This window comes from Euphorbia lathyris, chromosome 6 (genome assembly GCF_963576675.1).
Source record: "Euphorbia lathyris chromosome 6, ddEupLath1.1, whole genome shotgun sequence".
NCBI classification, from domain to species: domain Eukaryota; kingdom Viridiplantae; phylum Streptophyta; class Magnoliopsida; order Malpighiales; family Euphorbiaceae; genus Euphorbia; species Euphorbia lathyris.
The window spans coordinates 30,812,197-30,884,285 of NC_088915.1; the positions used below are offsets into that span (position 1 = coordinate 30,812,197).

General features: G+C 37.8%; 1 protein-coding gene and 1 long non-coding RNA gene across 11 annotated transcripts; one reads left to right on the forward strand and one right to left on the reverse strand.

Annotated features, from left to right (window-relative positions):
- The first annotated feature begins 18,098 nt into the window (after nt 1–18,098).
- On the forward strand, nt 18,099–43,409 carry LOC136232637 (uncharacterized). Of its 7 annotated transcripts, XM_066021897.1 has the most exons (25): nt 18,102–18,344; nt 18,519–18,813; nt 18,914–18,982; nt 19,553–19,690; nt 19,787–19,904; nt 21,708–21,790; nt 21,985–22,080; nt 22,649–22,817; nt 22,902–23,044; nt 23,124–23,210; nt 23,338–23,523; nt 25,746–25,913; nt 26,221–26,341; nt 26,443–26,512; nt 28,061–28,148; nt 28,225–28,345; nt 30,981–31,174; nt 31,303–31,411; nt 31,922–32,077; nt 32,965–33,067; nt 34,653–34,826; nt 35,481–35,626; nt 35,705–35,880; nt 42,722–42,807; nt 43,358–43,409. In XM_066021897.1, the coding sequence occupies exons 1-25, from the start codon at nt 18,109–18,111 to the stop codon at nt 43,392–43,394; spliced, it is 3,369 nt and encodes a 1,122-aa protein (XP_065877969.1). In that variant the 5' UTR covers nt 18,102–18,108; the 3' UTR covers nt 43,395–43,409. The 7 variants fall into 7 exon arrangements, with proteins under 7 accessions (XP_065877974.1, XP_065877969.1, XP_065877968.1 ...); XM_066021896.1 differs by lacking the exon at nt 43,358–43,409 and having other exon boundaries at nt 42,722–42,874; XM_066021898.1 differs by lacking the exons at nt 42,722–42,807; nt 43,358–43,409 and adding an exon at nt 36,596–36,782.
- A 3,765-nt stretch (nt 43,410–47,174) lies between these two features.
- Nucleotides 47,175–50,747, reverse strand: LOC136232066 (uncharacterized). Of its 4 annotated transcripts, none has more exons than XR_010690270.1 (7): nt 50,601–50,747; nt 50,444–50,523; nt 49,241–49,441; nt 48,153–48,454; nt 47,997–48,049; nt 47,765–47,877; nt 47,175–47,335 (listed from the first exon to the last, which is right to left on the reverse strand). It is a non-coding gene; the product is annotated as an uncharacterized lncRNA (long non-coding RNA). The 4 variants fall into 4 exon arrangements; XR_010690268.1 differs by having other exon boundaries at nt 50,415–50,523; XR_010690269.1 differs by having other exon boundaries at nt 50,444–50,747.
- Between the last annotated feature and the right edge of the window lie 21,342 nt (nt 50,748–72,089).

Consider the following 72,089-nt stretch of genomic DNA (forward strand, 5'->3'; position numbering starts at 1 on the left):
GAGCCATTTGACTCTCGGTCGCAGACCGAAGTTGCTTTTTAGCCATTTGACTCACGGTCGCAGACCGGAGTTGCTTTTGAGCCATTTGACTCTCGGTCGCAGACCGAAGTTGCTTTTTAGCCATTTGACTCACGGTCGTAGACCGGAGTTGCTTTTTAGCCATTTGACTCTCGGTCGCAGACCGGAGTTGCTTTTTAGCCATTTGACTCTTGGTCGCAGACCGGAGTTGCTTTTTAGCCATCTGGCTCGTGGTCGCTGACCGGAGTTGCTTTTTAGCCATCTTCACCACAGTCGCAAATCAGGGTAGCTATTTAGCCATTATCCCCGTGATCTTGAAATAGGGTAGCTGTTTAGCCATTATCCCCGTGATCTTGAAATAGGGTAGCTGTTTAGCCATTATCCCCGCGATCTTGAAATAGGGTAGCTGTTTAGCCATTATCCCCGTGATCTTGAAATAGGGTAGCTGTTTAGCCATTATCCCCGCAATCTTGAAATAGGGTAGCTTTTTTTGCCATTATCCCCGCAATCTTGAAATGGGGTAGCTGTTTAGCCATTACCCCCGCAGTCGTAAACCAGGGTAGCTGTTTAGCCATCATCCCCGCAGTCGTAAACCAGGGTAGTTGTTTAGCCATCATCCCCGCAATCTTAAAATGGGGTAGCTATTTAGCCATTATCCCCGCGATCTTGAAATAGGGTAGTTGTTTAGCCATTATCCCCACGATCTTGAAATAGGGTAGCTGTTTAGCCATTATCCCCGCAATCTTGAAATAGGGTAGCTGTTTAGCCATTATCCCCGCAATCTTGAAATGGGGTAGCTGTTTAGCCATTATCCCCGCAGTCGTAAACTAGGGTAGCTGTTTAGCCATCATCCCCGCAGTCGTAAACCAGGGTAGCTGTTTAGCCATCATCCCCGCAATCTTAAAATGGGGTAGCTATTTAGCCATTATCCCCGCAGTCGTAAATCAGGGTAGCTATTTAGCCATTATCCCCGCAATCTTGAAATAGGGTAGCTGTTTAGCCATTATCCCCGCGGTCATAAACTAGGGTAGCTATTTAGCCATTATCCCCGCGGTCGTGAACTAGGATGCAGCCCGAAGCAGAGTCTGATGTAGTCAGAGAGCAACGTCGGAGCGCGCAGCGCAAAGGTCAGGTATGTTTCCTCCTACTCGTTACGTGTCTTTTACTTTTATATGTTTTACATTGCATGTGTTACGTTAGCAAAAACGTTTTCGAACCACACACATCACTGTCAAAATAGAAAAGTAGGGGCAACTGTAGACACCGAGTCGGAGGACCTGTGACGAAAACCTGAAACAAGACGGTCGAAGCGATTGATTCCGGAAGTTTTGAAAAATATATAAAGAATAATAAGCTGAGGAAAATTAACGGCACGACGCGGGCACACAACGGCATCCCGCACGCGGACGACGATGGTCGAACGCCCGCTTGACGGCTCGAGACGTGCGCGCGGCGTCCGTCGGATGCACCGCGAGTGGGACGCTCTCGACGCCCGAGCAATGCCTGGGACCGCTGGCGGTGCGCGCCCTCGTGGGCCGTTGAGCACACGTGCCTGGCAGCGCGAGGCGCGCATTCGGCGGCCGCGACGTGCGAGCGTCTAGCTGTGCGGAACGCGCGCTCGGCGGCCACGGAGTGCACGCGTCCGACGGCGCGGGGCACGCCCCGAGGGTCGCCGGGCGGGCACCCAACCACGTCGGGCGAACGCCCAACGCGTCGGGCGGACGTCCGACGAGGGTTGGGCGCGGGCGCCCAACCTCGCGTTGGGCGCTCGCCCAACTTATGTTGGGCGGTAGCCCAACACTAGGTTGGGCGGCCGCCCAACCACAATGGGCGACGCCCAATTTTTTTTGGGCGTCGCCCATTGTTCCGGGATCCTTTTTCCTATATAAGGGCACGGATCCCAAGGTGAAGAGAGAGGATTTTTTGGGGGAGAGCTTTCTCACACTAGATATTTTTCTAGAGAGAGAGGAAGTGGATTTTTTGGGAAAAAAAAAACATTTTTTTTCCTAAAATTGAAAATCTCTAAATTTCCTAAGTTCAATTTTTACTAAATTTTTCATAAAAAAAACGAAAGTTCGTGGTTCGTGGAATCAATCGGTTTCGACGGTCAGATACTGAATTAAAGGTATTATCCGAGGACTAGATTCTTTATTTTATATAATTTATGCTCTCGGTCTATTTTTTTTTTATGCTATAGTTTTTATTCCTTTAGTTATTTATTTATTTTGTCACGTTTTATTTAGTTAGCGTATTTATTTAATTTTCGTTTCGTGTTAAATAAAATTCGGTTTTGTTTTAAAATAAAAAACCTCGTTTTGGATATCCCAATACGAACCGTGATCCGATAAAAAGGTAGTTCGGGTATCGAAAATGTTGTAATTATAAGTTTTTTAATTTTAAAAGAGGTTTCCAAATAACGTTTTAAAATGAAAACATCGTTTTAGGAACTTCCGTTTTCAACTATGATCCATCTTTGGTAGTTCGGAAGTGCAAAACGATTGAATTAGATTTAATTTAAAGTTTTTGAATAAATCTGGAAAATATTGGAGTGCTGCTGTAATTTGCCAATTCTGTCACTAAATGCTGTTTACCGACGGATTTTCCGTCGGTAAATCTGCTCAAATGTAAAAAATGTCATTTCGGTCCATTTTTCTTAACTTTTAGACTTTTAATCCTTAGTATACATATATATAGTTAGTTAATATATGATTTTCAAATTGTTTTAGAACTTTAACATATATGATTATTTTAGGAGATTGGTTTTTTCCATTTTTACTCTATTTTTATATACATGTATATATTATATTACCTTCCTTTTTATTGTTATCCATTCAAGTTACATTAAATTCTATTTTAAATGTTATTTACTTGGGCATTTTGGGGAGATAATTAGTAGATATTAGTATATATTATTTTTGATGTTTAAAACTATAATAATTATGTATATATGTAGTTTTGGGATAGTTGGGTTATTTCATTGATTATTATTTTTGGATAAATGTTATTTTCCTAGTTATAAGATTCATTTGCTATTTTCAACACTTTTAAAATGTAAATGTACTATATATAGTATTTTCATATATGTATTATGTAGTCCCTTTTTATTAATTTTTATTCTCATAATCTCCTTTTGATTTAAAGGTATATGTATATGTTAAGTTATTTTCTTTATTCTTTTGGCCCATTCATGGGCCCATATTTCAAGTGGGCTTTGTTTAAGTATAAATGGTGGTTTAAATGGATTTGTTAATGTGATTATAATAAGTAGAGAGTCCATTAAATAAGTGGGGAAAATAAATCACAAAAAAGAGTTTTCAAATTGAATTATTTAAACTAATGTTTTTTTGTAATGTAAATAAATAGAGGCATTCTTGTTAATATTTCAAACCGTCTTCAAAATATCACGTTTTAAAACCTTAGCCCGTTCCAACGACGGATTAAGCGAACATTGTAATTAAAATAGTTTTCTTGGCAAATAATAGAGTTTTGAACCATTTCCTTAAAGAATTTGTACAAAGTAAAATTGACTTGTATGTTTAACCACGTTTTCTCATTAAAGGTTTTTATCTCAAACGTTTTCAAATATTCGAGTCGTTCCAACGGCGATTCGAGTGAACTTCATCAAACGGGGTTTTGAAACGCACCCTAATCATTCCAACGGCGATTAAGGTGCGAACCATGTAAATAAATCTGTTTTGGGGAAATAAGTTAATGTAGAATAAGCACACGACATAATATTTAACACGGTTGTAAATAAACCACTTCTTTCTTCCCCCTCTCTGTGTATGTATAAACATAAATGGGTGATTCTTTACTGGTGTGGCTTTTCAATATCATATGCTCAAAACGGTTTCTAAAAAGAGAAAGAAAAGGGTTTCAAATGAATTTTAAACTTAAAGAAGTATACGATTAGTCCGTTATCGCCTAACATGCTGAGTAGGAGGCCGGTGGTTCATAACCGGGCGATGTCGGGGTGCCTAGTAGCCTTTCTCCGGAAAGGAGCTAGCCTTCTCGGCTCGTACCTAAGTTTCCCGAACCCACACCGGTCTCCCGCAAGGGATCAGTGTTCATTTTCCCATTCGTGGGTGGCGACTCTTCCATATCTCCGAGCTCCGGTCCTGCCGAGCAGCTTGATTCCACGATTGGTTGCTTTCGGCGCCAATCACCGCTTACGTCGCCATGAGGTTGTCCACCCCCCGGTCCGCCCGGGAGATTAGGCCGCGGCACCTCGTCTAACAGGTCCATTAACATATTTGACTCACTTTGCTTCCATCTCACCAAATTAGACACTTTCATCCACTTTGGATAAGAATACCCTTATTTCAATTCACCTTCTTCCTCAGACTCTCAACGTCTTCTTCGCCATCCCAAATCGACGAAAAGACGGTGGTTTATAGAGAGAACAAATTATGTTTCGTTCAACATTTGAAGAATTAGTGTCTGCGGAAGAGGATTAGGATGGAAAGCTCAAAAAATGAGAAAGAAAAAAATCTAACAATTGAACTGCTACGATGTTGCATTTGTGACGAAATGCGACAATTGTTGTCGCATTTGTGACGAAATGAGGAAAATGGAGAAAAATAGAGGAAATTAAAACGACACCGTTACAGATGAAGACAGAGGCAAGGCAAGACCAACGAGAAAAGTAGGCAAAGTTCAGGGGTTTAATTATTGGAAAAATAATTAATAACAAAATCAATGATCAATGGCTCAATATGGAAAAATAATTGATTAGAGGTTTGATCTTTAAAACAGGCAAAGATCAGGGGTTTAATTATGTTTTTTTTTTTGCCTAAAATCTAATTATCCAAATTAGGGGTGAGCATGGTCCGATTCGGTCCAAAAATCAAACCAAACCGAATAACTAACTTTTTGATGGACGGAACAGAAATATTTCGGTTTTGTCCGGTGATACAAATTAATGATGAGTGAGTTAGTTTTGCTCGTAAACTAATAAAGGGTTTCTTCTCTAGCTAAACTAGAAAGAGTTAATCCCAAAATTTTATGAGCTAAACCCGTAGGAATTGTGAAATCCCCATTGTTAAAGGGATGAACTCTAAACAATGCTCTCCAAGAGAAAATAATAATTTGATTGATAAAAAGCCGCTTCTTACAAAGAAAAAGATGGATTTACATTATCTCTAAACCTAATTGACAAATTACATAAAAGGGTAAATACATATAATTAAATATATAAAACTTATAGGAGTAAAATGGGTTACAAGTAAAAGGGTGGCATGGATGGTAATTAAGGGGTGACATGAGTTGTAAGTAAGAGGTAATAAAATTGTAATTAGAATGAAGTTGGAGTGAGGGGTAAGTCTGAATTTGCAAGACTTTTTAAAGAGCCCGACACGGTGTATAGAAATAGCTACATTGACGTGTGAAATTCCGACACGGCATGTGAAACACAATGAGAATCGGAAACTCTCCATCAGATCCACCCAGCGTGTGGGAATAGCCACACGATGTGTGAACTAAGTTTTATACATAAAAAGTCTTCTCATTATTTCAGTGGATTGGCCTTTGACCCGATTTCGTTTACCGCTCGTATTCTCTCATTTAATCGAACAGATGCCCGCATCATCCAATTCGGTTCATGTTAAAACCGAACAAGAATTCTATATTTTTTTATCAGCGTTATTTTTTTATATATATATTTTTTCAACAGTTACAAATATTAAAAAAAACAATTTATATAAAATAAATCAATTAAACAAGTTAATAATTGAATAGCTTAATTGAATATATAATAGATACGTACTTTTTATTAATCCCCATTTGAAAAAAAACCCATAAACAAAATAAAAAATGGCGAAAGAGAGAGAAAAGGAGAGAGAAAAACCTAGGGCTAGGCGGGTTATGGAGGGGGGCGGCGATGGGGGTAGATCGTTGCTGGAGGAGGCGGATCGGGCGGCTGGTGAGGCACGGCCTGCGGATCTAGCGTCGGAAGGGGCATCGGCTGCGGCTGGGGGTGACGCGAGTTTGGTAGGGGTTTCTAGGGAGGGGAGGGTGAGTGGTGAGCGGGTGAGGGAGCGCTCTCGGGAGAGGGGTCGGGCGGCTCGGCAAGGGAACGAAGGGCTGGATCCTGGAGGCTGCGGCGCCGGGATAGGGGATCGGGGGGCAGGAGGTACGTGGGATCGCGAGGTCCTTGGTGAGGCGCTTGGGCCTGTTGGGGGCGGTGCGTTGCTCGCTGTCCCGCCTGGTGCGCAAGCGTCGTCCAAGGCTTCGGCGTTGCTGGCTGGGGTTTTTGGTGACGGGTGCTTGGGCATGCGGCACCCTTGCGCTGAGGACGCTGCTGCCGAGAGTTTGGGCGTGCGGCGCCCTAGTTCTGGTTGGCGGGCACCAGGTGCTGCGGAAGGTAAGGCTTCGGAGGGGTTGCCGTTGCTGCCTCGGGTGTTCCGGCAGCGGTATTGGAAGGCCAAGCGTTGGTCCAGGCTGTGTCACCTGATGCTTGTGCTATTTCGGGTCTGAATCAATTTGTGGCTACTAGAGAAAATCTTATTTTTAAGAAAGATTGGGGGAATTCCTCTTGGAGAGACAAAGTTTTGGGGGTGGTGGAGGAGGAACCCATGATGGAGGAGGACACTATCGAGGATGAGTCTAAGGACATCTATTCCGACTCTAATGTCGAGGATGGAGAGCAAGAGGACCCGCTGTGTCCGGTGATCCGTTTGACCTCTGAAGACAAGAGGATCCTTAGATCCAAGTGGAAACTTGCCTTAATTGTTACTGTCCTAGGGAAAAGGATTAGCTTTAATTACTTTGCCCAAAGGATCCAGGCGCAATGGGCTAAGAAAGGTAAGGTTACCATTACGGACCTAGAAAATGACTATTATGTCATCAAATTCACAAGGGCAGAGGATTTTGATGCCGTTGTTAACGGAGGTCCTTATATAATTTCCAGTCATGTGTTGGCTTTAAGGCCTTGGGTTCCAAACTTTAATCCTCATGACTGCTCTGTCAATAGGATCCTCACTTGGGTTAGATTCCCAAGATTGCCTATTGAGTATTATAGCGAGAGATTTCTTAATAAAATTGGTGGACTTGTTGGGAAAGTTCACCATATAGACAAAACTACCATTGGGGCAGTGAGAGGCAAGTTTGCCAGGGTTTGTATTGACATTGATCTTGCTAAGACTCTTCTGTCTAAGTTCTGCGTTTAGAATAAGGTCTTTCATATTGAATATGAAGGTATTCACAATATATGTTATGAGTGTGGCATGTTTGGCCATACTTACGATGGCTGTCCTAGAAGAAGGAAGGTGGTTGAGGAGGTGGTGACGAACATTGTTATATCTGAGGAGAGTCAAGGTGAAGGGAGGAATTTTGGGCCATGGATGCTGGCCAAAAGGTCGGTCAGAAGGAAGCCACGTGCTAATGTTGTTCGGAATCATCCTCCCGATATCAGCAAGGAGATGCAATCTCTCCAAATTGCTCCTAAGATCAAGGTCAGGCCCCCAGATATCAGGATTGGTGCTAATGCTGAATCAGCATCCGCATCTGGGTCTAGGTTTGGTGTCCTAGCTAAAGAGGATGGACAGGACTCTGACTTATCTAATGATCATATGGAGTTAAGTATGCCGGGCCTTGAATCCACCGAGCCAGCCACCATCCTAGGTGAATCTGTCAATCCTCTCTTCGTCTCCAAAGCTGTGGCCAATGGGAGCTCCCAAATCATTGGCTCAACAGGAAATGGGATGACTAATGAGGTTAGTAATTCGAAAACTTTGGTTGATGTCCCAATTGGAAAATCTATGGGTGTCAATAAGTTGAATATGAAGAAACCCAAGGCTAACCCTAAAAAGAACCAAAAGTCTTTGGATTCTTGGGATAAAAGGGGGCCTGCTGGTACCTCTTCAAGGCTCTCAGGAGCCCCGAATAAATACCTAATCTAGGGTGTGTGCTTGGGGTCAGTAGTCTTCCGATTTGATGGACTTTTTTTGTTTGGAATGTTAGGGGTGCGGCTAGCAAGGCTACCCGCATCCATGTTAATGATCTCATTAAACAATTTAACCCCTCTTGCTTTGCTCTTCTTGAAACCAAGGTTAGTGGTGCTAAAGCAGATGAGGTGGTTAAAAAGTTTAAGAATTGGAGTTGTGTTAGATCTGAAGCTACTGGTCGGGCAGGGGGGATCTGGCTTTTTTGGAAGCCAGGTCGTGTTAAAATTGATATTATCAGTATGGATAAACAATTCATTCATAGTAAGGTTTGCTACCCTGGTAATAAACCTGTCTTTGTCACCTTTGTTTATGCTGATCCTGTTTTGGCTAACCGAAAGAGGTTGTGGGAGATACTGTATTCTATAAGTACTAGCATGGTGGATGCTTGGATGGTGGCGGGGGACTTCAACGATATTTCCCTTATGAGTGATCAGAAAGGGGGGGGTAATCATTATGTTAACCGGTGTCTCAATCACAAGCAGAATATGGATTTATGCAGGCTGTCTGACCTGGGAGCCGCTGGTCATAAGTTTACTTGGAAAAGGAATAGCGTGTTTGTTAGGTTGGACAAAGTTTACGCGAATGTGGCTGCGATTTATGGTTTCCCCGAGGTTAACGTGCTGAATCTCCCGTTCCGTCATTCTGACCATTGTCCTATCCTCGTTAAGCTGGTGAGATGTCATCGGCCTAAAGGGAATAGACCTTTTAGGTATCTGGTTGTCTGGGAGTCCCATCCTGAGTTCAAAAATTTTGTTAAAGACAATTGGCAGCCTCATTCTAATGTTCTCCTGGCCGCTGAGGGGTTTAGGAAAAATGTGGTGGGATGGAATAAAAACATCTTTGGCCACATTGTCAGAAGGAAAGATAAACTTTTGAGAAGAATTGAAGGCATTCAATGCAGTTTGGAGACCCGCTTTGACCACAGTCTGAACTGTCATGTTAGATCTCTCCAGAACGAGTTAGAAGCTGTGCTTAGACAGGAAGAGCTTCTTTGGTTCCAGAAATCTAGAAAGGCTTGGATTAAGGATGGGGATCGGAATACCAGGTTTTTCCACCTTTCTACTATTACTAGGAGGCAGAGGAATCGTATCGACGCTATTAAGGATTCCAATGGTGATTGGGTCTATGAGGATGAAGATATTCGTCGCCTGGCCCTTGACTTCTATAAATACCTTTTTAAAGAAGAAGTGGTGGATCTGGATAAAGCTCTTTCTGGTACGTCCTTTCCTAGGTTGGAGGAGGATACTATTAAGGACGCTTTCCACCCTATTGACCAGAAAGAAATTGATCTGGCCTTCTCCAGCATTGGAGCGACCAAGGCCACGGGGATCGATGGTATTCCTGCTTGTTTTTACCATAAACACTGGGAAACTGTGAAAGAAGGCATTTACAGTTTTGTTAAAGGTGTTTTTGGCAGGTCCAACGATATTAGGCTGGTAAATAAAACCCTCCTGGTTCTTATCCCTAAAGTGGATAAACCTTCCTCATTTTTACAAATGAGGCCGATTAGTCTATGCAATGTGTTGTATAAAGCTATCACTAAAATTGTGGCTAATAGACTCCGGCGTATTCTTCCTGAGATTATCAGCCAGAATCAAGGCAGTTTTGTTCCTGGCAGGCAAATGATGGATAATGTGGTCATTGCTCAGGAGATGGTTCACTCCATGAAGATGAAGAAGGGTAAGAAAGGGATTGTGGCTCTCAAGCTGGATCTGGAGAAAGCTTATGACCGTTTAAACTGGAGTTTTCTTCTGGATAGTTTGAAGAAAGTTGGTATCCCGGATAGCTGGAGGAGATTGATCGAGGACTGTATCTCTTCTCCTGTTTTTCAGGTCTTGATCAATGGTGATATGTCTGATGAGTTCTCTCCCTCCAGAGGAATCCGTCAAGGGGATCCTATGAGCCCTTTCCTTTTTGTCATTGCTATGGAGAGGTTGTCTCACCTAATCCAAGAAGATGTGAGTAAGGGGAGCCTCCACCCTGTGTCCATCAATAAGTTTTGCCCTCCCATTACCCATTTGTTCTTTGCTGACGATGTGTTGATATTTGTGGAAGGGAATGAGGAGCAAATTGGTGTGGTTATGGATATCCTTAATTGCTTCTGTGCTGCCTCTGGCCAAAAGATTAACATCCAAAAGTCTCGGATGCTGTGCTCTAAAAATATGGATAAAGGAGTTTGTAAAAAGCTTAGTGATCTTTCTGGTATTCCCCTTACCCACTCTTTGGGTAAGTACCTTGGGATCCCTCTCCATAGTGACAAAGTCTCCAAAGCCTCGTTTAAGGAGACTCTGGATAAAGCTAATGGGATGTGTGCTAGTTGGAAAGCCAATTCTCTTTCCCTGGCTGGCCGTCTAACCCTTATTCAGTCGGTCAACTGCGCTGCTCCTAATCATATCATGCAAGCCTGCAGATTGCCAGAGCCAGTTCTTGATGAGCTTGACAAGATTAACTGGCGGTTCCTTTGGGGAGAGTCTGGGGAGGGGAAAAAGATTCACCTTGTCCCTTGGAAGGAGGTCTGCCAGCCGAAAAAGTTGAGGGGTCTTGGTATAAGACAAGCGAAGGATAATAACAAAGTCTTATTAATGAAGCTCCTTTGGAGAATGTGGCAATGCCCTTCCTCTCTTTGGGTTCGTCTTCTCTGTGGTAAGTACCGAAAAGACAAAATCTTTGGGGGCCCTAAGGAGAGAGTTGTAAATTGTTCTTTCCTCTTTAAAGGGCTTAGCGACGTGTTTGCAGAATTTTGCTTGGGGGTTGGACTGGAGGTGGGTAATGGCAATTCAATCAGTTTCTGGAATGATACCTGGTTAGGAGACAAACCGTTATTAGATGTGTGTAGATCCCCTCCGCCTATTAATGTCCGTAATTGGAGGATTGCCGATGTGGTGGACTGGATTTGGTCCAAGTTTGATTCTTTCTTTAACCTGGATACTCTCCTTAGGATTAGGGGGGTGAAGATTAGTAATCAAGAGAAGGACAAGGATAGGCACTGCTAGGCCCTTACTAACAATGGTGTTTATTCCTGCAAATCGGCCTTTGAAGCCTTTTCTCCCAACAGGTCTGACCCTCTCTCTGATACTTGGAAATCCATTTGGGCCCTTAGAGTCCCCTACCGTATTAGGAGCTTCCTGTGGCTGGGGGTTAAGGACAGGTTGCTTATTAACTCGGATAGACACAGAAGGCATTTAGTGGCTTCAGGAGCTTGCAGTAGATGCAGAGGACATGTTGAAACCTTGTGCCATGCTCTTAGGGAATGTTCTAAGAGTAAAGAGGTGTGGAAAAAAAAATCCTCCCACACCATATTCTTCCCTCCTTCCTTGCCCACTCAGAGCATGACTAGTTCTCTGAGGGTGTTAGTGGAAATTTACTGGCTAACATGGAGCATGGTGACATTTTCTTTGCTATCATCAGTCACCAAATTTGGAAATGGAGGAATGAGGAGATTTTTGGTAATAAAACGGTTTTTATTCCTAACTTGGTGGAATTCGAAAAAACTCTCTGTTATTACTGAGAGTTTCAAAGGGGATTCCCTTGCTTGCTCAACCCAGAAAAAAGTTGTCCACCTCCTTGGTTGGAGCAGGCCTAGAGAAGGGGTGGTTAAGTTGAATACGGATGGCTCCTGCTTCAATGATGGGAAGATTGCTGCCGGAGGTGTTCTTAGAGATGCGGGGGGTGCCTGGCTGTCTGGGTTTACCCAGAATCTTGGGTTGGGCTCTTCCTTTTCTGCGGAGCTTTGGGGCATTCTCTCTAGCATCAAGCTTGCCAAGAATCTGGGTTTAAAGATGTTATCTGTTGAATCTGATAACATGGAGGCCATCAATATGATTTCTGACAATCATGCTATTTGTCGGAATAGCTTTAACCTTATCAGAGCGATTAAAAGACTCTGCTCATCCTTTGAGTTCATTAAGTTCAGCCACATCTTCAGAGAGCAAAACCGGGTTGCTGATCGCTTGGCGGCGGCTGGTCATTCAGGGTTGTTAGGAGTCACTACCCTTACTGAGCCTCCTTCCTTCCCCTCGTCTCTTCTTTTAGAATATAGGATCGGGGTCAGCTTTCCCAGACTGATCCCGGGTTAAATTTTCCTTGTTTGTCTTTTCCTTTCCTGTTTCCACAAAAAAAAAAATATATATATATATAATAGATACCGTCCATAAAAATATATTTTCAAAATTATTGACTGCTGAGGCTTTAGTTATTTTAATTCCCATTATTTCATATTTTTATTCACTTCAAAACTACTACCCATGTATACTATCAGCAATTATTTACAGTAGTTTTGAAGATGAATCCAAAATGTTAAAACCCAAAAAATAAAAAGTATACTTTACTTCGGTTTTATTCGGTTTTAAACCAAACTGAACCAAATCAAAAACCAAACTATCTAAAAATAAGAACCGAATCAAACCAAATTGCAATTTGATTCGATTTTTATTGATTTTCGATTTTTGATTCGGTTTTGTTCATCCTAATCCACATAATCAAACCCGGTGATTCAAGTTAGGAGCGGATATTATATTCTACCTGAATATATTTTCAACAAATTTAATTCAATTCTTCTTCCATGAAATTTTTTATCAATTCTCGTGTGAAATATAAAACTGAAAATCTTGTATTATTTTAATTCCTTTTAATGTATTCTCTTCAATAAAACAACTTATTTTAAGTAATAAATTATTATTAGATATAGATTATAAGAATCAAGACGTTATATATATTTTCTAAAAAAAAAAACGTTATATATATATATAGTATTTAATGTTGATAATGATACGATGGTGGAACTTTAAAGAATGATTCGTGAAAGGGGATGATTATTAAAAATTGACAAAAATTCCTAAAATGAGGTTTTGTTATTAATAAAAAAGAAAAAACTTGAATTTGATAATTATGATATCCACATCAATTATGAACCAATAATTTATATATCTGTCTATGTTAGGGATTGGAGGAGTACCATACGTAATTAGCTTCTTTGTTAGCAACAGATATACACATCAATCGCTAATTTAGTGGGCCCAAAATGACCTTAATCCTATACTCAATATTACTCCAATAATACAAATAAGTGAACCTCACACCTCCAATAATACAATTACGTAATCAATATTTTACTAAGTACATTAAATTTGTTTTGGGATTCATAAAAGACAATTCCCCTTTCAAATCATTCGTTTTTCTTATTCTTATAGTTATCCGAGATACTCGGTAGATATTTTTAGATGGATTCTCTTTTAAATTAAAGCTTTTTATGCATTCTAGAACTCCAATTCGAAATCTAACTTAAACGATTTGAAGTTTTTAACCACTCAAACCAATCTTAATTGATAATTGTTCGTTTTCTTAATTAGTTGTTAAGTATCCTTCATTTCGGAATAGAAATTATAGTATCTACTTTGTCCGCTCTTACTAAGAAAACAATCGAGTAATAGAAATTATAGTATCTACTTTGTCCACTCTTACTAAGAAAACAATCGAGTAACTAGTTGGTTGACTAATTTCTCATGAATTCTTTCATTGGATCATTTTGAATGTAGTGTACCTTTCTAGAGGCGGAGATAATGGGGGCTTGGAGAGGCTATCCTCGGTTGTCAGGATTACTTTTACTATGGATGGTTTTCGGTTCCATGTTTTCGATAAATTAAGGTGTTGGGTGGTTAATTAACTAATCGAGTTTGTATTTAATTATAAAAGCAAACTTGATTAATATATAATAAATGATAAATTTCTCTCAATTTGTTCAAAACAACTCAATCTTACTTTTGTAGACCAAATCTAGCTTAATTTAGAGAAGTTTTACATTGATACGTAAAAATTGGTTCTGGAACACACTTAGATTATAACACGTATATATACGAAGAAAATTTGAACAAGTTCAATTTAGCAAAACAAAAAAAATTTAAGCATGCACGTGTAAAATTGATTCCTCCAACAGACTGTATTTTGCCACTGCCTCTTGAATGCATCTATGATATTCTTTTTGAAGTACTAGTAGAAAAAACATCATTAGCAACTAGGGTTGCACATAAAAATCCGAAAAATAAAAAAATCAAACCGAAAATTAGAGGAACCGAAACCGATCGAATAAGGGTTACAATTACAGTTACTGGTTTTTTTTATTTCTAAAGCCCAATGGTTACGGTTAAACCAGGGGCGGAGCCAGGACCTATTGGTCGGGGGGCTGGACCGTAGAGGAAAAATAAATAAATGCTACTTCAACATATTCATAAAAATAAAATGAACAATATAATAGATAAATTATATCATAAAACGAGAGTAAAAAGTATTTGTGTATTTACAATAAGAAAATTAATGTCTAACAGGTAGCAATTTACTCATCCGAGTTGTCATTTTCTGAAAATTTTGTACAATTGCTTCATTTTCGACACCAATAAAAATTCTTTTCTCAATGTAATAAACGAAATTAATCCCTAACATACAAATCTCTAAATTAGATTTCCTAAATTAATTGTAATTACTAAATAATATTTAAGTAAATAATATATTAATAATAGTCCCCTAATAATAAACCCTAATTTAGAAATTATAAAACTAAACCTAGAATAAATAAAATACAAAACTTATTTGAAAATTGGTTGATTAAAAGAAAAATAGATGGACAATTGAAATTTAGAAGAAAGAATGGAGTGATTTGGGTATTTTTCCACTCAACTCAGATCGCGTGGGTCTGTTGTTGAAGAAGGAAAAGGATGTGAAATGTTGGTGTTGGGCTTCAAGTTTCCGGATTTGTCCTCTTTTAATTTTTTTTTTGTTTCACTTAAGTCCAAAACGACGTCGTTTTGGACTTTAATGAAACGACGTCATTTCATTAAAGTCCAAAACGACGTCGTTTTGGACTTAAGTGAAACAATTTTTTTTAGAAGAGAATGAAGAAGAGGGGCCGCAACCCCTCTTTTTCAATCTCTGCCATGGCCGGAGGGGCTCTGGCCATGGCAGTAAACCTCCATACCAAGGGTGGGGTGGTTTCCGGCGGACCAGAGGGTCGGGAGACCCTCCCCTACCTCCTGGCTCCGCCCCTGGGTTAACCGATCGAAATTATATATATATAAGGTTATAACGAACGTTAGGCGCTAATCTGACGGACATGACCCTCGAGGATTAATCGGGGATTAATTGGAGTTGTATTTTTGTATTTGGTAATCAACAATTTGTTATATAAATTCAATTAAAATATGTATTATACTATTTAAAAATAATAATATAAATTATTTAATATAAAAAAACGTATATATTTTGTAACATATATCTTTAAAAATGTGCAAATATTAATTATAATAAAGAATAAAATACAAAAAATAAATATTTTTGTTCATCGTCACTTAGGTAGGGGCTAAACGGTCTAGGCGGCATCAAGGCGACTAAAAATCGCCTAGGGGCCAGAAAAACGCCTAAAAGGACTAATCAGAAAAAATCGGGACGGATTCTCGATTTTGAGCGCCTAGGCTCGCCTAAGCGGTCCAAATGATATATATATATATATATATATATATATATATATATATATATATATAATTGAAGGCTTCAATGAAGAAGTCTCATGGATTTCTCTAACCTCTAAGGGACGAGTAATGAACCCAGATCTAATCAATAAATAAATCAACATATTTAGACTTACCTCTTGTAGCGCAGGTCCGTTGAATAACAGCGAAAGTAATTGACTTTGGATCCGTATCACCGATCTAGGAGGTTACCACACCAAGGAAGTAATCACCATTGATTCAGAACTAAGAATGAAACTCAGAGACAAAGAAGAACGAGATGGGGGCGCATAGGAGAGATAGAAAGAGAAAGAGTCTCTTTTCTATTATGCTGTCTTAACTTGTGTTAGGGTTTGAGCCTCCCTAGCTATTTATTTATAGCTAGGTTAAACTCTGACCCTAAGTCTAATCCTAATCAGACTAGATTACAGGTGGGCCATTTACGAGTGTGCAAAATTTACTTCCTAATACGGTTGATAGAAGGTATCTTGATTGATTTCTTCCCAACTTCATCTTCTTAACATTATACAGGGTGCATTTCTTCTCAAAACCCTTAAAGTTCTTCTAAACAACATTCTTAACACTAGTAACTTCCTTATCATGTAGATGCAATTTTTTTTTTGGTGTTGTTTCTTTTTGTTTTTTCAAAGATTCAACATCATTAACTTTTTTTTTTTTTTTTGCCTCTTCCTACACTTGCAAGAGCTTTAACATTATTAAGCTGGTCAATCATATCAAAAAGCGAAAACAATTTAGAGCACTTCAAAGAAGAAGATGTTGATCGTATTCACATGGATATTACAATCAATATTTTCATCTCAATCTTTCAATCAGACATAGAAAGAAAAATAGAAAGAAAAGAATGAATGAAAAAAAGAAGAAAGTGAAAAACAAAAATGTTAAACACTATACCAGTTAAAAACAAATTCTAAAAAAATACGTGAAAAATAAAATGTTACATAAAAAAGTCTATATAGAAAAAGGGAAAATTACAAAATTGAGTTAAATAGGAGACTCACTTACATATTTAACTCATTTACTCAATCTATTACATATCTAAACTGATTTAATGTGACTTTTCCAAAATACCCTTAACCTTTCATCTTCCCCCTTCCCATTTCTCTTCCTATGCGAACAATTTCTCTGCCCCAGATGATTCCTAGACCTTTGATCTTCCTCTATTCTTTTATATTTCGCGAAATCTGCACCATTTCTCTTCATCACCATGTCTTTCTCTTCTTCCTCTCTTTCTCTCTTGATTCTTCATCTTCCTATTGCTAGAAAACGAAGCCATGGTTCTTCATCTTCCTGTTTCTGCTCGTCTCTTGGTTTCTTTCTTCTTGTGCGGCTTGAAGAAATCGTTATTCTACACTATTTTCATCGTGTTTCCCAGTTTATCATATGATTATTGACTATTTTAATGGTGAAAGGCGGGAAAATGTAAGTACCTATTGTTTTCTCTCTTTTTTTTCCAGAAAATCGCTTCGCGTAATCTTGTTTCGCGAAGGTCTGCAAGGAGAAAGAGCCTGAAATGTGACGATTTTACTTTGCGAAAACGGATTCCGCGAAGAGAAAAGTTCATGATTTTTCCCTCACAGACTTCGCGTAATCATTGTTTCGCAAAGTCAAAGCGTCACATATCTCCTCGCAGACTTCACGTAATCATTGTTTCGCGAAGTCAAAGTGTCACATATCTCCTAGCAGACTTCGCGAAATCATCGTTTCGCGAAGTAAAATCGTCATCTTTTTTGCACATTTATATTCGCATACTTCGCGAAGCCAAATCATCTTTTTTTTTTCTGCCTAACACGACTAAATTTTTCTGAAGGTGGTTGAATACATAACATCCTTTTCAGGAAGACGGTATACTGGGATGCAGATGAGATGACTTTCCTTCTGATACAGAGAGAAATTCCTATCAAGATTCGTCACATTGACTTTGAAGTGATTTGTTAGGAGTTTATTGTGGCAATCTTGTTGTAGAGGAGTTGAGGTGGAACCTGTGAAACATCAATCCCAAAAGGTCTGAACTTCCATTTCTCATCCCAAAAGGTCTGAACTTCCAATACAAAGAGAAATTTCCATCAAGATTGGTCACATTGACCTTAAAATGATTTGTTAGGAGTTTATTGTGGCAATCTTGTTGTAAATTTTGATGATGTTATGCTTTTAATGTTGTTATTGTGGCAATCTTATTGTAAATTTTGATAATGTTATGATTTTAGTGTTATAATTCCTTATTGTGCCTTTTTTATTATATACCACTTTGTAGATTGCGCGATATACAAAGATAAAAAATGCTTTAAAACACGTCTTTTATCTTCGCAGACTTCGGATATTGCGAAATCTGCGAATTAAAACGGGAGGCAGACAGACAAGCGGTAAAATTACAAACATATTAAGGGTATTTTAGAAAAGTCACATAAAATCAGTTTACATATGTAGTAAATTAAGTAAATGGATTAAATTTATAAATAAGTTTTCTATTTGATCCAATTTTATAATTTTTTCAATAGAAAAATAGTAAAAAAAAAAAAAAACAAAAAAGACACGTAAATAACATAAGTTACATACATGTCAGAATACACTCAAAAAGCCCAATTTCACATAATTTGCCCAAAATATTCTATTACGGTCCGATCCACCTACTAATGTGTGCAAGTCCAACAATGGCGGGAGACACTAGACTAGACTGCTCACAAGGAGAAAAAAAACATGAAAAAGACAAAAAGGAAAACGGAGGTGCCAGCCAGCCAGCCAGCCAGCCAAATCCAATGGAACAAATGATGGTGGGAGCAAGCAGAATACGTGGACAAAGATTCCGAATCTTTTCTCCTTCTTCCATTAATAAACTCACTCCTTTCTTCACTCCCTTTCGATTCCCCAGGTTTTGCTCATTTCTTTGTTTATTCTTCAATTGCATTGATTGTTTTCAAGTGTCAAGTATCATTCCTAGCTTAATTCACTGTTCCCATTCCGGATTCTGTTGTTGATGCTTGTAATTTGAGTGATGGATTGGGGAATCGAATGATCTCTTCTGATCAATTCTTGCATGCACAAGGAAAAGGCTTGATACTAAGTGGACCTGTACAAGGCTGGTATGTAAAATGGCTGATCGGCAAGACATGACGGTTACTTCTAGTTCTGATGTCACCTCAGGCGATATGATTTTTCAGCCAATTCTCGAGGATGGAGTTTTCCGATTTGATTGTTCCGCAGATGATCGGGTTGCTGCATATCCCAGTCTTTCATTCGTTAATACGAAAAATAGGGACACACCTATCACCACTCCTTCTGTTCCTTCATATACTCCTACTTTTGAATGTCTTATGGGCCAGCAGATTGTCAAACTTGAGGTATCACTTCCAAGTTTTCTACTTCTTAGTCTCCACTTATTGATATATTATTTACTTTGGAATAGCATAATTTATGTCAATGTTATTTTTTCTTGTTCAGTTTCCTGTTGGTACCTCCTTTTATGGAACTGGAGAAGTTAGTGGACCACTTGAGCGAACAGGGAAGAGAGTAAGTTCTTCTACTTATACTTCTACTTTTTCTTTTCCTTAATTTTTTTTTTTGTTTTTGTTTTGTGTCCGCGTGTGTTCATGTGAGAAACATTTTCTTGCCATCAAGGTTATAACTGTTATCTGATCTACCTAAACCAATTGCCAAAATGCCAAAACAGCAAACCCGCTCACTTTCATCAAAGAAGGCATTGCTGAATGTGGTTCACCCTTTTCTCTAGGTCTATTGCTACATTGAAAATTTATCTATTTTTAAAATTGTCAAAATCTATTACTCTTATCACCCACAAATTTGTAACACAGTTGGTCCAAAATATTGAATTGCTATTAAATAGTACCTTACTATGCGGATATTCTAAAGAGAACTTTTTCAATGTGATAATACTTCCATCTTGGATTGGATCAATCAACTCTTTTCTGGTTCCAGCTTCAGCCTGTAGTGTGGTGTGTAAGCCGGGGAATTCCATGTCCTTATTTAACAAAGGACTAAGTCTTCAATCCAAACACATTAGGAATCCCATGGTGCCGTCTTTGACATCTAAATATAAGCATCTGTATCTTGAAAATGTAGGTGTTCACATGGAACACGGATGCATGGGGTTATGGTCCAGGAACCACATCTTTGTACCAGTCACATCCATGGGTCCTGACTGTTCTTCCAAATGGAGAGGCACTGGGAGTTCTTGCCGACACCACACGACGGTGTGAGGTGATGTGACTGTTGTGTTAGCAAGTATTTAGAAGCTTTAAATAAATCCTTATATATTTGTCTAATTTACTGTTGGTTGTATTTTCATAAGCACAGATTGATTTGAGGAAGGAAGCAACAATTCAGTTCATTGCCCCAGTCTCATATCCTATCATTACATTTGGTCCTTTTGCTTCGCCTGTAGCTGTTTTGCAATCTTTATCGCGTGCAGTTGGTAATTACGTGTATTTTGTAGCTTTTTCCCTTGATTATATTCTAGTGTTGTCTTCATCATGGTGGTTTTATTCTAAACTATATTCAGATTTGACACACGAAATATTTAGTGTAAAGATAGATCTTGTCCTAGAAAATTGAGGGGTGTCTTAATTTAAAGTCAACGCTTTTGCTGGGATATGCCATGGATGCATGTATGCAAATTACCCTAAGGTTAACAAGGTGAAAAAATCTGCAGTATGAGAGCAATATATATATATATATATATATATATATATATATACACATATATATATATATAACTGCACAAGGTAATGGTATCAGTTTGTGTAGAAAATCCTATAGGTTCACATTTATCAAATCCAATCAGTATGAATTATATAATCTGCAGTAAGGAGTTTAAAATTTGGGCGATGACCAAAGAAACAAAGAAAGTACTGCAGCTATTACATCAGGTCTGACCATCGTTTTAACGAGCAGAAGTAAAGGAAGCCTGGCCTTCTTATTTAATATATATATTTTTTCCGAGAATGGATGGAGTCCTTAAAGATAAAGAAGGCTCCAATCATCGTACAGTCGTACTCCTTTTTTTTCCCCTTAAAATGTAAAACAATTGTTATATAATGTAAGATGTTTCAACTATACTAGGATTATGAGGCTTAGATGTGAGTTGTAAACCGATCCTCTTTAAGATTGTTATCTGGGCATATGATTTTCCTCAAAAAAAAAAAAAAAAAAAAGAGTCCTGCCTTTTATTTTAAATATGAAATGTACTAATTGAGGGCGAGCCTTGGCGCAACGGTAAACGTTGTTGTCGTGTGACCGAGAGGTCACGGGTTCGAGTCTTAGGAGCGGCCTCTTGCCAAATAAATTGGCACTGGAAGGCTTGCCCCCCAGTACACCCTTGTAGTGCACCGGCCCTTTTATGAAATGTACTAATTATAGTGGAAGTGCTTATTGATAGAGAAAAGAAACTTTTTCACACTAAGGGTTTGACTAGTTATATTCTATGCTACAGCCTAATATATTTATGAGAAAGAATTATTAATTTTCCATATAGGGTAAACTTTTATCATCAAATTTTGAGGAATTTTCTTTTTTTACTTAAAACTAAATTTGGAGAGACTATTACCATCATACTATACGAAGAAAACATTAGTTGTCATTTATCATATTCATTTTATAGTTTGATTTTATGAATTGTCAAAGGTTCGAACCTCCACAACCTAACTGGGAAGTTGACTTAATTGGGCCTAGAATTCCACCATTCTGTAAAGCCTCTTATCATCATCTAATATTGTATGAGTGCTGGAATTCTGGTTTGAGCTTTTCAAATTAAAACCATTGACATATTTAGAAGGATTAATTCAATCTAGTTAGCAAACTTTTCTTACAGGGGACATGCTTCACTTTTTGGCCCTTGAAATTTTGGTCTGGGTCTATCATTTGAAGATCTGCACCAAAATAATTTGTAATACCTTTGATAGGTTTATTTCCTCTAAGATTCATTGACTATATGTGTATCAAGGACTGGTACACAAATCCTGCCATAGCACATAGAGATGGTAGTAATGCGGAAAGGGAGAGTCGTGGGTTCAAATCCTACAGTTATCAAACAATGATCATATCATATGCGTTTAGTTAGAGCAGAAATATATTTGATTGGATGTTGAGTATTAATTTATGGATTTATGTGCTTAGTAGTTAGTAGCATTTAGATAAATTCTAGCGGATTGTTTCCTTTCTGTTTATTTCCCCGAATCTTCTTATGGTGTGTTGATTTTAGCTTTATATCTGTCCTCAGGAACTGTATTTATGCCCCCAAAGTGGTCTTTGGGCTATCAACAATGCCGTTGGAGCTATGATACTGATGAGAGGGTTCATGAGGTAGTGATCTCATGCATTTATTCACCCAAATTTGTTGAACACTGCAATTTCAGGCTAGGATTTGTTGTCTAGAAGGACAAAATTTTAAACTGTCATCATTTCCAACAAAAGTTCTATTGCTTAACAATTGGTCCTTTAAGGTTTTCTTTTCACATCATATATCCTTTCTGTTTGCTGAACCTCTTGTTTTCCAGGTTGCCAGAACATTTCGGGAGAAGGGTATACCCGCTGATGTCATTTGGATGGATATTGACTACATGGATGGTTTTCGTTGTTTCACATTTGACAAGGCATGTTTCTGTTAGATTCTTTGGATGATAACTTCACTGCTGATTCACTTTAAATTTTATGGTGTCATTGGATGGGGAGATTTAGAATTTGAAGTCCATGCATCTGAAGTTTAGTGTTTAGATCCTTTGGATTGAAAGTTTCATGTATCTTGCAAGCAAATTGAGCTTTTTTTTTTCTTGGAATAAAGTCTGTATGAAACATAACTCTGCTTTGCTATATGCAATATGCCATTTCAAGACTCAGGATACAAATAACCAAATGCATGTTCAAGTCTCTAAAAGTGGTGAACTCATTTGATCATTTAAATAGTTGGGTCATGTTCAGATCATTGCTCTTATTACTGCTTTATTCACGGATCACTGTTTCATAGAGTTATATGTGCAAATGAATAATTAATTGTGCTGTGAGAAGTTTTTAGTACTTGCTATCTTCCCAAATTCACTTAGTTTTATGAATGACTTTTAGAATGAAGTATGTTCCCATGCATAGAAGTAGTTTATCAATATGTTCTGATGAACTTCTTACTATTTGATTCTGAAACGGTGATTTTTTAATGAATTCTTTCAGGAACGTTTTCCAGACCCACAGTCTTTTGTGCAAGATCTCCATGATATTGGTTTTAAAGCAATTTGGATGCTGGACCCTGGCATGAAATGTGAAGAGGGTTACCATATCTATGATAGTGGATTTAAAAGTGATGCTTGGATTCAAACTGCAGCTGGAGAACCATTTATTGGTGTGTTTTCTGTTTGCAATAGTAATTCCTGAAAGAACGACATAATAAAGTACTGTTGAGTCATATTTTAAATATCCATTTCAGGGGAGGTGTGGCCTGGGCCTTGTGTTTTCCCTGATTACACACAGTCGAAAGTCCGCTCTTGGTGGGCTAATCTGGTTAAAGATTTCATTTCTAATGGTGTTGATGGCATATGGAATGATATGAATGAGCCAGCTGTTTTTAAGGTGATTCCCATGTTGTATTTCTTTTCTTGGTGATTACAGTTTCTGTGGTAGCAATTGGTTTCATTGTTTCACCTTTCAGTCAGTAACGAAGACGATGCCTGAAAGCAATACTCATCGAGGAGATGAGGAACTAGGGGGTTTTCAGAACCACTCATACTACCACAATGTATTTTCTCTGGCCTTATTTTTTTTCTCTTAACATAGAAGTGGCTTCTACAAATGTAATTTACAAGTAGTTTGTTATTATCGTTGTCCTTTTTACTGTTGAGATCAAGTATTTTTCTAAATGTTAGGTCTATGGCATGCTGATGGCTAGATCAACATTCGAGGGCATGAAATTAGGTAATGAAAATAAGCGTCCTTTTGTTCTTACTAGAGCCGGATTTCTTGGTAGTCAAAGGTATGCAGCAACATGGACTGGAGATAATCTTTCAAATTGGGAGCATATGCACATGTCTATCTCCATGGTACTTCAATTGGTAAGTAATGTTCGGAATGTGTTTTCCCAATGGATAATGGAAATGCAATAGGATAGGAGTATAGAAGTCTTATACATGAACTGGCCCTATTTACCAAATTTGCATGAGCTAAAGATCGAACATACCCAATTGTTCAAGTGTTTAATATAAAGAAAAACGTTTTCAAAACCCCTAAAATTCCCCTCTCAAAGAGAATAGCAAAAAAGATGCAATTCTCACCTCTTATTGATAGGCCTAAGCAGTGGGAACCTTTCCAATAACTTGATTCTGGAATTACAATTGGACATTCTCTTGTAGACCTAATGAAATCAAGAGTGGTGCATACTAAATCCTAATCCTGATAGTTCTATGACATATTGTAAGTAAAAGCAGCAAGTGAACCAATATCCTTATCCCGGAGAAGAGAGTGTTTCTGTTATTGGATATGATAGCATTATCAAGCTCTAAATGCTTCAGAAGAGCATATTTGAAACTGAACACTTGCGAAAACAGTAGTATTTAGGCTGTAAGTTGCATATCAAAGGTGAGAGAGGTGGAGCATATTGTGTTTATTGAATATCATAACTCGAGCAGTCAAGCTCTAATCACTCTTGAAGAGCATGCTTGAAACTGATTAACTGAAGGATCTGGCAAGGAACAGGAGTATTTTTGTGTGCGTTAAAGTTCCCCATATAATTGTGGCGTTAACTTTTTGCAAGTCCGAGTTAAGTCATAATGATATATGCTCCGTTCCCTCATATACAAAACCAAAATCAAAATTGTATGTAACAGCCAAGTCTATTGGAGTTGGAGGAATGTCAACCAGGGAGCTATGCTTCAATCTATGACGAAACTTTTAACAGCATGGTGAACAATGGATAGAAGGCATTGAAAATTCAATTGTCTAGCTGCAGTTAGCACTTGATGACTTGTACAAGCAAGCAAAAGAGGAGTGAATGTTATGAACTTGGTTAGCAGGTGCAATGCAGGAGTGATCAACAGCTGTTTTTAATTACATTTGCTTATTTTATTTTATGATTTAGAGCAATTATTAGTCTATTTAAATTCCGTGTAATCTTGTGGGAATTTGACGTAGATGCTATAAACATGAAATCAATCATTTTCCGATAGTTGGGTGGTTATAGTAGTAGTAATGTAATCCTTGTTTTTTGCCTTCATAAACAAAAATTTTTTTTTTTTTTTTTTGCATCCCTAGGAATTGTATATAGGTAGAGTTGGAATAATTGAAAGGGCAGGAAGATTTTAATTTAGAGAGTTTTTACTCTTGGGTTTTATCGGACAAGTCCTCTTTTATAGCAACAAAAATGGAAAGGGAAGCAATTCTCAACAACAGTGTGCACTGGTTATTTGATTTTGGGTTACAAGGGTCCATAATCAGATTCTAAATGTGGACCTGTACCAATTATTTTTTTCCTTGAACATATTTTTCATTGAAGAGCTACTCTTGTAGTAGGTGTATAGCTTTAGCAATGAAAAGCATAATGGCATGAATGAATATATAATGCCAAAAAATATCTCCAAGCTCCTGAACTTGTCATGTTTGTTTAATCAAGTTCCTAATTTTTATTTTATTTGATTGACCGCCAAACAATTTTTGTATTCAAGTAAGTCCTCCAAACATTTGTTCATATTTAATAAGCTCTTGAATAGTTCTCTTTGTTTCATTGAGCCCTAAAATAAATATAACTTTTCAAGGGTTCAATCAAATAAAATAGAACTGTACGGACCAATATAAAAAGCTTGACAAGTTTAGGAGGGGCTAAAAAATGCTCTTATCCTATCCTATAGTATATATAATCACATCTTGCTATCTGAATTGAATTAGGTCTACTCTACATGTGTTATACCTTAGGTTGAGTAGCATACCTCATCTCTATACCAATGCAAGAACTTGATGTATTGCACTCTAGGTAAAAATGATTGAACATATGATCCTTAGACTAAATTTTTTCTCGCAGGTGCAAAGGCATTCTATTGATTGGTTTTTCTTAATTAATAATTGTCTTTACAACTCTTCCTCTACTTCACAAAAATTTTGTTGGACCGTGATGATCTCCATGGCATTTAAATTAGAAGGAAACAGAGAGCTTCTTCTTCTTCTTCTTTTTATTTGTTTATTTATCATGGACGCTACAAATTACTGAATGCATAAAAATACGTGTGGGCTTTACCTCATGCAACATAATCATTTGCTCTGATTTTGGTTTTACTTTTGTAAACAGGGACTCAGTGGTCAGCCGCTTTCAGGACCTGATATTGGTGGATTTGCTGGAAATGCTACACCCAGGCTCTTTGGAAGGTGGATGGGTGTAGGTGCAATGTTTCCTTTTTGTCGTGGACATTCCGAAAAAGGCACCCTTGATCATGAACCATGGTCTTTTGGTGAAGAGGTTCGCCTATGCTCTAACAATTTAACTGCATCAACTTTCTGATTTTCCAATGATCTGATGTAAACGGTCAATATTAGCTGATCATAGCCTGGTGCCTAGATAAGAGTATTCTAATTTGGTTTAGACCTGGGCCTGCTGTAATTAGGTTATCTTTTATTCATATTTGTCATCAGATACCAAATGTTGTTAACATAGTATGCTTGCATATCTTTCTGATCTCCTTAATTTTCCATCTGCAATTTGAATTAGGTTAATTATTTGGTTCTGCTAGCAAAAATTATTTTGAACTGACTTCAAATTGCATTAGTGTGAAGAAGTTTGCCGTCTGGCACTGAAGAGACGTTATCGGCTTATGCCACATATATATACTCTGTTTTATGCTGCTCACAAGATGGGCACTCCTGTGGCAACTCCTACTTTCTTTGCTGGTAAGTTCTTATATTCTTAAATGATCTATGCTATTTTTGGGATGTTGGAGAGAATTTACTTTTTGAAGTGATTAATAAGTTTATATAAATCTCTTCTACAGATCCAAAAGATCCAGGTTTGAGGACGGTTGAAAACTCATTTTTGTTGGGTACACTTCTGGTCTATGCAAGGTTTTTCTCTTTTTAATCTGAGATTACTCACTTGGCTTGATGCAAAACTGTACTTTAATGACTTGATAATTAGATGTTATGTATTAGGTTATAACTTATAATCCTTTCGGTGCTAGGAAAATACTCTGTTCTATTGGATTGAGTCAAGAAAGTTGTCATCTTGGACATGCAGACTGAAATTTCAGTTGTATCTGAGATAGTGCAGTCAGTAATTTTAAACTTTTGTTTGTTGATTGGACCCACTGAGGGATGATGTTAAATGGAAATGCGAGCAGGTCTTAAGCAATGTGGTGCATATAAGTGAAAAACATTATAAGGATTCTTTGTTTTCTGTAGAATTATCCAAGAGCTATCCAGTAGGCACATTGGATTTGTTCAATAATTGGCCTAAGAAAATAATTCTATACGTCATTAACTAACATACTAAAGGTTATTAATAGACCATTCATTCCCATTTCAGTTGGGTTTAGCAAATGGTTTATTGTTGTCAATTCCTTACGAAATTATTTTTTTCATTGTATTTGCTTATTATGAAAGACTTTGTATGTTTGGGTCCACCATGAAATTCAACATTGTGGTATCAGAGTTTGGTTGAGATCCTTGGCAAAGAATTTAGGCAAGAGGTTGAGATTATGTCTTGGAAACTCAAGTTGGACATGGTTGATTTTCATGTGGTCGAATTGTGCAGCATGGTTAGGGAGTCACTCCAAAGAAAGCTCCTAGAAGAGGGCTTCCTGGGTTGTACAGGAGTCCTTTGAAACAGGGAAGGTCAGTTGCCTGTTACCAGTGTGAAGCTATCTAGAGTGGTCCGGTTGGCTGAGTTTGATGCGTAACCATCATGCACAATCAGGGAAGGTTGTGAAGCCGATTGGTCCAGGATCAAGCTTGCCTGGTTGGATTTTTGGTATCATCAAGTCATGATGGAAGACGACTAGCAGTGGAATGAATTCTACAGGATCAAGTTTGTTGTGATCATGGGATTTGGATAGAAGCACCTTAAGTACCGAAATCAATAGAAAGATTAGTGGGATGATTGTGCATGATGGTGCAAGGAGATATGGTATACACATGATTGAGAGGAAAAAATATTACCGGTAACATTTTTTTCTGTGAAGAATATTCTGATAGGCATGTTCCAGTATACTCAATAATTTGGCCTAAGGAAAAAAACATATTTATGTTGTTACCTGACATTATAGATAGGCAGTCGCTCTATTCACTTGGGCTAGCCCAAGGTTTATTGGCTGCTGATTTCTTTGGACATTCCAGATTCCTTAGCTGTTCTTGGATCTTTGACTTTTTTTATTTGATAATCTTTTTGCTCACTTAGTGCAGCTTGTTATCAGGGAAAATGCATATGTAATCTTCTACCCGCTCAACATTCATTCTTTTATTAATTTTTGGACAAGAATTTCGTTGCTCTCTAATATTGTATTTTTGTGATATTCTTTTATTACTTCGGTGGCGAAGATTCATGTGCGTAGAGGCCTCCAATCTTGCTATGTTCTACAAACTTTGTACTGATGTTTTTTTTATCATCTGCTGTAGCTCGATTCCTGATCAGGGAACAGACAATTTGCAGCCTACTCTGCCGAAAGGAATCTGGTTGAGATTTGACTTTGATGATTCACATCCAGTATGTATACCATATCTTAAACTTATTTATTTCTAAAAAGGCATTTTTCTTTCCCTCATTATTTCATGTATGACAGGATTTACCAACTTTATATTTGCAAGGCGGATCAATAATTCCACTGGGTCCACCACACCAGCATGTTGGTGAAGCTAGTTTATCAGATGACTTAACTCTCCTTGTAGCCTTAGATGAATATGGTAATTTGTGCAACTTAATTTTTGTAAACCTGCTAAATTTTCATTTGCTGACAAATGCATGTACAACAGCTTCATGAAAATTGCAGTTTGTTCTAAAGCCTCATCCTTAATCCAGATCAGTTTTTGTCATCAGTTGATCTCAAGGAAATAATGAAGTTTGCACACTAGGTTAAGATGCTGATAAAACAATAAAAGCAGATACAATGTTGATTAAAAGACATAATTAACAAATGTAAATCTATTTGCTAAGCACAACAAACACTCATTTGATGTAAAATTTATCGTGGATTTCAGAGATTAATATAAAAGCTATTATCCGCTTAAGCTTTTGGTTTACTTGAGATGATATCAGAGCCTCTCAAATCAAGTGGTCGAAGGTTCCAACCCTGACAACCCCATTAATTTGTGAAATTTCAACACATGGTAAGATGAGCTTGTATTGTACATCCTTGAAGCCTAGGGGGGCAGTCGCATGTGGTGGTGCGGCCAGGGGCGGATGTAGGGGGGGTCAAAGGGGGCATTTGCCCCCTTCATCCCATTATAATTTTTTTTTTTTAAATCCAAAAATAAAGGTTAAAGTGCAAAAATACCCCTAATGTTTTGGGTTAGGAGCAATTTTATCTCTAACGTCTAAAATGGTACAATTTTATCCCTAATGCTGGAAGCCAAGAGCAATTTTACCCCTAACGTTGATAAATTGGGTCAATTTGAGAAATAATTCATCAAGCTGTCTTCTCGGTCATGAATAATAGTGTCTGGAATTGATCCAATTTATTAACATTAGAGGTAAAATTGGTGCAAAATTACAAAATTGATATGCAATTGGTGCAAAATAAAGAAAAAAATGACTGTATTTTATAATAGTGTCTGAAATTGATCCAATGTATCAAAGTTAGTGATAAAATTGCTCTTGGCTACAAACATTAGGGGTAAAATTGCACCATTTTAAATGTTAGGGGTAAAATTGCACCTGACCCAAAACGTTAGGGATATTTGATGCGTAACAACCCGAGAATCCCGGAAATGGATGATTACTAGTCGGAAACATTATAATTTACGTTTTTTACAAAAAAAAAAAAAATCATGAAAATAATGTATGACAATTGAACGATTTTGCATTTTTCGTCACCAAAAATTGAACAATTTTGCATTTTTTGTCATAAAAAATTGAACAATTTTACATTTTTTGTCTAAAATTTTTTTACGTAGAATTTTGCCCCCGGCTCCCTCAAATCCTGGATTCGCCACTGGTGCGGCAGTGATTAATATAAAAGCTATTATTGAGCCTTAACTATCAGCTTAAGCTTTTGGTTCACATGGTTCCTTGACAGTTGAAACAATTGTTCTGCATGGAAGATAGATTGTGGATTGGGATTATGCACATTCAGATTCATGTGGTTGCATAACCATGTAATGCAATATAAACATTTGGCTCCAGGATGTTAGGTGGATGCATGAATTTGTTTATGCTAGATTGCAGATAACAAGGTCAATGGTAATGAAATGGTGAATTGAACTTTTATTGATTAAACAATTTTCTTTTTATAACCACACCTTGACTCTAATTTGAGTTTGTTTTTGGGACGTTTCCACCTAAACTGCATTACTCGTAGTGGCCTAGAGCTTTAGCTGAAATTGGTAGGGAGTGGCTAGATGTTTCAATATCATAGACTCAGCTGAATTAACCTGAAAATGAGACCTTGCTCTAATAGATGCTTGACAAAGTATACTCAAACTAACTGAAAGGGAAAAACGAACTTTGGCCTTTTGTTGATTTGCAGTGACCAAATTATATCTGTATGAAATAATTAAATCTTTAATTCCATGTTGCTGGGTGTTTTGTGGCATTTATGTCTTGTGACAAGGCAAATTATTATTCTAGTTGTATATGCAACAACAGAGTAAAAGATTAATTTTCTACTTTGGAATGATAATTTTATCACCTAAATGTTGTAGTGTCACCATAGTCATGGTTTTAGTTGCAAAACTGGACTATAATGTTTTTTGCTTTTATCAGTCTTTTGTTTGTTAGAATAGTAGATGTGTAGATGCAGAAGAATTAAACATACTTAAGTGTTTTTAATCTAGCTATTTCACTCTTTAAATTAGTAGTAGCTCTGCTTATTAAAATCATAAACCAGGTAGGTTCGCTGAAGAAGCTTTAAAGAATCTATTAGTCTGTCTGTCACCTAAAATTGTCACTGCTTTTGTGTGTAAATTAAACATCTGAAACGTTTGAACATACTTTTCTAACCATGCTATTTCTGAAATTTGCTAATTTACTGCCCCTAAGACAAAGAATAAAACATTTATCAGCATTTTACTACTGAATTCAAAATTAGAAAATGGGATCTTAAGTTAGAACCATTGTGCAGGGTTGTTTAGACTAATCTATTTTGCGATCTTCTGATGATTCCATCAATTCAACTAAGTAGTTAATATTTGGAACTATTAGATGTAATTTGGCTTTTATATGGGGACTGAACCATGCCACTCTAGTATTTCTTAAAGGAGAAAGTTAGCAACCACAATCTTGCTACTTCAGTCTCTTTCTCCCCAAGTATTCTCCATGTATGCATGACTGTGTAGGTCAGCTCATAAATGGTTGTATAAATCAGTTCGTCTTTATTTGCAGGAAAGGCTAAAGGTGTAATATTTGAAGATGATGGTGATGGATATGAATTCACCAAAGGTGGATATTTGTTGACACACTATTTTGCCGAACTTCATTCTTCTGTTGTTACCGTTCGAGTTTGTGAAACAGAGGGGTCATGGAAAAGGCCCAAAAGACGTCTACATGTACAATTATTACTTGGTGGAGGTGCAAAGGTACATCCTTTTACTTGAGGAACAATTGCACCGAATTGGCTTTCTCTATAATGCACATCAGTATATATATATATGTATATATATATTTATTATTTATTTACAGTACTGCTTCACTTCATTGTGAACAGGTTGAGTCTTGGGGAATGGATGGGGATATCATCCACATTATGATGCCTTCTGAACCTAATGCTTCGGAGTTGATATCCATAAGTGAGAAGCAATACAGGAGTCGGTTAGGTAACATTATTTTCTCTTCAGGACTGTTAGACTACTCTGCCTTCCCATTTCCTTCTGCATTAGCAATTTTCTCCCTCTTCAAATTCAATAGTTTCATTTTTTTTTTTTTTGGTAGCATCTTCGTTCTTTTTTCCCGAAGATTTTTTTTTTCCTGATAAGATTTTGTTTTTGTGATCATTATATTTTATGTTGCTGCCTTTTTATCATTTATGAGTTTTAGAAAATTATTCTTTCAGAGTTTTAATTCTAAGAAGAAATCAGTATTACATATTTGAGGACCATAATACCTCAGTATTCTATCACAATATGGACAATGCATATCAGATACAATTATGCCAATATCGTTTGCTAGATGATTAGAAGTTCTGTATGTTTGTCTTCTGCTCGTTTGTATTGAAAATCAGTTGTATTTTCTTTTGTTCATTTTATCCTGAACTTGACATAATTATGCCATACATTTTTTTTGGGTAGCTTCATGATGTTACTCAGTTCTGATATTGTTACATGCAGAAAGTTGTAAGCATATTCCTGATGTTGAAGAGGTCTCTGCACAGAAGGGAATAGAACTTTCAAGAACACCTGTTGAACTGAAAAGTGGTGATTGGTTTGTTAAAATAGTTCCATGGATTGGGGGTAGAATTATTTCCATGGAGCACCTTCCATCAGGTAATGATCTAGTGCCAGCATCTATTTTATAGCAGTGGAAAAACCTTCAATCATTGTTCTCTCCTCCTAAGTTTCTGCACGGAGGAAAGAAAAAGGATGTCTTATAGACACGCATTTGATCAACAATCATTACTTACAATTTCAAGAGCACTTACTATAAAAAATTTCTAGGCCATTTCCAAGTTATGGCCTATCAAACTGAGGTCCTTGGAGGTAGAACTTGTTGCTACTCCTACCTTTGTGTGTTTGAAATATACTGCAGCATTGTTGATGCAGTTGAAAATCTCTAGATATGAGACTTATATTTAATTAATTGTTAACTACAAAATTAGTGACTTTGATATAAATTTTCTTATGAATGTTTTTGTCGGTTAAATTTTAACCACTTTTTCTTGGATTTCTGCTGTTTTTCAACAACTTTTCCCTGCTTTAAGTCATAGCTAGCCAAAACAATTGTATTTTAATTGAAATACTTCTAAAATTATGAAAACCAGAAAACATAAACCTAATTAGAAACACAAAAAACGAGTTCTTTCTTTATGATGTTGAATATCTCAAAATTACTTTTTGAACATGTTAATTGTTATGCAAACTGTCACCCAGCAGAGAAAGATGTTAAAAATTTATAGATGTGGATATTTGGGGATAAGTTCCACATCTACATATGACAAGTTTGAGAAAGGCATGGGATAAAATGGAATTGTACTACCCGCATGAGAACATTTGATTGTTTATCTAGTTTCATAGCCCTAAATCATTGGCAGTTTTTAATGTGGAGCTTCGTGAATTTTCAGAATGATAGCAATAATTTGTGTATATATTTTAGATTATGCTTCAAGTGTCCAAGAAAGGTATCAGATTCCTCATTTCTGGCTGAATAATTTCAGGTACACAGTGGCTTCATAGCAGGATCGAAATTGATGGATATGAAGAATATAGCGGTATGGAGTACCGATCTGCAGGATGCTCTGAGGAATACAATGTCATTGAGTAAGTGTTTTGATATTTGCTAACTCTCTCTCCCTCTCTCTCTCTCTCTCTCTCTCTTTTCTCTAATTTTTATATAAATGCTAGTAAAAGCCAAGGACATAAATTTGCATGACTGGTGAGAAGAAACTTGATTTTAAATATATAAAAGAAAACTCGATTTTACAGATACAAAAGCAATAAGAATAATAATTTCTTAGCTTTATGTTATTATTATATGACTTGAATTATAGTTAATAATATATTGGTTTTACTATTTAATATTTATTATTTCTAAAATAGTATTAGATTTATATATGGAAAAAAGTGCACAATGCGCCTAGGGCCTCCAAAATGCTGGAGACGGCCCTGTTTCTTTATAATATTTTACATAATGAACTTCAATATTCAAATACATATGTGATGAGGTGGTGCATGTGAAATTTTCATGCACTAACTATTTTACTCAAATGTTTGGATTTCAGATGATATTGTGTTGGTTGATGAGACGAAAGAAGGAGTGGAGATGAAGTTGGAACTATGGAGGCAAACTCTAGAATCTAGAGGTTTTAAGTTGAGTCGAAGTAAGACAGAATATTTGGAGTGTAAGTTTAGCGGCCGTAGGAGTAGGGAGGCAGGGACAATCACCCTAGATGGGAGAGTTGTTCAGGCCTCGGATTGCTTCCGGTATTTAGGATCTATTATCCAAACGGATGGAGAAGTAGATGGAGATGTTGCCCATAGGATTAAAGCTGGTTGGTCGAAGTGGAAGAGTGCTACGGGTTTCCTTTGTGATCCCGGCATGCCTAATAGATTGAAGGGAAAATTCTACCGGACGGCAATTAGACCAGCATTGTTATATGGTACGGAGTGTTCACTGCCACATCCATAAGATGTCGGTGGCGGAGATGCGTATGTTGAGATGGATGTGTGGTCACACGAGAAAGGACCGGGTGCGTAATGAAATAATTAGGACAAAAGTAGGGGTTACATCTATTGAGAATAAAATGAGAGAAAACCGACTAAGGTGGTTTGGCCATGTGAGACGTAGAGCGCTTGATGCGCCGGTTAGGAGAACCGAAGAGTGGCAAAGGGATGTAGTGGTGAGGGGTAGGGGAAGACCTAAGCAAACTTGGAGGAGGGTGATCGAGAGTGATATGAGTTTATTGGGAATTGAGGAAAATATGGTAGTGGATAGGACGGAGTGGAGGGAGCGAATCTGTGTCGCTGACACGACTTGATTTTCACGGTTTTATATGATGGTTCATGTTAGCCGACCCCGAATCATTTCGGGACTAAGGCTTTGTTGTTGTTGTTGTTGTTGTTTGGATTTCAGTATCATGATAGTATAGTATTGCAACAATTATCTTTGTTTCATGTGCAACTGCGCCCATGTTCTTTGAGCATAACCAGTCCAAACCTTGGTGGAGGAGGATTGTGGTAGGTTGACACCCAGCCTGAAAATTTTATGACATACTGTGTATGGATTTTTCTGATCGGAAAAGAAGAATTGATACAGCCAACCCCAACAAGTTTCGGAGGCTTGGTTGTTGTTGTCTTTGTTTTATGTGCATGTATTGAATTTTACACACATATTTACCCCCTGTAGGCGAGATCTGGAACATGCAGGAGAAGAGGAATCTCTCGAGTTAGAATGTGATCTTGGTGGAGGATTGGTTCTTCGACGACGGATATCTATCCCGGAAGGTGATCCAAAGATTCTTCGGATTGACTCTGGCATATTGGCCCGAAATGTTGGAGCTGGTTCTGGTGGATATTCCAGGTTATATACAAAAGTCTTCACTTTTTATGATTTTTCATATATAAGTATTACGAGTATCGATTTTGGTTCTGCCAAACTGCAATTTTGACAAATGCAGCAAGGTTAAATATGAATCTAGTTGGTTAGAAGGCAGGAAAGCCAAAAACAGATTCTTGTATATCATGTAATGTTGACAGTTCTTTGCTTAGCATGCAATGATTTTATTATGGCAAGAACAGGAAAGCAAAACCTATAAAGAAAATTTATCTTATTGGATGACTGATTTTGGCAATTATAGGAAATGTTATGGATAATGACATCAATAGTCCTAAAAATTTAACCTATTTATTTTACTATAAACTCTTTAAGTTATCCTTTTTACAATCAATTTCAAACTTTTTAAGATCTCTTGTTGTTAGTTCATTTTATAATATTCTATTAACACTGCATTTTACTTCTATTCCTCTCTTTTTCTGCTATGAGATATAGAACGACTTGAATAATATAACCTCTAAGTTATTAAAATTAAAATATATAGAAAAATATAGAGTCAGAAAATAGGAATGTTTATAAGAAACTTTTTTTTATTCCTTCTTGTATAGCAGGTCTGCTTGACAGACAGCTCTTTATTCGCGATCATAATTTGTTATATTGACAAGAATATTTGTGATGTAGGCTTGTTTGCTTGAGAATTCATCCGACCTTTACCCTCCTACATCCCACAGAAAGTTTTATCTCATTCGTTTCGATAGATGGATCAAAGCATGAAGTTTGGCCTGAATCTGGTGAACAGTTTTACGAAGGGAAGCTTCGGCCAAACGGTATTTTGCTTCTTGTTTAAATTTATATGATTTGGTAGATATTTGATTGTAATAATTGGAAAATGTTGTTAATTACAGGAGAATGGATGGTAGTTGATAAATGTGTAGGCGTTGGGTTAGTGAATCGGTTCGAGATCAAAGAGGTATACAAGTGTTACATCCATTGGGGAACTGGAACAGTAAATCTTGAGCTTTGGTCTGAAGACCGCCCAGTTTCAAAGCAATCCCCCCTCAGAATTTCCCACTCCTACGAGGTTCAACTAATCAATTAATTTTTACTTTTATAATCTACCACAATTTAGATTTCCATCTGCATTGCATTGCACTGTCTAATCACAACTTTTATTAATAAATATGGATTTCTAATATTATATATTTGCTTCCTCATCTTTAACGTAATTATGACTTGGTATTCATGCATTTAAAATTCCTTTATGATTTGAAATATTTTCCTCTTATTCACTAGTCTCCTGCCTTTATCTTATACTAATGAAGCAATGATGACCATTGGTTTGAGTTTTCAACTTATATGCAATGATTTATTTGGTCTCAAAAATTGTAATTTATTTGATAATAAACACTAGAAATCAACATTTATTAAAATGTTAAACACATGAATGATTTGTTAAATATCAGAAAATCGAAACCAGGATTCTTAAAACATCATTTTTTGATATTCCTGCATAAACGTTGCATTAGGAAATGAATCTCAAACCTCGTTTGTTTGTCGGAAAATAGTGTGCTTTGAAAAATATTAGGTAAGGGAAGATTTTTAGGACAATTCTTAAAAATAATGCCCCTTTTAAAGATAATTCTAACAAAAATTGTTTGGTTCAACTTTTTTACTCTTTTAATGTTCTATTTTTTCTGATATGGTTAAATAAAACCGGTGAACACTTTACCTGTTTTATTTTTGTATAGACCTCGGTGTATCAAACAACAGGTTTACAATAATTAAATCTGCTGCAGTCACCAGTGTCAACCCCAATTACCACTCTCACCTTCTGGAGTGTCATGGAACCACTTGAACTAAAAACTCAAGTTGATAGTTAATGGTCAACTTCATATTAATATATGACACCCCTTCATATGTGAGTACCCACTGGGTGTGAAGCATGTACAATACAAACTCATATTACTATGTCCTGCAATTTAATCAATAAATGAGGTTGAACCCTGAACCACTTGGTCAACTAGGCTCTAATACCATGTCATGTGATCTATGGCACCAAAATCAGTGACCTATTTGGAAGAGGATGAAAGGAGGCATGTATTTGTATTACTTGACTCAACAATTGTAGCGATAGGCGATGATGAAGGCTGTGAAGCTAAGGTTTCTGCGGTAAGATTGTAGGTTGGACCTGAGGAAGAGGATGCTGCATAGGTGGTGACAACATGAACAAACTGATTCCTCTTCGACTTGTTTTGTAATTTCTGACAATTGCGTTTGGTATGACCTAGACCTGTCCATGGGCCGGGCTCGGGCCGGGCCGGGCCAGTCGGGTTTTTAAGTAAAAATGCTCAGCCCAAGTCCAGCCCAGCCCACAATTAATTTAGGCGGGCTCGGGCCTAAAAATCAAATCCCGAGCCCAACCCATATAAGCCCACCTAAATATATATATATATATATAATTGTTAATTATAAAAAAATAAATATTATACTTAAAAATAAATATTTAATATATAAATAAATATTTATTAATTAATATTAATAAGCGGTCCGGGCTGGGTTGGTCCGTGTTATTTTTATTAATCCCAAGCCTGCTCAAAAAATAGGCGGGCTTTGGCGGGCCTGGGCCGATGAACAATTTTTATTGTCCAAGCCCGGTCCAAGGGACACGGGTCTGGGCGGGCCGGGCGGGTACCCGGGCCCATGGACAGGTCTATTCGTGATAATACTAATAGCACACAACTTTTCTTCCTTCATTAGAAGCTTTTCCCGGATAAGTGTGAGCAGACCCAATCTGCTTGCTAAATAGTGCACTAGATACAAGAACCACAAGAGGAGCTGAAGGTGTTGAAAAAGAAATGTCACTCCGTATAATACGAGTGAGTGCCTAATTTGCATTAGGAATTTCAGCACTGGACAAAATCTGAGAGGTGACAGACTCATAATCTGATCTCAGTCCACATAAAAAGCCGACGATAAATATTTTTCCTATTATTTACAAAGCACCCTGATATCAGCACCCAAAGGTAATAATTCATTCAATTCTTCAAAAACTTGCTTAAGCTGCATAAAATGTCTTATTAGGTTGGGTAAATTACATATGTGGTGTACAACCTTTATCTTGTTTCACACTTTGGTGTATAACCTTCAATTTTGCACACTAAAATATACAACCTTTTGGTGACCTCACAATAAAGTGTACAGCAGGTAATTGTGACCGGTCAATCCAAAGTCAACGCGTCACCTCAGCAATTTAACTTTTCTAAAAATAAAAAATTAACCCAATAAATATAACATTACTTTTATACCCTTAATAAAATCATCTTCTTCAACCTTCACCCTTATTTTCTTTCTACTCCCTTCTCAAAAATTATTTCTCTCTCTTCAACCTTCATACTTGTTTTCTTTGTACTCCATTTTCAAAAATTATTTCTCAATCTAACTTTCATCTCTCTCATTCTCTCTCTTATTTTCTCTCTCATCTCTCTCATCACATAATGTATTAAGCCAAAAAAAAAAAACTCTAATTGGAAAAAATTAACAGTAAAGTCCTGGATCGAATGAAAATTTTACTAAAATAAATTTTCATATTGCCTGTCAAACAAATCTAGGACAAATAAAAACTTATTTCCACAAAAAAATACCACTGTTTCCTAACAAAAACCATTAAAAAAAAGCTATCCATGAACCGAAAATATATCATGTACACAGAAAACAGAAACTTGATTTCAATGGAAGGTATCAATGTGATCTACGCCGCTTGGTAAAATTTAATACCGAAGAAGATGAAGACGGTTGAGAAGAATCAAGATTAGATCGTCTCGGAGCACAGGCATTATTTAGAGACGTCTCACCACCACTAATTGAAATCGGCGGCATGTTAAACGATTGCATCGGCGGAGGATTTCTCCACTGGGGAAGTGGCGCTGCTACAAGCAGTGTTTGAAGAAGAGGACCTGCCTCTGTTATAGCATCCAACAATTTCCCCTTCTGAGGCAAAGCTCTTCCCCTTGCAATACATTCAATCGGATCCATTATCACATTCGAAATCGGTTGAAACTCACTGAAATTAGAATCCGCGGACGAAGCAGCATCGAAGAACGAATCAACAGGGGATGAATTGTGGGAATTAAATATCTAGTTTAATATGGATGTCTGTTTAATTTGCTTATAAGATATTTTAGAGAGAGAAAAGGAGAATTAAAGAAAATAAAAAGAGATGGAAGAGTTAGAGAGAGAAGTGATGAGAGAGATGAGAAGAGAAAATAAGAGAGAGATGAGAGTTAGAGAGAGAATGAGAGAGAAATAATTTTTGAAAGTGGAATACAAAGAAAATAAGTATATGAATGTTGAAGAGATAGAAATAATTTTTGAAAATGGAGTAGAAAGAAAATAAGGGTGGAGGTTGAAGAAGATGATTTTATAAAGGGTATAAAAGTAATGTTATATTTATTGGGTTAATTTTTTATTTTTAGAAAAGTTAAATTGCTGAGGTGGCGCGTTGACTTCGGATTGACCGGTCACAATTACCTGCTGTACACTTTAGTGGGAGGTCATCAAAAGGTTGTACATTTTAGTGTGCAAAATTAAAGGTTGTACACCAAAGTGTGAAAATAGGTAAAGGTTGTACACCACGTATGTAATTTACCCGTTGACCTTTTCGGTCAGAATGATAAAAAGCTTTATAGACATCGAATACACGCGATATATTGTCACTGCCAACATATAAAAAATGCAAACAATCCATCAGTTCCCTAACATACTCACAATGTTGCACCAAACTTACAATGGATGTGTCAATCGAGTTTTTAATTTGAATGAAGAGATGAGCATCATCTTCTGACCAATCCTCATCCTCTGATTTGGGCTCATCAGTCAAATGTCAATCCTTTCTAATATTGCGTAGATAAATCTTCACAGGTTTGGACCAGTCCAAATAGTTTGAACCATTCAATTTGTTTTTAGTGATCTTGTGAGATACAAGAATACTAGTGGTAATGACTATAGTTTTAGGGGTTTGTTTTTGTTCATCAGCCATGTCACTGGATCACAAATAGATAACAAATTTCCCAAAAAAAAATGGACAACAAGTACTATGCAGATATAGAAGAACGATCACAAATGAGGACACCAACAACCGAAGCTTCCAACAAAGAAGGAAATAACCCAGACTGTAAAGAGTGACAAACAAACACCTAAAAGTTGGAGGGATCGGAAACTAACAAAGTAGGGATGCCGAAAGTGCCTGGACGATGGCGGAGGAGAAAGTCGAAGGGTCGCCTTCAATTTTGGTGACCGGACTTGTACAAAACCGTCGATTAGGAGGACTTCCTGTTGGAGTGTGCGGTGAAGCAAATGAGACCCCAAAAATAAAGTGTCCAATTGTTCTGTACTTACAGAACAAGACACAAACCAGATATAGCGGAAGATACCATGAAATGATGAAAGTGTTTCTTACTTTATGATGATGATAGATAAGCTTTACACATATATATATACAATGATGAAAGTATGCGTGTAGTAAGAGACTCATGACTAGTAAGGAGATCTATGACCTATGCAGACTCAACAGACAGTAATGAAACAATAATACAATATAGACTTACAAACTTATAATTTAATATGTAACCAGTGGCGAATCCAGGATTTGAGGGAGCGAGAGGCAAAATTCTACGTAAAAAAATTTTAGACAAAAAATGTAAAATTGTTCAATTTTTGGTGACGAAACCGTTCAATTGTCATGCATTATTTTCATGATTTTTTTGATAAAAAACGTAAATTATAATATTTCCGACTCGTAATCATCCATTTCCGGGATTCTCGGGTTGTTACGCATCAAATATCCCTAACTTTTTGGATCAGGTGCAATTTTACCCCTAACATCTAAAATGGTGCAATTTTACCCCTAATGTTTGTAGCCAATAGCAATTTTATCCCTAACGTTGATAAATTGGATCAATTTCAGACACTATTATAAAATACAGTCATTTTTTTTTCTTTATTTTGCATCAATTGCATATCAATTTTGTAATTTTGCACCAATTTTACCTTTAACGTTGATAAATTGGATCAATTTCAGACACTATTATTCATGACCGAGAAGACAGTTTGATGAATTATTTCTCAAATCGACCCAATTTATCAACGTTAGGGGTAAAATTGCTCTTGGCTTCCAACATTAGGGATAAAATTGTACCATTTTAGGCGTTAATGATAAAATTGCTCCTGACCCAAAACATTAGGGGTATTTTTGCACTTTAACCCTTAATTTTGGATTTAAATTTTTTTTTTAATGGGATTGGGGGGGATGTCCCCTTTGACCCCCCTACATCCGCCCCTGTATGTAACAGGGAGTGTTAACAATAGGGTCTAATATAACAAATTAATTAGGTTTTTTTTTTAATAATGATGATTAACGCTTTTATTAAATAAAAATGACCATATAAATAAAGATAAATAACATCAGTAATGCTGTCTTTTTTTTTTTTATCAATAGGAGGCAAAAGTGTCATATCCTTGTCCTTAATTTTTTTTATTTATTATACCCCAAAACCTAAGTTATATTATATTCGTTTTAGGATCAGTCGATTAATTGGGTGTTACGGGTATAGTTTTGAGGGTAATTGCATATTTTTATAATAATTATAAGTTTAGGATAAGTTTTAAAAGAAATTAGATGTTTGGAGGATCAAAAGGAATAATTAATCACTTAATTTAAGACCTATATATAGCCTTATTTTAAAAATTAAAATCATTTTTTTATCAAACCAATCCTTCATCATTGTTCTTCCTCCATCCTTCTCCTCCATTCTCTCTCCACCTTCAACCACCACCAAAAACAGGGCAGCTCCACCGTTTTAAGTGTTTTCGGAGATCTAACCGTCTAAATCGCCTCAAATTTTAACTGGAGACTCTAGACACATAGAAGCAACGTCTGACCGGGGGGATTTTGATTTGGAGTAGTGTACAAAGAATACGGGCTAGGCAGATTTGGGACAGATTTAGGGTTTTGGTGATGTTGTTCTCAAATTTAGGCTAAGATAAGTAACTATCAACTAGTTTTGGTTTGCATGTATAAATATATGTATATTGAGCTATAAATTTTCTTGAATTGGTTTCCCTAAGGGTTTAAGTGCTATTTGGGTTCAATTGATGTTGATTTGGATTTCTTTAAGGGTTTTAATGTTATTTTGGTTCAATTAGTGTTCAATTGGATTTCTTTAAGGGTTTTAATGTTATTTTGGTTCAATTAGTGTTCAATTGGATTTCTTTAAGAGTTTTAATGATATTTTGGTCAATTGGTGTTAAATTGGATTTCTCTAGGGGTTCAATTGATATTTTAGTTCAGTAAATGTTGGATTTCGATTTATTGATGATTGTAGTAAAGTTTGATCCATTTGATAAGAAAATGTATACAATTGAAGTTTGGTTGGATTTTGGGTAAAGTTAGTATCCATCAGGAGTAGTCCGGACGGGTGGTTTGATATTTGAAGACCATGTTCAGTGAGGAACATGGCCTGTGTATACAGTCTAAAGACCTAGTCGAGTATTCGCAGCGAAGTGTTGGGTAAGACCAATACGGGATTAGGCATGGTTAAAAAGACGTCTCGATTATGTTTGCGTGTTGTGGATTGATTTACGAGGGGATACTCGGTGATGGATACGATGTTGAATTTGATTCAAACTTTGGTTTTTAGTAAACGTTTATATAAGAATCATTATATTTTGATTAAGTTTGATTTGAGATTATTGATTAAAATTCCGTTTTAATTGGATGTTGTTTACAAGTTAATAAGTGTAAGGTTTGGTTTGGTTAAATGTTTTCACAAATGTATACATATAGCTATTTTACGTAAAAACTAGTTTCTATAGTTGATAGTTGCTTACTGAGTATCTCATATTTTCAAATGTTTTAATGTTTTTAGGCGAAGAAGTACGAGGTACTGAGGGAAGTGTTCGATACTTGGGCGAGGATTGGATACGACCATGATTGTCCAAGTCGTCTTCTAGGGTATTGCATATCATTTTGTACATGTAGATATAGGTTTGTTTTGTGCTTATGAATGTTTAGGCACCCGAGTTGCCAATTTTGAAAGGGTAAAGAAGTTGTGGTATGCCGGATTTTGGTTTGAATGTCCAATTATGGTGTTAATTTGTGAGATTAGACAAATTAAAAGTTAACATATTAGAATTGGAGTAATTTTCTATGTTTTCGAACTCGTTTTGGTAAAACGCACAAGAAAAGGATTCACAATTGGAAATTATAAATGATTTTCGACCTTTTACAAATGTAAAAGTATATGTAGAAAATTTTTTTAAGTTCAAAAAAAGATTTGTAATTCTTAACATTTGATTGTGAGATGTTACTTCTGACTCGTTCACGCCTGTGGTAATGTCTCACTGCCATATCCGATTCTATTTTGGATCGGGTTTGACATTTTGGTATCAGAGCATAGGTTGGTCTATATGTATATGTGTATAGGTATATATGTGTCAAGTATATAATTTCCTAAAGTGTATATATCATATATTAAGAATGTAATCGTTTGTTCATCATATAGATGCCTCCAAGACGACAACGTGGCCGACCACCTCTAAACAGGGGTAGAGGTAGAAATGCAGAAATAAGAGAATTGGGACGGGGTCCCGTGAGCATAGAGGATAGTGTAGCCTCTGATGCTAGAGTTCCACCTGTTTCCCAACCTCAAAGACAACCACCAGAAAATCAACCAGTGAATCCTCCACCAATACCACCCGAACCTGAACATCGCGTACCACCTGTGGCTCCACAAGCTGCAATGCCACAAGTTGCACAAGTTCTGCAGCTTGAACCCCGAACCTTGGTTGAAGCTTTAGTAACTATGATGGAAACACGTGAGGCACGTCGAAGGCCTAGTGAGTTAATTGAGGATGCCAAAAATTGTGGGGCATTTGATTTTAGGGGTACAATTGAACCTGATGAAGCTGATAATTGGTTAAAGGCTACAGAAAAAGCCTTTGGTACTATGCAGTTAAGTAATGAAGATAAAGTAAAAACCGTGTTTGGTTTATTACATGGGCCAGCAGATACATGGTTAACTAGAGTTAGGGGTTTGTATCCTGAAGGTTTGAACTGGGATGTTTTCAAACGTGAATTCATGAAAGAATATCTGACTGAATCATTTCAGAAAGCGAAGAGGAATGAGTTCTTTAATTTGAAACAGGGAACTATGACTGTGAGGGAGTATGTGGACAAGTTCGATGATTTATACCGTTATGCAAGTCAGTGGTTTCCCACTGAGGAAGTTAAATGTGAAAAGTTCAAAGATGGTCTGAGTGCATTTTATCAGAATGAACTGAGTTTGTATGAAGGTACACATTACCGAGGCTGGGTGGAAAAAGCATTGCAGAAAGAAAAGTTGAAAGGCAAGTTAGAATCTGAGAATAGTCAGAAGCAGTCAGGGGATATTATGAGATCCAAGTTTGTGAAAGGGGGATCATCTCAGTTTTGAGGTGGTCAAACTCAGAGTTAGAACACAAGAGGAGCACCTGTGAGCCGTACTAATTTCTGAGCATCTGATACTATTAGCCAAGCTTCATATAGTCCTTCCATTGTTAGTAGTGGTAATGGTCCAAAATGTGTTCAGTGTGGGAAATTTCATTCTGGAGAATGCAGGAAAAGATCTCTAGGATGTTATCAGTGTGGAAGAAGGGGTCACTTGAAAAAGGATTGCCCGTCATCAGGGAGGATAACAGAATCTAAAAGAAGACTTTCATGTTACGAGTGTGGTGAAGAAGGGCACATACGTACTAATTGTCCTAAATTGAACACTGTTGGGAGAGGTCGAGGATCACAGGGTGACAGAACAAGTGGAGGTAATTCAGTTGGAAGAGGAAATGGTCGCGGTAATGGTAGAGGTACCAATATGGCTAGAGGAACTGGTAATACTTCTCAGGGAGCTAGAAATCAGGATACTCAATCGGATAGAGTTGCAACTCAACCTCGAGTTTTTGCTATGACTCCACAAGAAGTTGTTGCATCTGCAGAAGTTATCACTGGTACACTTTCTTTATTTGGAAAAGATGCTTATATGCTTATTGATCCTGGTGCTACGCATTCCTTTGTGTCTCCTTTATTTATGTCAGATGTAATGTGGGAGTCGAAATTGATGCCTGAATGTTTAATTGTTAGCATGCCTATGGGAGAATCTTTAGTATGTACACATGTCTATCCTGATTGTGAAGTAAAGTTAGGAGGGTCCTTTATATATGCTAATTTGGTACCTTTAATGGTTCAAACATTTGATGTGATATTAGGCATGGATTCATTATCTAAGTGTCAAGCCTTGGTAGACTGTTGTAGGAAGAAAGTTAATCTGTTATTAGCTAATGGGGAAAAATATGTGTTTCAAGGCGAGAGAGGTGTACATAGAAATATAGTCTCTGTTATGATAGCTTTGAAAATGTTAAGGAAGGGGTGTGAATCTTTCTTAGCATATGTGATGGACAGCAGGGAAAAACCTCCTAAATTAGAAGATGTGCCAATTGTGAATGAATATCCAGATGTGTTCCCAGATGAGATACCAGGGTTACCACCTGAAAGAGAAGTAGAGTTTGCAATTGACTTGCAACCGGGTACTACTCCTATATCCCTAGCACCATATAGAATGGCACCAGCAGAAATGAAAGAATTAAAAATACAGTTGCAAGAGTTGTTAGATAAGGGATATATACGACCTAGTGTATCCCCTTGGGGAGCTCCAGTGTTGTTTGTGAAGAAAAAGGATGGAACAATGCGGTTGTGTATAGATTACCGCCAATTGAATAAGGTTACAATCCGTAACAAGTATCTGTTGCCTAGAATCGATGATTTGTTTGATCAGCTGCAAGGGGCAACAATAATTTCAAAAATTGATCTGAGAACCGGATATCATCAGTTGAAGATCAGAGAAGGAGATGTTCAGAAAACAGCTTTCAGAACTCGATATGGGCATTATGAGTTTTTGGTAATGCCATTCGGGTTAACTAATGCACCTGCAGCATTTATGGATCCGATGAACCGAATATTTAAACCTTACTTAGATACATTTGTAATTGTGTTTATTGATGATATTCTTGTGTATTCTAAGAGTAAGGAAGACCACAGTAAGCATTTGAGAACAGTTTTACAGATTCTGAGAGAGAAGCAGTTGTATGCCAAATTTAGTAAATGTGAGTTTTGGCTTGATGAAATTATGTTCTTGGGGCATGTGGTATCGGCTAGGGGAATTCTAGTGGATCCTAAGAAAGTTGAAGTTGTAGCTAACTGGAAAGCACCATCGAATGTACATGAAGTGCGCAGTTTTCTAGGGTTAGCAGGGTATTACAGAAGGTTTGTGAATGGATTCTCACTTATAGCTTCTCCAATGACGTAGTTGCTGAGAAAGGGAGCAAAATTCAAGTGGACACCCGAGTGTCAAAACAGTTTTATTACTTTGAAGTCAATACTTATTAGTGCTCCAGTGTTGACACTACCTGTAGTGGGTGAAGGGTATAAATCTATAATGATGCTTCAAGGCAAGGTCTTGGAATTGTGTTGATGCAGAATGATAAAGTAATTGCTTATGCATCACGACAGGTAAGACCACATGAATTGAATTATCCGACACATGATCTTGAATTAGCTGCTGTTGTGTTTGCTTTGAAGATTTGGAGACACTATCTTTATGGTGAGAAATATCGCATTTTCACTGATCACAAGAGTTTGAAGTACATAATGAGTCAGAAGGAATTAAATTTGAGGCAAACACTACAACAAATCATTACTTGTGCCACGGTTAAAATCGTGGCGCAAGTGTAATATTTCCGTGGCTGTGTTATTTAGCCACAGAAATTCAAGGTGGGCACTCATGTGGCACAAGTGAGCGTGGCTAGGTAGTTGCCACGGGAAATTAATGGTCGTGGCATACATTTATTTTTATGCCACGGGAAAGTATGTGGCTAATCATATGCTTTTGTCACGGGTAAAATCGTGGCAAGTGTAAAATACCCGTGCCAAGAGATAGCAACCCTTGGCAATCAATCCTACTTAGCCACGAGTATAATAGTGGCAAAAAACGAATACTTGTGGCTAGAAACCTTACTTAGCCACGAAAATGACCGTGGCAAACTTGATCAAATTTTAGCTTTTTTTTTTTGTAAATTTCTAATTAATTTTAAAATTATTAAATTTTGGATTGAAGAGAGTTGTAATAAATCGGTTTGAACCAAAAGAATGAAAAATAAACAGAGTCCAAAATTTTAACTATTTTCAATAAAATACAAATAATTATTAGCTGAAATCAATCATTCTATTATTCAACAAAAAAAAAAAAAACTCTCAGCAATAAGAAAGAATTCTCTCAATTAGAAAACAAAATATTAAAAAAAGTTCAAGTCTAAAATAAAGTATCCAATACAAAGATTTTATTCTGGGTTTGTACAATTCATATGAATAACAGTTAATAAAAACCTCAGAGTTGAATATAATCAGTTATTCAAAGTTACAATATACCCTTGATCCACCAAAGCCTTGTTGATTTCTGCAGAACCAAAACCTCAAACATTCAGAATCAATTCATACTTTGACAATCACTAAACCACACAATAAGAGACATTCGCAAAAGGCATATGTTCATATAAGCTAAAACTAAAATTTGTTATGTACTATAAGCATGTAAAATCCCATGTAAATCCCACTGTGTCTGTCAAAGCGAACATGCACATCTATGCGCATAAAACCATTATAAAATTTTAAAGAAAAATCTAAAAGATCGTATTTGAGAACAATACGAGCAATTGTAGACAAAATATGAGAGAAAGCATGAAAAGAACAATCAAAATGCAAAGTCCACACCATTGATAGGTATCTCTGTCACCATTCCCACAATTTCGTGTTTGCATATATATGAATTAGAAAGATGCCCATAATGTTTCATATATAATTAATACATGAACTAATTTATACATACCCAGGGACGGGAGGATAAATTGAAATCCCAATTCATTCTTGACCATGTGAACGTCGGAGTGATGCATCCCCCAATAAGTGACTTCGAAAGAAACTTATTCCTCTCATGTTGCCCTGCATTAACAAATTAATATATAAACAATTTGTATTCACTGCTTTATATATGCAAATATTATTTATTACATATGATCTAAGAAAGGCAATCTCTTGGAGAATTTGAAAGGAGAGAGTACCACAAATGAGTACCGTAGGCACTTTAATGCTCTTCCTTCATATAGTGCATTTGCTAGAGAATGAGATCAGACGGTTCAGGATAATGATCTTGCTAATGTTGTGAAGGAAATGGAAAATGAGATCAGGTTTTTAAAAGAAACTAATGATAATCTTACTCTGCAATTGCATAGGAGTCAGGAGTCAAACGTTGAGCTTGTTTCTGTACTTCAGGAATTGGAGAAAACCGTGGAAAAGCAAAAAGCCAAAATAGACAATGCAGATAAGAACCATGACTTAATCCCGCAGTTACTTAAGAATCAAAGACAATAACCAAAGTAGATGAAAATTAGAAATATGAATAAGTAGAAAACTGAAGCAGAGAATAAATACCTTTTTCTTCATGAGTTCTGGGTTGCCAATAGTATCTCTAAGAACAGCTCGAAGCTCCTCATCGCTTTTGCAAGCATATTCAAGCAATCTGGATCCACAAATCAAATAGAATAGATGGTTCAATATTCAAACATAGATTGGGAATTGAAACATATACATAAAGAAGAAGAGTATAACTTGGCCCATGAAGGATATAGTTGTGAAGGCGGTTATATTCGCGTCTTCAAATACTTAAGCATGCTGCTCATACTAATTGTCATAAACTTGAAATTTAAATAATTTTCATCATATTTTCCTAAGATACTTCCGTACTAATAAGCATGGTGCTAAACATGAGCAAAAAAGTGAAGAAATAACTCCATTGATTACTAGCCTAAGGTATTGCATTTGAAGGATCAAATTTCAAACATATAAGAACTGTCAGTACAATATTTAAACAAAGCAACTTAAGAGCTTGTTGGTGTGCTTCCCCCCTATATATATGATTACTATACCTTGGGTGTTGGATAAATTTCACATTTTTCCACCACTACTTAAGAGCCTGCCTAAATGACAGTGAAAGAGAGCATATATCTATAATCAATTTCAAATAGTTCTGGAACAATTTTGAATCTTCTATAAGCAGAATTATGAAACATGAAAACAGAGGAGAGTGTGAGTTATTCTAATAGCAATTAGGCAAAACAATAGCTGTTCGCCTGTTTAGAAATTAAATAATATACCGTTATTATGAAGACATGTGCATATTCGTAATTTGAAACTGAAACAATATGATTGAGCAAAGTCAACAAAGAATTGTGACATTATTAGATTAGCTAGTCAACATGACAAACCATGAGTCAGACAAAGATTATCTTTAGCATAATTCACTTACATGACAATATATTCATACTGCAACTTTATGAGGCATCAACCAGAAGAAGGGAGCATGATCTGACACCAAAGAAGCATGAATTCTTTTAGCTTTTAATGTAGCTGTAAAATAGTCATAGACATCTTGGTGTTGGATCGAAATGAACACAGATAAGCTCTCTCGAGGATCATTTGCTCTGATTCTCTAATTCCCCAACATATCCTGCAATTTTTCACAAATGTTCATTTTCAAAGACTGGACTTTTCACTTTAAAGAGTTTGAAATTTTTTCATAAATGTTCATGTTTAGCACCATGCTCATGTTGCTCATACAAAAAAAACTAGACATTAAATGATTCGAGTCAGTGTCATTGATAACATGCATGTTTACCAACAAAAAAAAGTTATCAGGATTTTAGAGCCTTATGAGTTGTGTTGGTGTCATCCAGGGGAAATATATGAGTTCTGCACTAGTAGTATCTGTTATCTTTTGGCTAGATAGATGGCTTAATAACATGTCCCTCTATAATTGGGCTAAATAATCAGATGGACCATATGCCTCGTTAACCTCCTAAATAAGCTTAAAATGACATGATTGACCTCCTAAATCATATATGGCACAACAAAGCTTTGATTTGAACAAGTTGAAGAGCATATCACTTAAGTAAATTCAAGGGACAATAGACCACTCTAAAGGTGAATAAATCACTTTTGGTAAGCTCAATAACCTAATGAGATATCTCTAAAGTTAAGTGGACTAATCTAACTACTTTTTCTGGATACCATATATTATCTAGAAAAATAAAATTGTAAAATTGTAGTCTTAAGGTTGTAAATATAATCGAAAAAACCATGATCCTAAGTATTTATATCAGAAAAAAATAAATGGTCCTTTGGAATCCCTTCCTAATCATGAGGTATTCCAATGACTTTAGCATGCCTCAGGATGCTTCTTACATCCGACCACCCAAACTCCCAGAGGTACAATCACAAAATTCAGCTAAAAGAACATTTGGATTTGGAAATTACTAACAATTCTCTTTATACTAACTTCAAAATCCTTAAACTCTTAAAATACAACTACAACTAAATGAAATCCAACTCAAAAACCATTCAATCAAACTAGTAAATTAATAGAAATAATAAAACATATCGAGCATCAATTTCTTTCATAGATTCTAAAACCTAAAAGATACCTGAGTAGCAGTGGTACACAAAGCCGTACCATAGAAGTGGCAGAGGAGACAAGGCTGAGGAGAAAATTTTCAGTCGAAGATATTCTTACTTCCATTACGGTGGCCAGACCTAAGAAGGTAGAGGAGACAGAAAAAGTAGGATAGAAAGAAATTGGAAGTAGATCAACGATGAAGTGGAGTGGCTACCTATGGTGGTGAACGTCAAAAGTCGTTGCAGGTGAGGAGGTGGGTCAGAGTCTTGGTGATGGTGTGAATCTTGATTAGGTGAAGCAATAGACAACTATCAAGGTCTGAATTTGGTGTAAAGTGAAAAATTGGGGGGAAGGCTAAATCTGTAACCCTTGAAAATTTGGGGAAAATTTGGGGGGGGGGTGGGGAGGGAAGGGCGGTAAAAAGGATTGGTGAAAAAGATATTAATTAAATTTCAAAACTAAAATGATAAGTTTTTATTTATATAATTAGGCACAATTTTGTGTTTTAATATGTAAAAATGTGTAGGGTGACTAAAGATTTGGTTAACTTAAAAACTTTAAAATATATGTGTTCACTAACTAGGTAATAAGTTAAAACACATTACTAATAAATTGTGTACCCTAAAATTAAATAATTTTTTTGCCACAAAATAAATTATTCGTGGCATAAGTAATTTTAAGCCACAGGTAAGTTTTTTCCGTGGCATAAACAGATATAGCCACGAAAAAAGTTTATCGTGGCAAAATTCGTGGCATAAGTGTATTTTTGCCACGAAAAATAATTACCCGTGGCATAAATATAACAAGTAATCTAAAGTTTTTACTAGAGTCTCTTTTTTCTGTGGCTAATTGGAAATATGCCACGAATTTTGAATTCTCGTGGCGTGATTCGTGGCACAAGTGATGATTTGTTGCAGTGAAAGAAGATGGATTGAGCTACTGAAAGATTATGATCTGACAATTGAATATCATCCTGGTAAAGCTAATGTTGTAGCTGATGCTTTGAGTCGCAAGAATGTTGGAAGTTTGAGTTATATTAAATCTGTAAAAATGCATTTGTTACTTCAAATGAGGGCTTTGAATATAGAGTTGAATTGTGAAAATGAAGGAGTGTTATGTGCAATGTTGAAAGTGAGACCAATTCTTAGGGATAGAATCAGAGAAGCTCAGAGTCAAGATGAGTTCTTAGAGCGGATTAAAGATGAAGTTGTGCAAGGAAAGTGTACTGATTATAAGATTTCAATAGATGACATGCTAATGTTTGGAGATAGAATGTGTGTTCCAAATATTAGTGATATTAAGAAGGAGATATTAGAAGAAGCTCATGATTCCTCCTACGTAATGCACCCTGGGAGTACAAAGATGTACAGAAACCTCCATGATAATTTTTGGTGGAAAGGGATGAAAAGAGAGATAGCTAAATATGTGAGCAGATGTTTGAGTTGCCAACAAGTCAAAGCCGAACATCAACGACCTGATGGTACTTTGCAACCACTTCCTATTCCGGAATGGAAATGGGAGCATATTACAATGGATTTTGTTAGTGGATTGCCTCATACGCAACATGGTAATGATGCTATATGGGTAATTGTAGATAGATTGACGAAATCAGCCCATTTTCTGCCAGTGAAGGTAACTTTCTCTTTAGAAAAGTTGGCACAACTGTATGTCAAAGAAATTATGAGACTTCATGGTGTGCCAGTTTATATTGTGTCTGACAGGGATCCTCGTTTTACATCAAGATTTTGGCCTAGTTTTCAAGATGCATTGGGAACTAAATTAAACTTTAGTACTGCCTTCCATCCACAGTCAGATGGTCAAAGTGAGCGTACAATTCAAACTTTGGAGGATATGTTATGAGCTAGTATTCTGAATCTCCAAAGTAGCTGGGATGTGCATTTGCCTTTAATGGAGTTTGCATATAATAACAGTTATCAGTCTAGCATTGATATGACACCTTATGAGGCATTATATGGAAGAAGGTGTAGGACTCCGTTATGTTGGTCCGAAGTGGGTGAAAGACAGTTATTGGGGCCTAAGATAGTGCAATTGACGACTGAAAAGGTACAAATTATCCAACAGAAACTGAAAGAAGCTCAAGACAGACAAAAGAGTTATGCAGATTTGAAACGTAGACCGATTGAGTACAGTGTGGGAGATGAAGTATTTATGAAAGTATCACCGTGGAAGGGTTTACTCCGATTTGGCAAGAAAGGAAAGTTGAGCCCTAGATTCATTGGTCCGTATGAAATTGTGGAAAGAATTGGACCTGTTGCATATCGTTTGAAGTTGCCTCAGAATCTTTCAAACATTCATGATGTATTTCACGTGTCAATGTTACGGAGGTATAGAAGTGATCCAAATCACATTATCCAGGAGCAACCAATCAAACTTTCAGAGGATTTGACTTATAAAGAAGAACCAGTAGACACCGCCATCTCCACAACCATCAAACAATGGACACAAAGGTGACTTGCCACTGCTGGTTCTTACTCATTTCCGTCGACATACAACTGTCCCATATCCAATCATTCAGATTACCCATGAAGCAATTCGCACGCTGGCTCAATGGAATCCATGCGTGCCACACTTACCTCGCGCGAGGATAATCACGCGTGATATGGAGAGCAATTTTCGCCAGGTTGTAGTCCGAACAAGCATAGTCTTCACTAAATCCCCTTCTAACCCGCTCCATATTTGTCATAATACCTTTTTAAAGTAAAAGCCATATAAAAAAAAGCGTAGCCGCTCGGGCACTAGCAAACTCTAGATACTTCGCCAATCCAGCACCACATCGGAAAGGTTGGTACATGACTGAGTCATTTGATAAGCCGACTTCACCGAGAAACTTCCCGACGCAGTTAATCTCCATCTCCACGAGTCCTCAGCCTAATTCTTCAGAAAACGACCATGGACGCCAGGCGCTGGAACTCGGTTGGGGGGGGGGGGGAGAAACACTCTAATCGACTCCCAATCACACACCTTGTCTTCCTTCTAATACTCTGCAACTGATCGACTTCTCACTTCTTCAGTCAGTGGAACTATACACACATTCTCCAGGGGGGCGTCCCCCGTCCACGCATCAACCCTGAAGTTTGTTAATGCACCATTTTAAACCAATCTTTCAATACCTTTCTAGAGAAGCGTAGAACCTTTTACAACGGAGCGTCAAGTTTGGTCTCGATCTTAGTCGAAAAACGGCCCTTCCATCCCTCTCTAAATAACTAGGACTGTCCAGCTTAACTTGGCAATAAGAGTGAGATTATAGTCACGAGCATGTCTGAACTCCAAACCGCCATCCCTACGTGGCCGGCAGACCGAATCCCATTTTACCCTGGCTATTCGGCTCTGATTATCAGAGCCGCCCCACAAAAACGTCATATTCATTCGGTCAAGTTTCTGGCAAATACTTACCAGAAAAATAGCAGTTTGTATAGAATAAGTTGGGATCGATGCAACTACAGCCGTGATTAGTGTCGTACGTCCAGCTATAGATAGGTAGTGCGATTTCCACCCACTAAACCGAGCTTGTACCCTATCCACCACATGTGGAAACATCTCTTTTGTCACTCATTCGTGGAACAATTTAATTCCCAAATACTTACTTATGTCTAAAATGGCAGAAAGGGCTTTATTCAAATAAAATGAAAGTTTAATGACTTTGTTGAAACAAAATTAAGTTCATTGACCTTTTTTGAAACTAATTCTAAACTTTAATGACTATTGGTAAAAGTAACCCATTTCTTGGTGAATTGCACCAATGAATAAGAAAACAAACCGTAGATGACTCAAAGTTGGATTTAAAAGGATCGTTATCGAAATCATCCAAAACAGACTTATTCCCCCCTTTTTTTTTTTTTTACCTCTAATTTGATTATAAAATTCATCCCAAAAGCAATAAAAATCATCTCTAATATCACCAATGTGACTTTCCTAACAATAATTAGAAAAACAATAAATAAATAAAAAGTAAAAACTACAACAACAATATTGGAAACTTATTTAGATCATCAACTTTAAGATACTTTTGTAACACTTTCAGGTACTTTAAGTTAGTTTCTTTCAATTTCCAACACTTTCACAAACTCTTGAAATTGACAAAAAGAACAAAAAAACACATAAACTACCCTTAAAAATGATTAAAATTCATGAAAAAAAGAACACAAATAATATGGACAGGTATATTCTTATTAATCTAAAAAAATAAGTATTAATAAAAAAACAGAAAACACTAGAAAAATAATTTTACCTTCAAAATACTTCATAGCTTCCAATGCTTGATGTTTGGTTGAATCTAAGTAAATTGCCCTTGTGATTTAAGACCATATTGCCTATAACTTTATTAGCATCTTCAATAATATCATCACTCTTAGCCGTCCAATAAAAAAATGTTTTTAATAAGAGACATGCAATAAAGAATCACCAGCAGGAACATGCTAGGGATGTAAAATTCCTAATATTTAGTACAATTTTTAGGGTCTTTTAGCTTACTTAAAGCTATTGTTCTTAGTAATTTGAGTCTTGTCCTTATTTTTTACTCTGTATTAATTTTCTAGCTTTTTAGATTTAATTTCGTTTAATTTCAATCATTTTTATATAGTTTCAGTTTTAGTTGTCAAATTTAGTCAACTTCTTGACTTAGGTTTTCGATTCCATTATTTTAGTGTGTATTTCCCTTTTCATTTTTGTCTTAAGTTTTAGATGTAAGATAAATAAGTTCAAATGTTTTTAATTTCAAATTTTAATTAATTAAGGTTTTTAGGCTTTTAGTTATTAGATTTTTATTTTTGAAATTATATTTGATTTGTGGTTGGAAGATTGTGAAAATCATCCTTGATGCTAATTCAAAAGGAACGAGATTTAAGCTCGATTTTACAGATTTTTGTCGAGGGAAGTTGTTGAGAAATATTGCCAAAATCTGCTCAAACTCGCTAGCTTAACCAGCCAACATGATGTACCAGCTTTACCAACACGTTATGTCAAGCTAGGGCTTGGGAATGAATTCATGTAAGAAACCTTAATTTCGCATGTCCAAATGGCAACACGTCGTGCCAAAGACCAGTACCAAACGCCTTCACCCCAACAATCTCAATACGGTGTACTAACATTGCTAACACATTGTGCCAGTGCCTAGTGAGCTTCAGCATTGCAGATTAACCAACCAACACGGCGTGTCAACACTTTGACACACCATGCCAACCAAATTTCATGAATTTTCAACCTTATATTGAATGTAATTTATTTACTATAATGCTACTAAGGCTTAGTTTTCTATATAAACTCGCTTGGATTCATTTTTAAGTATTCATATTTTTAGATTTTGTATTCCCTAGTATCACCCTCGAGCTAGTCATTGTTTCATCCATTGAAGAACTCCATCGTCCATCCTCTAACAAGCAAAGAGTCATCTCTCTTATTCGGACTAGACAAATGCAAAATTACCAGAAAATCAATCATTTGATATTATATTGTGTTAGGCAGACGTCTTCTCTCATGAAACACTAAGGGCTCGTTTGGTTCGCGGAATAGAGGGGGAATAGAATAGCCTATTCCTAAAGAATAGCTATTCCCACCTTTGGTTGATTTTTTTTATGGAATAGCTATTCCATGGAATCCATATTCCTTGATTTCATGGAATAGCTATTCTTCAATTTAGGTTAGGAATAGCCTATTCCTAATATTATATTTTTGTAATTTATAAAATTATCCTCCATTAAATCCTCAATCTTCTCTCTAATCACTTTCCCAAATCTTATAAATTTTGGTCAATCCATAATTTATATCATATAAAACGTGAAAAATGGAAAAATGACGAAAACATTAAAAAATGTAAAAATACGAAAAATATAAAACACGAAAAATGTGAAAATGTTACAAACACGAAAACGTTAAAAACACAAAAATATGAAACACGAAAAATGTGAAAATGTTACAAACACGAAAACGTTAAAAACACAAAAATATGAAAAAATACAAAAAAACATGGAAAAACGTGAATAACACGAAAAAGTAACAAAATACGAAAAATACAAAAACGCGAAAAAAAAACAAAAAGGGGAAAAACCGAAAAACTAAAACGTGAAAAATCGAAAAAATGCAAAATAAAACACAATAACATGACAAAACGTGAAAAATACGAAAACGTGAACAAACGGAAAAAACAAGAAAACTTGGGAAACACGAAAAAACATAAAAAAAAACGTTATAAACGCATTTTTCGTGTTTTTAACACCTTTTCATGTTTTCGTGTTTTTCGATTTTTCCACGTTTTTCATTTTTTTTTTCACATTTTCGTGTTTTCCACTTTTTTCATGTTTTTGTGTTTTTTACGGTTTGCATATTTTTTGTGTTTTTTCATATTTTGCGTGTGTTTTTTTTTTGTGTTAACACGTTTATATGTTTTCGCGTTTTCACCCTTTTCCACTTTTATCTCATTTTTTTTCTTTTGTTTTTGTGTTTTTAATGTTTTTTTTTTGCGCTTTTACATTTTGTTTTTTTACCTCTCTTTTTTCGTGTTTTTACAATTTTTCCGTTTTCATGTTCTTATTGTTTTTTCGTTTTTAATGTATTTTTCGTGTTTTTTTCGTCTTTCGTGTTTCCCATTTTTCTATTTTTTATATATTTTTTAAAATAATATATATTAAATATTTGAACAATTGATAGTAAAAAATTAAAATTTTAAAAGAAATAAGAAATTACATTTGAGGATAATATTGTCTTTTTAATAAAAAAAATTATCTATTCCATTCTACCTTATTCCACCAACCAAACATAGGAATAGTAATTCCTAAGAATTTCTATTCCATTCTTTGCTATTCTATTCTATTCCTTTGGAATAACCATTCTATTCCATTCCATTCTATTCCGCGAACCAAACGGCACCTAAACAATCTATTGTAAATTGTTATCTAAGGCTAAATATTGAGGCATGTCAATAATTGTTTGTGAGTTAAAATGGTTAAGTTACTTTCTACTAGAATTTCAAATTCGTCCTATGATTTAGGATAACAATCCAGTTTTCTTTGAAAAAATTAAACATGTGGATTGTGCTTAAAGGGTTCATTTCAACACTCAATATTCCTACACAGCAATAACTAATATATATTGTTTATTAAAGGGATATTTAGATATTGGTTACTAAAGGGATGTTTGATAAAATTGAAAACTAAGCGCTGAAAAAATACGTATGGAATTTTAAATGTTCAATAATATATATATTAACATTGTTGAATAATAGAATTTTTGATAAATAACAAAAAAAAATACTGAATTTAAAGATATTAAAGTTTTTTTTCCAATACAAACGTTCATTTATATAAAAAAAAGAGAAATAATATAATATTACTAAATTTGAAGAGTATATAAATAATTTCTAATATAATAATTTAGAATATTATTATTGGTAGTGAACAACTTAAAATTTTTAAGTTAAATTTACCTTAACAAATTGAGTGATTGTTTGACTTAATTTTATTTTTAAGTTGTGCTATAAAACAAGGTAAGAACTATAAACACTTAATTGGCTTAAAACACTATTGGCCCTATTTGATGCGTGTTTTAGGTATACGTACATGTGAAGACAGGTGTATCTTAGTCGTGTATCAAGTAATAAAGTGAAAGTAGAGTATCGTTCCCACGAGGATGGTGATTATAAGTACTAATCTCTTTGCTTACTATCTATGATTTAAACAACCGAAATATAGAGTTTGTTGGACAACCAAGCTAAGACTTAAGCAAGAAATGAAATGAAAATTACACAAATTAAGTGAGAGATTACTTATAATGAAAGAGACTAAGGCTTCTAACTTCACTTAACCTCTTTGCTTGGTAATAACAGTTAACCCCTTTTAAGTTGTTTTATCCTTTTTAAGATGACGATTTTTCTTATTAACTAATAGTTCTCGAGATTGGTTCTAAACTCTCGACTAATTACATTCCCTTGGTCCGGCTCAAGTAATTAATCAAGAGAAGCATTAAGTTTTCTTAGTTCCAAACCTTCGATTTATTACTTTCCCTTGGTCCGGCTCAAGTAATAAATCGACCAATATGGAGGAAGTCAAGCCTACCTTGGCAAAGCAACTGGTTCCTAAGCGAAAGAACGACGGTAAGAGAAAGCTTGGAGGTACTTCCAGTGGAAACAATCGGTTCCTCTAACTTTAATATATCTTGTTTTAATAACGTCGTCTGCTGCTCTAAGACGGAAAATTCTAGTCCCTCCTTTCATACGCCTTCTCTTGATTGATCGGTTGTGAAGGAAAGGTTTGGGAAGAGAAACTGTTACTTAAACGAGAAATAGCTTGAAAAAACGATTACTAGGAAGGAACTATTCGTTCATTCCTCCCCCATCGGTTGAGTGTTTTTATTCCCCCTGGCCGACCGGTCGAGCTGCTTCCTCCTTGCTTTCAAGTACCTAGTAGTACCGGGCGAGCTACTTCTTTCCCTCCGTACCTTTAGCCTTTCCTTAACAGTCAAGTAACTTCGGGTAATTCTGTAACAGCTTCTTCTTCTCCACTCATCCTTTCTTCCACTTCTTCATGACCTTTAAAATTTCCTTCTCCTGCCACTGACTTAAGCTCTCCCCAGTTTCAAGGGCTGGATTCCCCCTGGGTTCTTTTCTAAGATTGGAAGAAAGCTAGAATGATGCGATATGCTTCATATCAATAAAGGCGAAAGCTTTTCTTTCTAATTCTAATAAAATAAAAAATTGGAATGGGGAAATAAGGTAACTAAGGTAAGGCGCAAAGCATGCCTCGACCCCTCCCACATCTACCTTGATGTCGATAAAGTTGAGATGGTCATCAATCAGGGTGAGTGTTTGTTCAGTAAGCAAGCAAGGTGAGTGTTTGTTCAGTAAGCCCTAATCTATCTTTTATTACGTAATACCATTTCATAGCAAAACAAAAGAAGAAACCTCGTATTTTAAAGATGAAAATTAAAATACATTGGGCTCTGCCTTTGGACCAAAATGATCCCTGTTAAAGGGGACCATTCATGCTTCTTCTTCGTTTACTACATCGGCAATAGGATCGTCTCGTTGAGTATGACCATAAGACTTCCTTAGCGAATACTAGCGCCATCCTCAGACACTGAAGTCAGTCGGAGAGCCGTTTGGATCATTCTAGATCTCTTCATTTTGAGGCTCAAGATTGATATTGATCCGAAGGAAGCTTTAAAAGTCAGATCTTGCTTCAATAGGCTTTCTTCCTCTATGTCGGCCAGGTGAGTTCCTTTCAGGATGGGACCAGTGCTTAGCCAGCCCCACGATTGATGGCTGAACCACGTCATGGCGCTAAGAACTTGAAAGACTTTGCCAAGAGATCGGGCCACTCCCCTTTCTTGATTCACGGGTGGGTTCCGGCATTCCCTTCCGTGCGTCCATGCTGTAGGACGACGACGAAGACTTTTTTGGAAGAGGAAAGGAAATCGAGAATGGAGCGGTTCTGCCACATTGCTGCTCTGCTCGAGGCTTTCTTCCGACTTCAAAAGGCCTGGTTGGTGGTGGAACAAAGAACTATCGTAGAGCCAGTTTACCACGTAGAGGCAAGAATGAAAGCAGCAGTTCGAGATGAGGAGATTCCAGCCTACAGTCTCGCTTTCTTTCACTGAACACAAAACGGGCTTTCTAAAGATGTTCCCATCTTGGTGGTTGTTCAACATCGACTTCTAAGATTTGTAATAAGATTTAATCTAAACCTTTTTAACATACTTTACCTTGGTCCGGCTAAAGTGATTACTTAAGATTCAAGAAAAACCGCTTGAGTAATTAGTTCTAAACGTTCGATTAATTACTTTCCTTTGGTCCGGCTCAAGTAATTAATCCAATTAAGCCTGAGCTTGGTGTGTCTTCAAATGACTCCCAATGCCTCATTTTATAGTAAAATGGCACACATAATTCCAAATACCAAGTCTCCTTATGGCATCTCACTCCCTAATCTTCTGAATTTAGCCTTTAAAGAGGATGGTGGAAGACTTTGACAATTTAGGAGTTGAAATGTGTAAAGGTGTGAAAGGAATCATAGGCTTCAACATGTTCATCAACTTTGGATAATTTTCTAGACCTGATACACTTCGAATTTGGAGAAGTTATTATTAGTCACTTGTTAATCTTTCCAACGCATTTTGAATTGCCTCAATCCGAGTCCGTATGAGGGAGATACGTTGAAAATACAAAAATGTGTCAAATCTGACCTAGTGTGAACAATTGGACTTTTATCTTACAACACCCATCCGCGACGAAGTATATGCTGATGTCACTAAAACTCCATTTTTTTGGTCCCTTTTACTCCCGAGTTGTCGCCTTAAGCCCCGATGATAGACGAGGTGCCGCGGCCTAATCTCCCGGGCGGACCGGGGGGTGGACAACCTCATGGCGACGTAAGCTGTGATTGGCGCCGAAAGCAACCAATCGTGGAATCAAGCTGCTCGGCAGGACCGGAGCTCGGAGATATGGAAGAGTCGCCACCCACGAATGGGAAAATGAACACCGATCCCTTGCGGGAGACCGGTGTGGGTTCGGGAAACTTAGGTACGAGCCGAGAAGGCTAGCTCCTTTCCGGAGAAAGGCTACTAGGCACCCCGACATCGCCCGGTTATGAACCACCGGCCTCCTACTCAGCATGTTAGGCGATAACGGACTAATCGTATACTTCTTTAAGTTTAAAATTCATTTGAAACCCTTTTCTTTCTCTTTTTAGAAACCATTTTGAGCATATGATATTGAAAAGCCACCTCAGTAAAGAATCACCCATTTATGTTTATACATACACAGAGAGGGAAGAAAGAAATGATTTATTTACAACCGTATTTAAATGTTATGTTGTGTGTTTATTCTACACTAACTTATTTCCCCAAAACGAGTTTTATTTACATGGTTCGCACCTTAATCGCCGTAGGAACGATTTAGGAGCGTTTTAAAACCTTGTTTGATGAAGCTTACCCGAATCGCCGTTGGAACGACTCGAGTATTTGAAAACGTTTGAGATAAAGAACCTTTTAATAAGAAAACGTGGTTAAACATACAAGTCAATTTCATTTTGTACAAATCCTTTAAGAAAATGATTCAAAAATCTATTATTTGCAAAGAAAACGATTTTAATTACAATGATCCTTTAATCCGCCTTTGGAACGGATTAAGGTTTTAAAACGTGGTGTTTTGAAGACGATTTGGAATATTAACAAGAATGACTCTATTTATTTACATTAGAAAAAAACTCATTAGTTTAAATAATTCAATTGAAAACTCTCTTTTCGTGATTTATTTTCCCCACTTATTTAATGGACTCTCTAATTGTTATAATTACAACAATAAACTTATTTTAACTAATATTTACACTTAAATAAAGCCCATTTGAAATATGGACCCAAGAATGGGCTCAAAGGGTAAAGAAAATTATTTGTACATACGTATATACATTTAAATCAAAAATAGAATATAAAATAAGAGTTAATACAAAAGAAGCTATATGTATATATAAAAATAATAGGTACAATATATCTATACTTTGAAAATGTGAAAATAATAAGTAAATCCTATAACTAAGAAAATAATTCTTATCCAAAAATAATTTTATTCAATAATCACTAAAACAACCCAAATGTTCCCAAAAACTATACATATACATAACTACTATAGTTTTAAATACCAAAAATACCATATGCTAATATATATTAATTATTTCTCAAAATACCAAATAACTAACATTTAAAACATAACCCAAATTAATAAAAAGGAATACATATATATACTTATACTTATATTGTAAAATGGAATAAATAATAATATACAAATATTCTAGAATGATTATATATGCTAAAGTTCTAAAATAATTTGAAAAACATATATTACATATTTATATATATGTACTAAGGATTAAAAGTTTAAAAGTTAAGAAAAAGGGACTGAAATGATATTTTTTATATTTTGGCAGATTTACCGACGGAAAGTCCGTCGGTAAACAGCATTTAGTGACAGAAAATGTAAATTACAGCAGCACTCCTAAATGTTTTCAGATTTATTCAAAAGCTTTAAATTAAATCTAATTCAATCGTTTTGGGTTTCCGAACTACCAAAGATGGATCATAGTCGAAAACGGAAATTCCTAAACGACGTTTTTTATTTCAAAATATTATTTGGAAATTCCTTTTAAATTAAAAACTTGTAATTACAACGTTTTCGATACCCGAACTACCTTTTATCGGATCACGGTTCGTATAGGGACATCAAAACGAGGTTTTTTATTTTAAAACAAAGCCGAATTTTATTTAACACGAAACGAAAATTAAATAAATACGCTAATTAAATAAAATGTGACAAAATAAATAAGTGACTAAATGAATAAAAACTATAGCATAAAAATAGAAGAAGAGAATAAATTAAATAAAATAAAGAGTCTAGTCCTCGGATAATACCTTGAATTCGGTATTTGACAGTTGAAGCCGATTGATTCCACGAACCACGAGCTCCCGTTTTTTATAAAAAATTTAGTAAAAATTGAACTTAGGAAATTTAGAGATTTTCAATTTTTAGGAAAAAAAATGTTTTTTCCTAAAAAATTCAACTTCCTCTCTCTAGAAAAATATCTAGTGTGAGAAGTTCTCTAAGGATTCCTCCCACCTTTTTCCCCTTTCTTCCCTTTTTTTGCATGGGGATCCGTGCCTTTTATAGGCAAACGGGTCCCCGGACCAATGGGCGACACCCAAAAGAAATTGGGCGTCGCCTATTGGGGTTGGGCGGCCGCCCAACAATCGTTGGGCGATCGCCCAACGACGTTGGGCGAGCGCCCAACGCTAGGTTGGCCGCCCGCCCCCAACCTCCGTCGGGCGTTCGCCCGACGTGGTTGGGCGCCCGCCCGACAACCCTCAGGGCGTGCCTCGAGCCATCGGGCGTGCGCACCCCGCGGCCGCCGAGCACGCGTCCCGCGCCGCCGGACGCTCACACGTCATGGCCGCCGAACGCGCGCTTCGCGCTACCGGACACGTGTGCTCAGCGGCCCACGAGAGCGCGCCCTGTGCCACCGGACCCAGGCATTGCTCGGACGTCGAGAGCGTGCCACTTACGGTGCGTCCGACGGACGTCGAGCGCACGTCCCGCGCCGCCGAGCGGGCGTTCGACCATTGTCGTCCGCGTGCCGGATGCCGCTAAGCACCCGCGACGTGCCGCTAATTTTCCTTCGCTTATTATTCTTTATATATTTTTTGTTTTTCAAAACTTTCGGAATCAATCACTTCAACCGGCTTGTTTTCAGGTTTTCGTCACAGGTCCTCCGACTCAGTGTCTACAGTTGCCCCTACTTTTCTATTTTGACAGTGATGTGTTTGTTTCGAAAACGTTTTTTTGATAACGTAACACATGCAATGTAAAACATATAAAAGTAAAAGACACGTAAAGAGTAGAAGGGAGCATACCTGACCTTCGCGCTGCGCGCTCTGGTGTCGTTCTCTGATTCCTTCCATCCTCGCCTCTGAATCGGCCGTCGGTGGATGTTTTTCTCTCGGAATCTAGCGTACGTTGACTACGGGTAAGAATGGCTCGAAAGCAACCTCGGTCGTGGACCGTAGGTAAGATGGCTAAAAAGCTACCTCGGTCGTGAACCGTAGGTAAGATGGCTAAAAAGCTACCTCGGTCGTGAACCGTAGGTAAGATGGCTAAAAAGCTACCTCGGTCGTGAACCGTAGGTAAGATGGCTAAAAAGCTACCTCGGTCGTGAACCGTAGGTAAGATGGCTAAAAAGCTACCTCGGTCGTGAACCGTAGGTAAGATGGCTAAAGAGCAGAAAAGTTCTTTCTAACGATTCTGGATTCTTTTAAAACACCATTGTCTGGAGCTAGTGTCTCGGAGGTTTAATGGGAACGTGTTTTGGTCTGGAATGATATCGACTAGCGATTGTTTTTCTGTTGACTGTCATCTGTACTTTGACTGGTGTCACTGTTCTATAAAAATTGGCTATTGTCTGGAGTTCATATCTTGACAGTATTGGTTGCTGTCTGAGAGAAATGCAGGCTGAAACGGACTGCAAATCGGAGGTCTGTGCACCTAGTAATTAATTATTTACTTTTTACCTTTATGTCAAATCGTACTTTTTTCACTATTTACGGGAATGACATTCCCTTTTCCTATATAAGGTGGTGGGGTTTCATTTCAACCCCACACCTTCTCTCTCCTCTTTCTCTCACTAGACTTCAATTTGGATTATTCTCGGGATGGATTTAGATGAATGAGATGGCACTAGAGGCATGGACGAGGTTTACGTAAACCTGGATAGAGTGGATACCTTTCACGACCCTACGACGCATTTGAGCAGGACACGCTGCAACGAGGTAAGTAATTTCTCACTTTTATTCGATTCGAACTCTAGGCTTTAGCATTCCTATACGAACATGATTTGCATGCTAACCCTTAGACTGCCTTAGAGGACTTTAGCTAGAAAACGTGAATTCCTTTATTTACAAGTAACACCTGTTTATTTTTGTAAGAATACGCGCTATATGCATGTGAATAGTGACACTACGAATTTATGCATGCTAACAGTAAAAACGACGTGAATAGTGAAGACGTGAATAGTGCAAATGAATAGTAAAAACGTGAATAGTGCAAATGAATAGTAAAAACGTGACTAGTGAAAACGTGAATAGTGAAAACGTGAATAGTGCACGTGGATAGTAAAAACTTAGCTAATGCACGTGAATAGTGCACGTGAATAGTAAAAACTTAGCTAATGCACGTGAATAGTAAAAACGTGAATAGTGCACGTGAATAGTAAAAACGTGAATAGTGCACGTGAATAGTGAAAACGTAAATAGTAAAAACTTAACTAATGCACGTGAATAGTAAAGCCTAATCTATGCTCCTCGTCACCGCAGACGAGGGTGGATCAAAGAATTGACTAAACCTTACGTGAATACCCTACCGGAGAGATTTTTACAGAAAATTGGTCCTAACTGACCGGATGTCTCTAGGTTAGAAAATGAAAGAATACCTAGTCTTAACGCGTTCTTATCAATTGCATGCTTTAGGAGCTGTATTTAAATTTTCTTATCTTGTTCCTTTTTAGTTCATTGAGATTTCGGGGACCACCGTCGAGGTTCATTCGTGGTATGATAGGCTAGGCGCCACGGTGAGAGCCCGCGTGCGTGATTTGGGCTTCGAGCCCTTTATTGCAGCGCTGCCCCGCACCAACGGGGTATGCGATCCTTTTGGCCTACGGGCCTTGTGTGAGCGGTGGGTTGATTCGACCCACACCTTCCACCTTTCCTTTGGGGAGATGACTATCTCGCCTCGAGATTTTTCGCTATTGACTGGATTGCGAGGGAGCAACACTCCCGTCCCTTTTCATTTTGGTATGATGCGACCGCGGGTCGATCCTGCTAGGCTCGCTGCCTTGATTGGACCGGGAGTTCGCCTATGCGCCAAGTCTACTCCGGCGAAGTTTGTTTCCACCGCGAGCCTCTTGAGTAGACGAGATTTTTACGAGACTGACGATACCGACTTGGCGGTTCGTAGCTTCTTGGTATATGCTCTGAGTGAGACGATTTTCTGCACGAAGGGCGGGAAGGTACATGCGGGCCTCATTCAGGCGCTCAGCGATTTGGATGCAGCGGCTTCCTACGATTGGGCGGGGGCAGGCTTAGCCTTTCTTTACAAGTTTTTGGATCTGACTTGCCGGAAGCGCAAGGACTTCGGTGGTTATACCTTTGCTCTGCTGGTACGTGACGTCTTCTTGACTTATCCGTCTTATCTTCTTCGCATTTTTCACACTCCTAGTCCTCATTTTTACCGCAGGTGTGGGCGTATGAGAGACACATCCTTCCCAGCCGGTCTCGATCTCGACCGAGAGTACTGAGGCCGCCTTTCATGACTCAGTGGAGGGATTTTGACTTGAGCGCCGAGAGGAGTCGGACAGTGTCGCGGCTTCTGGATCGGATCGACTCGCTGACCCTCACACAAGTAGATTTTGCCTAATCATGCTTGGTTTTTTGTTTGAATCTTTCTGACTTTCTCTTTGTGCATTTTTTAGATTAAGTTCCGATGGGACGACCTCGACTTCGGCCCTGGTTATACATATGTATCGATGATCCAGGAGCAGCAGTGTGTGCTCACCGGCCCCTGCGTGCGGGCGTGGTATTTAGGGGATCGAGGCATCACCGGAGTTAGGGACGCTCACTGGACGCCGGGCGAGATCCCCGTCTCTATGTTCGCGGTGCGGACCCTGCCACTATCGGTCGTTTGTCGGGACCTGACCCGTCGGTATGTTGGTAGAGCGGTGTGGATTCACGCCGGGGGCCGTGAGCCTTACTTGTCTACTTTGCTGAGCGCGAGGGATGCCCCGGCGGCGGCGATGGAGGTGGATCCGGTGGCGGATGTATTTTCGAGGGAGGATGTCGCGGCAGTCTTTGGTCAGGAGGAGGTCCCGGTAAGTGATTCCATTCCCTTTTTATTTTACCCCTTTTATTCATGAGATGTTCAGAGGTTTTATGGTGTGTTTTGTTTGCAGGAGGGATCCTGGAGAAGTGCCCACTTATCTGATTTCTTCGACGGCACTCGGGCTCAGACGCCAGTGTGCGAGCAGCCCTACTATGTTGGCGAGTCCTCCAGCGCTGCCCGACCGGAGAGGTCTTCCCTAGGCGTGCCTATACCAGACTATGGGAGAGATTATGCTACGATCTGCTATGACGAGTCCGGGGCACCTTACGCGGGATTTGAGGCGGCCCCTTCTATCTTCTCCTCGAGGGTCCCGTTTGATCCCTCGGACGCTTCTCTGACCATGAGAGAGACTTGTACGGATTACGTGGGGCTGTCTGGTTATCTCCGAGACCGCCTCAGCTTGCGCTGCACCGATCACCTGGTATGTATCATTACTGTACTTTAGTGTAGTGAAATGTATGCATGTATGTATGATTTATGTTTTTGCCTATGCTGCCTTTTATCTGTTCTTTTTTTCTTTTTCTGTAGAGTGATCTGCATGCCCACGAGCGGAGACAGAGCGAGCTAGTGCGGGAAGCTGATGCCCGAGTTGGTCATGTGTATCAAGAGAGGAACGACCACTGGTCGGGGATGATGCGACGGGAGACTGAGGGTCGCCTTACCGTCGAGGAGAGGGCGCGTGATGAGTCGATCAGACGCCTTGCTGCAGAGGAGAGAGCACGAGCTGCTGATGAGAGAGCACGAGTTTCTGATGAGAGAGCGCGAGTTTCTGATGAGAGAGCGCGTGCTGCCGAGGAGGCACTATCTGCGGAGCGGGCATCACACCTGAGAGATTTTGAGAACTATTGGGACTTTCCTCCGTATTAGGCTCGTTATGTATTGCTTTGTAGCTTTCATTATTGCTTTGTAGCTTTCATTGTTGCTTTGTAGCTTTTATTAGGGTTTCTCCGATGTATAGCTGATGTATAGGGAGTGGGGTGGATAGTAGGTAGGCTTCTTGTGAAAAGTAGGACAAGAAATGTATAACCCGTGATTCATATTACCATGCATTCGGTAGATTATAATGATTCCAATCATTCTCGTCAAATATATTCATGCCTCTATTTATTTACAAACAACAGAAATACTTAGTCTCTTATACATTGTTTTTGTAATTGCTCAAGTTATAACTATTGTTACCAGGACCCGCCTTTCGGTTTTCGGATCCCGGTGATTTTTCTCCTCCCCTTTTACTATCCCGAAATTTTTAAATGAGTGCCCTTTCGGGTTTTCACCCATTGAGATTTCCCTTATTGTTGCATAGGTCGCCCTTTGCGGGTTTTCAACCCATCGGGAATTTTTCTTTATTTTTCCTTTTTTTTTTACGAAAAGTATTTCTTAAGCCTATCCAGGTTGGTAGGTTCGGAGAATTCCATGCCGTCCATTGTGGTTAACTTCACCGCTCCTTTGCTTAGTATCTTCTTTACGACGAATGGTCCTTCCCAGTTAGGCCTGAACTTCCCCCTCGGGTCGGTGTGCGTCACACGGATCTGTTTCAGCACCAAATCTCCTTCTTTGATAGGGCTGGTCTTGACTTTTTTATTGAAAGCCCGAGCCATCCTTCTTTGATATAACTGTACATGGTAAAGGGCTTCCATCCTTTTCTCATCAACTAAAGCCAACTGCTCATATCGCCTCTTCACCCATTCCGTTTCGGGAATTTCTGCTTCCACTGCGATTCTCAACGATCGCTTTTCGATCTCAATCGGCAGGACTGCTTCTGTTCCGTATACCAAGGAGAATGGCGTTGCCCCAGTCGAGGTTCTGATTGTCGTGCGATAAGCCCACAACGCGAGTGGGAGGTGCTCATGCCAGTTCCGATGTGATTCCACCATCTTTACGAGAATCCTTTTAAGGTTCTTATTAGCTGCTTCTACTGCCCCATTAGCCTGTGGACGGTACGGAGAAGACCTGTGATGTTCAATGCCATATTCTCGGAAAAGATTCCTTACTTCCCCCTGAAACTGGACTCCGTTATCCGTGATCATGTGATGAGGCACTCCGAACCTGGTGATCAAGTGTTTTTCAATGAACTTTCTCATCTGCTTGGATCCCAGTTTGCTAAACGACTCTGCTTCTACCCATTTGGTGAAATAATCGATGGCGACTGCAATAAACTTATGTCCATTTGAAGCATTAGGCCTTACTTCGCCGATGATGTCAATGCCCCAGGCAGCGAATGGCCAAATAGGTGCTAGCACATGTAGTTCCATGGCCGGAAGATGACTGCAATCACCGTGGATTTGACAATCGTGACATTTCTTTGCATACTCGTTACAATCTCTTTCCATGGTGAGCCAATAGAAGCCTTGTCTGATAATTTTCTTAGCTAGTACTGCTCCTCCTATATGGGCTCCACAAATTCCCGAATGTACTGATTCCATTGCCTCGCGGGCTTCTCCCGCATCCAAGCATCTGAGTTGTAATCCATCAACGTGCCTTTTGTAAAGCAAGTCGTTATGGATGACGAACTGACGAGCTAGCCTTCTAATCACAGCTTGATCCCTAGGTTCTGACTCTGCCGGATATGTCCCATCTTTCATGAAGTTCACGATATCGAAATACCATGGTTTTTCATCTGTCCCTAACAGCATTACGTCCTCGTAACATGGTTTGTGAGATCTTCTCAATACCAACGGCTTCGAAGCAAGGTTCCGGGGGTTGTCCCAAACTGACACCAAAGTAGCCAAGGCATCCGTCGCCTGGTTCTGTGCTCGAGGAATATGATAGAAACGACATTCCTTGAATCTTTGTGCCAACCCTTCTAGCTGATCTAGATATGGACGTAGTCTTTCTTCTCTTACCTCCCAGTTTCCTTGTGCCTGTTCAATGATCAACTTTGAGTCCCCCTAGATTTCGACATATGACGCTCCCAGTGCCGCTAATGACTCTAAGCCATAAATGCACGCTTCATACTCAGCCATATTATTGGTGAGAGGGAAGGATAACTTCTTGGCCATCGGGATCCTTTCTCCTTCCGGTGAGGTAAGTAGTACTCCTACTCCGGCTCCATTCGAATTAACTGCTCCGTCGAAGAATATTTTCCACGGTATAACTTCGATTGCGTTCAAGTGCTCATCGGGGAAATCATAACTTATCTCTTCTTCCTCTGCATTCAGGGGTTGGTTGGCCAGAAATTCTGCCACGGCCCTCCCTTTGATAACCTTCTTCGTCACATATTCAATGTCAAACTCGGACAAAAGTAACAACCATCTGGCTAACTTCCCCGTCAAGGATGGAGTTCGGTATAGATACTTCACGGGGTCCATCCGAGAAATAATGATCACTTTATACGATTGGAAATAGTGCCGCAGTTTCTTTGTCAACCATACTACTGCCACACATGTCTTTTCGATCATGTTGTATTTGAGCTCGTACTCCAGGAACTTCTTACTCAAATAATACACCGCGTGCTCCACATCGGTGTCTCCCTCTTGAGCCAACATTGCCCCAATAGATCGCTCCTCGATCGCTACATAGAGGAGAAGAGGCTTCCCTAGTTTAGGCGGTCTCAGCACTGGCGGATTAGACAAATAGTTCCGGACGCTCTCCAAAGCTTGTTGACACTTATCATTCCAAACAGCGGGTTGGTCTTTCCTTAGCAACTTAAAGATTGGCTCACAGATTGCGGTGAGTCTTGCTATGAACCGACTGTTATACTGAACCTGCCCCAGAAATCCTCTCACTTCCTTCTCATTTCTCGGCGCCGGCATCTCCTGTATGGCCTTCACTTTATCAGGATCCACCTCGATTCCCTTATTTCCGATTACATAGCCTAAGATTTTCCCCGACGAAACGCCGAAAAAGCACTTCTTCAGGTTTAGCCTTAGCTTGAATTCTGCGATTCGGGCCAAAAACTTCTTGAGCGCGGCAAAATGCCCTTCTCTTGTCTCTGATTTGACCATCATATCATCCACGTAGACTTCTACCTCCTTGTGTATCATATCATGGAACAGTGTTGTGGCCATTCTCTGGTAAGTTGCCCCGGCGTTTTTCAAACCAAACGGCATTACCCTGTAACAGTATGTCCCCCACTCAGTTGTGAACGAGGTTTTCGCTTTGTGCTTTTCGGCCATCTGAACTTGCATGTAGCCCATGAAACCGTCCACATTCGTGTGTAATACACTTGACGCTGCGCTGTCGATATGAGGTAATGCGAACTCATCCTTGGGGCATGCCTTGTTAAGATCTCTGTAATCAACGCACATTCTCACTTTGCCGTCCTTCTTTGTGATGGGCACCACATTTGCGACCCAAGGGGGATAGTCGATTACTTCGATGAATCCTGCTTCTAACTGTTTCTTCACCTCCTCTCTGATCTTATCTGCCCATTCTGGTCTCATACGTCGGAGCTTCTGCTTTACGGGCTTCGCTTCGGGGTAAGTTGGAATGCGGTGGGTTACGATTGATTGATCAATTCCAGGCATGTCTTCGTATGTCCAAGTGAATACAATTTCGTATTTTTTAATTATTCTCTCAAATTCTTTTCTCTCTTCAATAGTTAATGCTTGAGCAATTTGTATAAGTTTAGGATTTTCATCCGTACCAAGATTGAAAGTTGACATTTCTATTGTATTGATTTCAAATGCAGGCATGTTATATGAATGAGAATGCATGGAATGATCATGATCGACATCAAGCAAGTAAGCAAAATCAGAATTCATTTCATTGATAGCATGGGTGATTACATCATCTGACTCAAACAAAGCAGTAATACAATTTTCATCATTAGGGCCTTCGGACTTCTCGTGAATTTTGGAGGTACTAGGCTCATCTCCCGCTCCCGCAGTTGCTTCGATGGTGATGACCTGCTCCTCGGCATTTAAATCCAGCATCATGATCTCCTCAACAAAGCAGCTCGCCTTTCCTTTGCCCCAGTCGGCAACATCATTGAAGATTTCGAACCCTGGCAGAATCTTCCCTTCCGTGCTAGTCCATGCCTCGGGGGTTCCTGAATATGCCTTCCCATGCCCCTCGCTCACAAAATACTTCCTCAAGCCTACTTTTCCTTCAGCACTCGCATTGGACGGACTCCCCTGCTCATATCCCAAACCTCTCCGGGTTTTCTGACTCTTAAAGTCCGGAAACTCTGGCAGCCCCTGATGGTATGCTCCTAAACCCATTCCCGGGATGAAACCTCCCTTCATCATTTTCACCACATCGGTGGTCATGCTCGACTCGTAAATCCCGGAGACTTAGAATCCGGAGAAAAGTTGAGGCTCAATTCCCAGTGCTGCCACCGAG

What these genes read in the sequence shown, in the direction of transcription:
- LOC136232637 (XM_066021896.1), top strand. Translation starts at nt 18,109, where the DNA reads ATGTGTGCAAGTCCAACAATGGCGGGAGACACTAGACTAGACTGCTCA. An exon ending in ATGAGCCAGCTGTTTTTAAG is followed by an intron (nt 23,045 to 23,123) that starts GTGATTCCCATG and finishes TTCACCTTTCAG; the next exon opens with TCAGTAACGAAGACGATGCC. An exon ending in GAATTTCCCACTCCTACGAG is followed by an intron (nt 35,881 to 42,721) that starts GTTCAACTAATC and finishes TAATGTTTTTAG; the next exon opens with GCGAAGAAGTACGAGGTACT.